Raw genomic sequence first — 72,089 nt, forward strand, 5'->3', positions numbered from 1 at the left:
TGGAATGAGGACAATAGAAATTTTCATTGGCACCATCAAATCGTGTAGCCAAAGTTTAATAATAGGCACAAATGCGAATATGAATTTCGTATTTCGTACGGCCGTTGATCGCTGCAATGCCTGTTCCTTCAGACATTGTAAAAAATATTCAAACAACACATGCATTGCAACATGGTATGCCATGAAATGCTTGTTAAAAATATTTTTACACTGTATCACTCTCTTATTAATGTTTCGCTTACTCTTAATACCTCCTACTCGTCTTCTGGTTGGCAATTTCCTCCTTCATTATATTCCTTATTGTATTTGTTTTGTGATCCCAAGTGATTATCTTTTCCTCGTGGTGCATTTGGTTCCATATCCTTCTTACTATCGAAAATATTTTTCAGTATGTCTCATAATAAGCTATAACATCAACATAGAAGCTGTTTCTGTCTGACTGAGACATTTTTTCGTCTTACAAGATACCTTTACTCATCAGTGCTCCATGACTTCTTAGAGCACTTTGATCTAATCTTGGCTAGTTTAGGAAAGAAACAGTTTTCAAATTAGGTAAGGACATTATTAATGACAGTGTACTTTCATTGATGCCATGAGCACTGTATACACCACTTTAGTTCAGGTCTTTGTGGAGCGTCCTAAAACTATCACTTTTTTCACTTAGTGCCCTTTGGCCGTTAACGCCCCAGTTACCTGCCCTTCTTGTTAGCTTAGTTTTTTGTCAGTGTGCCTTTCCTCGTCGTGTTGATGCTGTCTGGCACGGCGTGTAGTTCAACAGCCTTTAAGTTGCTTGGTTCATATTTTGCTTAGAGTGGTTATTGTTCCCTTGGATGTTTTTAAACACCAATTTCTGAAGACGTAGTGCTGTTTGTATCCTCATCCTCAGCCGATATTTTCCATCGTAGTGTCGTTGGTTGGACGGAAGAGGAATTGGTCAAATTATTAGTCGGTCCTTGGGCCGACCCTAGTTTGGGTTGCCATCAGGTTATTTAATTTCAACTCTGGGCTGCCTATCTCACCTCACCGTATGTTTGAGCTACCTTCTCAGGCCGACCCTTGGAACACTTCTGAGCACCACTTGTTCTGTTTGTTTTAGACTGTGATTTTCATTTTCGTTTGGAGTATTGTGTGAGGCCTTCGACCATGTATTACTTCGTTTCTTTTAAGTTTTACATAAAGGCCTCCAGCCGTATTAAATTAAATTGGTGAAGATTGATTTTATTTGAAAAAATTTTTTTTCTTAAATTTTTTTCTATCTGAAATCGTAATCAAAGCCCTAAGCCGCTAGTTGTTCGAAGCGTTATGTGTGGCCTTCAGCCGAGGATTTATGTGAACCCCTTTCAATAAGGCCTTCAGCCATGTTTATTCTTTAAAGGAAAATTTTTATAAGAAGGAAGGGGTTTAAATGGTTTGTCTTTCTTGTTGCTCAAGCCTTCATCCGTTGTTTCAAAATTGTTTGTGGCCTTCATCCATGCAATAAGTTAATATTTCTTTAATTAGCCATTTGGCTGTAAGGTTAAAAAGAAATTTTTTGTTAGATAAATTGTTTATTAATGTTTTTAAATTATAGTTGTCCTTCAGACGTGTAGTGTAGGCCTTCAGCCGCTAATTGTTTTCAATTGCATGTTTTTTTGTTTTTTAATTTACCTTCTACTTTAATTTCTTTTGATTTCTAAGCCAGGCCTTCAACCGTTCCTGTTTTTGTGTGTGTTTAGGCCTTCAGCCCGGAAAGCATATCATGTTTTCTTTAAGTAGGCCTTCAACCGTATTGTCTAATTGTAATCCTTTAAAGCTATGTGTAAAAAAGTGGTTCTTAGAAAAATAAAGTTGTGTGTATGATCGTGCAACTCACAGTAACTGTTTTATGGTCCCATCCACAATCAACATTAACCTGTCCGCTCTCTGGGTACCTACCAACCAGGTTTCATTAACAATTAACAGAAGGAACTCCGTGCCATGGTCTGGGAGGCGATTCATAGGTTATTGTTTATTTTAATATAATTATGTTCATTCGACCTATCCACAAAGACGTTATCAAATGTTAGTTTTGAGCAGTTACCTGCTATAGTTCATGAAGTTTGCAGTAGGAATTAGGTTGAATGGTAGTATTAGTGAATGTAATAAATTCTCACCAGCCGAGTTTCCAGATAATCTACATTAAAATTTCTATCAACGAGGGTGTTTTGTGTAGAGATTGAAATTACCTGCATCTGGTCGGTATACACTTACTATTATTAAAGCTTTATTCTGAATCATAATTTCTGCCGGACGTGCTGCCATATGCCGATCTAGGCATAATTCATGAAGTCTACATTCTTATAGTTCCTGATGAAATGTTGCGGGTCCTCCTTTCTTCAATTCCGGCCTACAGAAGTAAGATGCTAACCGAAATCTTGTGATACTTAACACGACTGTACAAGTTCTCACACTATGTACAGAGAGTTGGATTACTTCAACTGTGTTTAACGACTGTAATTCACTAATGCAGATAACAAGTACATTCATTTTACTTCTTACTCCTCGAACGCAGTTTTTGTCCAGTTTTGAAACGGTAAACATGTGATAAATATGCGTATTCACAAATGCAAAGCTGAAGATAGTCAAGTAGATAGCGAGAACTGCTAGAGTAAGCATCCGTTTGGTACCAATTACAGGAACATGGTTTTACTTATGAAAGAGGACGAGAAATAAGTTTATAAGATACACCTGTGGTTTGGGCGCTTGCAAGAAACATTTTTGGTGCTGGAATTAAATTTTTTTTTATATGAAGGTGATGAAAGTGGCACACTAGTAAGATTACAACAACAGAATATTAAAATGACAGAGAGAGAGAGCAATAAGAAAAACATCTGGCTTCTCAGATCTAAAACTTACAATGGAAAACATAAATTCTATGTAAATATTTAAAACAGTTCAATTTACAGCAGTAGCTGACTGAACACTGGAACAACAAGGATAATGCAGCCACTCCGTGAATTTGACAGATACTAAAATCTCCAACTCAAATCTTAGAACCAACACCAAACAGCAGACAAGTTTTACCAGAATCGTCTTCTTATTCACTGAAAGAGAGGGAGATGCCCACTTAAGTTTGCCTCTGCTCACCCATCATATTACACGCTCCAATTACATTAATGTGACCAGCGCCTACGTTCGACATCAGCATGTAATAACCACTCACAGATGACATGTGGCATCGCTAACAGCGGGGGTACATAAAATGTGTCACACAGCAGTACAGTCGTTGTCGTAATGCCGAAACGGAACAATTTCTCTAATGTCCAGGAATGCATGATAATTGGCCTTTGCGGCTAGTATGGAAGCATTTCCGATGCGGTTATGTCCGTAAACAGGTCGCGTGCCACCGTGGTTAAAGTATACGTGCATGGCAGAAAGGCACAATCCAAATGCAGAGAAGAGGCAACTCTGGTGCACGATGGGACGTAGATGACAGAGATGTATGACGGCTATCGAGATATGTACGGGCGACTAGACGTGCAACTATTGAGCAACTGAGTGCCCTGATGAACCAAGTGGTTGCCAACAGTGTCTCTTCAATAACTGTTCAACCATCGTTGGTACGTATGGGCCTCTGCAACAGACGCCTGGTTCATGCACCCATACTGGCTGCAGTTCATTGGAGCTGAAGACTGGAATTTGCAAGCCAGTAGTGCAACTGGACGTCCTATGAGTGGCGACAGGTAGACTTTTCAGATGAATCACGCTTTATGCTCCATCGGACAGATGGCCGTTGGCGTGTACGAACCTGCACCAATCTTTGGCAGGGTCCGGGCCGGACGAGCGAGCGTTACGATCTGACGAATGTCTTCCTGATATTCCCTCGATGATTTCTTCATTCCACGAGGCGCATTGTACCAACATAAGTATGTTTTTGTCGTTAGTTCCATGTCCACCCCTACATGCAGTTTCCTTTTCCTCAGCACGATGGCATCTGGAAGCAGGACATTGCAAGTTGTTACTGAGGTAGAAGTGTACTTGCGTGGTTCTAAGACCACCAAGACGAGTTTACCGTACTCCTCTGGCCACTAGACTCGCCGGATCTTAATCCAATCGAGAATATGCGGGAAGTCCTCGGTCGAGCTGTTAACGCCGCGGATCTTCAACCGTGAAACCCACTCGCCACGGTGATTCAGTCGATATAACGTCACACACCAGTCGATATGTTCCACAACCTCACTGACTTCCTGCACATGTCGGAGCCGTCCACAATTAAAATGGTTGTTATTCAGGCTTTTTGTGGTCGCGTTTGTCTGACAGGACAGTATATAAAAAGTAATAAGATGTGTGCATTTTCAACTTCTCGCGGCGTAATGAAAAATCCACTAAATTTCGGGCACGCAGCCGCGCAAATAAAATTTCCTTTACTGATATTTAGGCCGCCTATCGTCCGGCCATCTTCAGAGCGAGTCACTAGACTGACGACAAGGTGCCAAACGCGGCTTTATATGCTCCACCGCGGCGGTACTGCGCATGCGGGTCACAGATGCTGGTCGGCGGCAGAGACATACGCTTACACATGCGCCGCCTGTGGCGAAGGCGTACAGACATTCGATTTGCTTATCGATGTTTGATCGGCGGCGGTGACACGATGACGACTTCTCTGGAATTTAATTACTCCAAGAGCCGGATTCGATGCTTTGTCCAAATTAAAACCATTATCTCTGTTTATTAAATTGTTGGCTAATCGAATTTCCATAGCTTCCTTGAATACAGATTCCCAAAAAGAAGAGGTGGATGTTAAAATCTTCACATCACTGTAATTCATAGAATGATCCGTATCAATACAATGTTCGGCCACAGCTGACTTGTCTGGTTGTAATAAGCGTGTGTATCTTCGGTGCTCCGCACACCTCTCATGAACGGTGCGTGTTGTTTGGCCTATGTATGACTGCTCACAATTTCCGCACGGAATCTGGCACACACCCGCCTTACGAAGCAGTAAATCGTCCTTCACAGAGCCGAGTAAAGCCCCCACACGAAGATTGCGGCTTTACTCGGGGACGGGATATGAGGGACGGGAGCTATAGGGAGGTGGTGGGAAGGGACAGGTCCCGGCGTGGACGCAGCAGTCGGCGCCGGAGATGGTGACGGTGAAGGCGACGGTGACGGTGACGCCCTTCTGCCGCCCTTCTGCCGCCGTTAAACGCCCTAGTGGCACCACCACCTCCTCCGCTCCCAAAAAAGCCCCGCCACGTCCTCCTTCCCCCCCCCCCCCAGGGTGCCATGGATGTCTCCCCACCTGGCCCTTCTTCCTCCTCCACCTCCTCCCCCCCCTCTTTCTACAAATACCTCCTCTCCCATCCCGATCCTTCCCTTCTTGAGGCCCGGAATCTCTCCCTCCTCCTCCGCCAACACTTCCCTGGTGCACCCATCGCTCTCCTCACTCCCAGACGGGATTCTGTTCTCATCTCCTCCCCCAGCCCCACCCTCCATACTGACATCCTCTCCCGCCTCCCCATTACCCGTTTTGGCCTCAACGCCTCCCTCACCCCTGCCCCTTCCCCATCTCCTACCCACCAACCCCAACCCCCGCGTCGCCCACCGACCCTCACCGCCGTGATCACTCGACTCAGTCCGTCGATCACGGAGGAGGAGGTGTTGGCGGAGCTCAAGGTGCATCCCACGCTGGAGGTGCGGGCGGTCCACCGCATTTTCAACTCGGCCGGCCCCACCTGCCTTATGCGGGTTTTCTCCGAGGACGCTCCCTCCATTGACCGTCTCCTGAAGGAGGGTTCCCTCCTCTTCAACCAGCGTTACAAGGTCGACCCCTCCCATTCCCCTCCTCAATCCCTGCGCTATAATGCACATCCAGCAGGTGAGTGCCTCGAGGCCCCCACCTGCCCGCATTGTCGGCAAGCGCACTTCCTCCGGCAGTGCCCAAACCTTCAATCCCCTCCCTCATGTAATACCTGCAATCTCCCCCATCCCACCTACTCCCAAAAGTGTAAAGCCCGACCCCCTCCGACCACTCCTGAACTCACCGTACCTGTCCGTCCTCTGGAAGCCCCCACCCCTCCTGGCAATTCCCTTCGTCCCCCCCCCCCACCGCTGAGGACATCATCAGGTTCCTCACCATCGTCCTTCAAAATGTTCATCCCTTTCAGCGCCCCCACACCCTCCAACAGATCTCCCTCGCCGCCCATTCCATTTTCCACCTTAAGATGTACGCCACCTACTCCCACAACCAGGCCCACTTCACCTTCTCCCGTCATGACACCCTCGTCTAAATCCCTATCATGGCGCAACAGCACCGTATCCTTTTCAACAACATCCACTCCCTTCCCACCAACAAGAACCTCTTCCTGCACACCCTTGCCACCCACCGCGTGGATGCCTTCCTCCTCAATGAAACCTTCCTGCAACCCCACCACACCGTCCACACTTCGCCCTACCTCCTCCACCGCTCCGATAATCCCCACCCGATTGCGCGTGGAGGAGTTGCCATTGGGCACCACCGCCAGATCCCCGTTCGGCTCCAACCTCTCCTTCCCGACCCCACCGAACACCTGATCCTTAGTCTCTTCTTCTCCGGCCTTACCATTACCTGCGCCACCATCTATGTCCGCCCCAACGCCCCTATTCCCTTCGACTTCCTCTCCCACATCGACCGTACCTTCTCCTCCTACGTGATCGCCGCCGACCTCAACATCCATAGTCGTTCCGCTGCCCAGTTATGGCGGTGGCATCGGTTCCTCTCCTCCCTTCAAGGCGACCTCATACCCATCCGCCAGCACACCCGTCCCGAATCCAACTCCACTCCCGATGTTATTCTCTCCTCGCCCAACCTCCTTGGTCGCATTACGGTGGATGTCCTGGAGCCTATAGGTAGCGACCATCTCCCTGTCCTCCTCACCGTTTCAGACGGTCGTCGCCCCCGCCCCGACCCTCGTAATGACCCTCCCTCTAAGTACGTCCATGATTATTCCCATGCCAACTGGAATGCCTACCGGGATACCCTCTCCACCTGGGTTGATAGCCACCCTTTCATCTACCACCATCCCGATGATGTCACCCATGCCGCCTCCTTTCTCCAGCAGACCTTGTCTGAGGCCGTGGAGGCCCACGACCCTACTGTCGCCATCCACCCCCACCGTCCTACCTTACCCCCACTGGCCGTCCTCCTCCTCCGTGAATCCCGCCGCCTCTACCGTGCCTTCCTCCGCACACGTGACCCGGACACCCTACGATGCCACCGACAACTCCAGCGACACATTCGTAATTTGCTCACGGCTAAGAAACGCCGGGACTGGCGACAGACATGCACCCGTTTAAATGCTCCCCTACCTATCAACTCGTCCAAGTTCTGGTCAGCCTTCCGTCGCCTTACCGGAACTAAGCCCTCCCCCTACTATCCTCTTCTCCATGATGATCACCCCTTCCCTGACGCCCTTAGTAAGGCCAATCACTATGCCTCCTACCTGTCCGATGTGTTTTCAATCCTCGATGATCCCCAGTTTGATTACTCCCTCTTCCCGGATATCTGCGATCGAACTGACACCTCTGTCCCTCCCCTCGCTCCTGGTTTCCAGTACTTGGACAACACTGCACATACGGAACTCAATACCCCTATCACTACACAGGATCTCATTGTTACACTCCTCACAAAACGCAACACCGCTCCTGGTCACGATCGTGTCACCTACCGTCACCTTCGTGAAGCTTCTGTCTCTTTTCTCTCCACCCTGGCCAGGCTCTAACATGTAGTCCTGTCCACGGGTTACTACCCCGACCTGTGGGAAACCTCCCGTATCCTCATGTTCCTTAAACCTGGCAAACCGCCGTCCGCCGTCTCCTCCTACCGTCCCATCAGCCTTACCTCGGTCTTCAGCAAGGTCCTGGAATCTATCCTCACCCGACGCATCCACCAGCATCTCCGCCAGCACCGTCTCCTTCCCGTTACCCAGTGTGGCTTTCGGCCGTCCTTCTCTTCCGACGATCTTCTCCTTCACCTCACTCATCTCCTTTTCGAACACCTAAAGTCCCGTCGCTCCGCAATCTTCCTCTCCCTTGACCTCGAACGCGCTTATGACCGCGTCTGGCATTCCGGTCTCCTCTTCAAGCTCCAAACCTTCGCCCTTCTCATTAACTACGTCCGTCTGATCGGTTCCTTTCTCTCCCGCCGTCCTTCCTATGTCAGCATCCATAACACAGATTCCTACACCTTTTTCCCCTCCGCCGGTGTGCCCCAAGGCTCCGTCCTCTTCCCCCTTCTGTACCTTTTGTACACGGCGGACATGCCGCCGCCGTCACCCCCCCGTCCACCTTCTCCAGTTTGCCGATGACACCGCCTTCCTTGCCCTTTCCCCCACCCTGCAACGCTGCCAACACCTTCTCCAATCCCATCTTGACCGGTTCACTGCTTGGTGCAACCAGTGGTTGCTCAAGGTCAATCCCTCCAAAACCCAGGCGATCATTGTAGGCAAACCTGCCCCTTCCTTCCGCCTCCTTGATTTATATCTCACCGTCTATGGCCGTCCTATTGCCCTCACTCCCACCCTTAAGTACCTTGGCGTCACCCTCGACCGTCGCCTCTCCTGGACTCCCCATCTCCGGACAATCCAAGCCAAGGCACGTTCCCGCCTCCATCTCCTCAAGCTCCTTTCCGGCCGTACATGTGGTCTGGACCCCTCCACAATCCTCCACACCTATAAATCCCTCATCCGCCCTATCCTTTGTTACGCCCATCCAGCCTGGATCTCCACCCCCCCCTACCTTTTATAAATCCCTCCAAATCCTTGAACGCCATGCTCTCCGCCTTGCCTATCGCATTCGTCTCCTCCCCCCCACGCGGATCCTGTATGATCTCATCCCCTTCCCCCACCTCCTCCTTTTCCTTGAAAGAATACGGATCCTGTACACCTCCCGTAAACTTGATCCTCCTCGCCCGCTCGTCTCCCCGATCCTCTCCCACCCCCGCCCACTGCCGCGCCTGTATTCCCACGTCCCACGCGGTCTCCATCTCTCCACCCTCCTTACCCTCTCCCAAGGTGACTTCCGCCAGCTCCCCCTCCCTGATGATGTCCTCCTCCCCTCCATCTACCCCTCCTATCAACTTTGACCCTCCCTCCCCACTTCCTGTGTCCTATCCTTTAGGCACCCTCCCTCCCTCCCTTCCCTTCCCTTCTCTTTCCTCTCCCCCCTTCCTCCTCCCCTCTTCCCCTGGGCTTCCCCTCCTCCTTCCTCCCTCCCCCTCTCTCCTCTGCCCATGGCATCTCTTCTCTCTTCCCTCCCCTCTCCCATTCCCTTCCTCCTCCTCCTCCTCCTTCTCCTCCTCCTCCTCCTCCTACACTCTTGGCAGGTCCCCGGACTCGTACATGCTCAGTGGACTTTCGCGCGCCGGAGATCATCGCCATCTGTGTGTTGTGTGTGTGCCTTGATTTGTGTTTAGTGTTCTGTCACCGTCACGCCTCAACTGTTCACGTGTGCCGTCGCCGTCATCCGTGTTCTGTGCGCCGTGCCCCAAGTGTTACTGTTTTTTCGCATCCAGCGTGAACGGCTTCTTGTTTATTGTTTTTTGTATCTCCTTTTTTTGCCCGCCGTTTTTACTGTCTTGTCTGTATCACCTATATGTCATGTTATTGTTCCACTTAAGTCTGAAGAGCAGCGTATCATGCTGTTGCCAGCCCGCCTGTATCAGGTGATTAAAATTACAATACAGGAAAAAAAAAACTTGTCGTCAGTCTTGTGACTCGCTCTGAAGATGGCTGGACGATACGCGGCCGAAGTATCAGTAGAGGAAGTTTTATTTGCGCGGCTGCATGCCCGATATTTAGTGGATTAGTAATAAGACGTGTAGTATAGTGATATGCTCGCCAGAGTTATCGTGGACTGGAGGCACTCATACCTGGACATGGAGCCAAGTCGAGAGCGCCCATCTCGGAGTTGGGTCAGGGTTGCTTTATCCCACTGCAGTGACCGATGCAAGACATGTCAAAATGGCTCTGAGCACCATGGGACTTAACATCTGAGGTCGTCAGTCTCGTATACTTAGAACTACTTAAACCTGACCAACCTAAGGACAGCACACATACCCATGCTCGAGACAAGATTCGAACCTGCAACCTAGCTGCAGCTTGGTTCCGGACTGTAGTGCCTAGAACCACTCGCCCACAACGGCCAGCACGAGACACTTATTGAGGATAGTCGACTTCAAAGACCAAGCTCATTGACCTTCACTGACAGTCACTTATCCGAACAACAGCTCTCTCAATCCGAAATGACAACCTGCAGGGGAATGGCATGCGGAACAGTGGAAGGAACGCAGACCCATACATTGTTGCTATAATATAACATCTAGGGCCTGTTCAGAACTGTAAAAGCTTCATCTCTAGCGCAAGTTCACGTCTAAGAGTAGAAAAGAGTTTATGAATTTACTGCATTAAGTAAATTTTGGGCACAGTTTCATGTTGTTTCGTGTCGACATGCGCAGTTTCATTTTGTTTCATCTGGAAATTTATAATCGTGTGCATTGCTAGATAGTTAAACTCACAGTTACCATGATTATCTGCTGAAGGTAAGCTAATCAGATTGTCTGTGAAGCCAGCTCTGCTGGAACGTCTGACAGCATCACAGCACTTATTATTTAGGGAAAAACTAAAAACCAATGCCTTTCACATAGACACAAGCCTTATAAACGAAAGAGTATTCACATTTTGTATTCACATTCTACCTGACCTCAGCAGTTCTTCTCCATGCAATAAGAAGTGTGTTACGGAAAATCTTCTGGGTATCTGGATTACGGGTGGGCAGAGCTAGATCGAAACTTGTGAAGAGAAACTAGTAATCGGGTAAACTGCCGCTTAAGATCCAAAATGCCCAAGTCTCAGGAATAGAACAATTGTGATAACTTTCGTAACTAAGGAACATAATGGAAGAAGAAAAGGATACGTCAATCGCAGATTAGCAGAGACGAAGGAAGTTTTCTTGATCGATCGATCTCTATAGCTTTCAAATATATACATCGACTTGTGGACGATATTCCCGGATATGTCGGATATGTACGCTAGTAGCAAAACGTTGGATTAATATCTAACGTATGTATGGGATGTAAGGAGGCTAAGAATTTTATAGGTTTCTGAACGTGTTGTTGTTTAAGTGCATCAAAATTTCACACATAACTGAAGTACGAAACGTAAGAAAATAGTCAACAATAAATGTTCACGGAAAGCACTAACCAAAATAAAGTATCTATTATTGAGGTTTTGTCGTTTATCAATAGATTTTTTTACACTATTTCGAAAAGAAGATGATAATTAAGAGGGAACACGCCAATTAAATTGTCATTGATGTTGAATGTAATACGTATGTAGAAACGCTACAGTTAACGTAAGACTACGAAGAGATGCTCAGTACGGTGCCAGTTTAAATACTGTATTGGAAATACTGAAAAAAAACTATTATTTACCGAAATCATTATTTGTTTATTTTATCTGAAATATTGCGCGACTGCGTCGAAGGCACTACAAATTCGCTATTGTGCAGTGCTGTAAATCACTCGAGCTAGCATCTACAGAATGCATATGCGTGGCGAGGCAGCTTGTACGACACGAGTGTAGCGGGACTGGTAAACACAACTTCCCGTCTCATTGTAATTCATGAGATTGCGTCATTTGCGCAGGTGATGACTGACTCCTACTCACGCACCTACTATATTCTCGGCAGCAGATACATCTGTATATCTGCAGACTGCACTGACACTGGAAGACTTGCTCACACCATCTGCAGTGGCAAATCGTTCTACCGCAGCTGTTTTGCTCGTGTAAGTGTCGCTTCAGCATAGCTTGTGACGTTAGTGTGTCAGCACTTCAGATATTGGCGTATTATGACGTCAAACGTATCACATTGTCCTTCGGCGTAATTCTTGAATAAATGGCTTGATTTGTTCACAAAATTTCAAGATTACTGCGAGGAATTAGCATGTCTCTTCGGAAACATAGTTCATTCGTCCACATATCATTAACATAATATTTTTCACGCCATCTTAATACGAAGAGACAAGCAGTTAAAAACATAACTAATCCGTACATAATGTTATATTATTACAGATACGTTTAGATGACAGGTGATGTATGTGTCGTGTTTAGTGGTTTTTGTTCATAGATTTTTCCAAATAAGTTAACTTACTGATCCGTTGTGGTATGGGAAAACGTAACCAAAAGGTAAGGTAAGCAGAGCTCAAAGGCTGCAGGGAGTGAAAGGGTAGACCCAAATGAGGTTACAGTTCAAACACAATTTAATTTTATTAAACATCATATCACAACTGTAATGTCTGAATGACAACCTTAAGATTCAACATAAGAAGACAATCTGCGTCTGAAGGACCCAACACCTATAATAAATTATTGACTAATACAATAAGTTACTGAAAGGAATGAGTTTAATCAATCGGCCAGAAGGGCTAATCAAATATAACCACAATTGCTGTTTTGATAATGCTACAAGAATGCAGAACCAACAGTTAATTTACTTCGTCCAAAGGAGCAGTAAAAAACAAATTCATATGCCAAAGGTTTTTTTTAATGAAACAAGCTAACAAGATAAAATTAATAACCAACAAGGGGTAGTGACGTCGCCACTCGGCCTGAAGGGCCTGAATGTCAGTAGTAATAAATATTTGAGAATGGTTGAAGTTAGTGAGTCAGCACTTAAAACCAGCCCGTGCTCCTCACCACTAGGAAGAATTTACAATCAGTTGTGCTAGGACTCCCTGCTTTAGCAATATGGCACGGACCAGCAGAACAACTACGAATTTCGCCAACGTGGCGAATCGTGCACATAGGGCATGACAGCAACTCACTATAACACATAAAATAAAAATTACTAAGCATTGAAACACATGGTTCCAAATATAACGCCTATCTAGGCAGGAACTGTTAATGACGCCCACTTGCTTTCGCAAATCTTCGACTTAGTAAATGTACCGGCCAGTACTAAATAATAATACCACTCAACAAATGGTAAAATACAAGATCGTTATTGCACTTGGGCCAGAATAAAATTTCAACCACAGATAATATTTTAGATTCGGTTATTAAGGCACAGAGCTTCTAGTGATAGTTACACTTGACAATATAACAGCAGAACATTGAATCGGGATTTCGGGAACGCCTGAGACAACAAAAATTGCGAAACACCATGGCACACGACCTTAGAGAAAAACACCCCCGAAGACACGGTCAGGAATTGAGTGAGACACATCAAGTCAAGAAATTCTCACCGTTAGTCCAGAATGCAGACAAGCATTCGGCGACAGGTTGTAAGCAGCACCAACTCAAGTTATGTCAATCGCCCCAGTTCCGCCATAGCAACGCGGACACGCCGCGTCAACAGTGGCCGCGCCGAGCTTCCTTATCACACAGCCCGTCCACAACGACTGCCGCCGCAACATTGCGCTGCCACACAACCGGAAACTAAACTCCCCGTCTCACTCCGGCAGCAGCACTCGATACTCTCGCGGTCAGCAGGTCTCTCCACAGAACGCAGCGCCCTCCGAAATTTAAAAGCAAACGGACCAATCGCGGCAGAGCAAAGCGAAGGCTCCGGAAGACGACATATCACACCTAGGCAAAGATGAAGATGATACGGTTCACTTAGAATAGCAAAAATGCTGGTGTAATATTTGCTCATATTGATAAACTGATACCGCTTACACTTCGCTAATTTCACATGCGAGAGTGCGTACACTCTCTCACTCACTCAGTCACTGACACACACTCACACACACACACACACACACACACACACACACACACTCACATTCACAAAAATGATTCAAATGGCTCTAAGCACTATGGGACTTAACATCTGAGGACATCAGCCCCTAGGTTTAGAACTACTTAAACCTAATTTACCTAAGGACAGCACACTCGTCCTGCAACTCCAATCTTTCTACGATCGTGGAATTTTGATGTATTTTTCACTTATATTAAGCATTATCGGTTATGATTATGGAAATCAGTGGAGTGTTGTCTATGAGTCAGCTATTCTCTTTGTAAGTAGGCTGTTTAGGTTTTTTTTATTGGTAACGCCACGTAGCGCTCTGTATGAAAATCACTGGCTGTGCTGTGTGCAGTCTGTGGCTGGTTTGCATTGTTGTTGGCTATTGTAGTGTTGGGCAGCTAGATGTTAACAGCGCGTAGCGTTGCGCTGTTGGAGGTGAGCCGCCAGCAGTTGTGGGGAAGTGAGATGGCGGATTTTTTAGAGCAGATGATCTGGACTTTGTCCATCAGAAACAGTACATTTGTAAGAATGGATGTCATGAACTGCTATATATATTATGACTTTTGAACACTATTAAGGTAAATACATTGTTTCTTCTCTATCAAAATCTTTCATTTGCTAAGTATGCCTGTCAGTAGTTAGTGCCTTCAGTAGTTCGAATCTTTTATTTTGCTGGCAGTAGTTCAAATGGTTCAAATGGCTCTGAGCACTATGGGACTTAACAGCTATGGTCATCAGTCCCCTAGAACTTAGAACTACTTAAACCTAACTAACCTAAGGACATCACACAACAGCCAGTCATCACGAGGCAGAGAAAACCCGCCGGGAATCGAACCCGGGAACCCGGGCGCGGGAAGCGAGAACGCTACCGCACGACCACGAGCTGCGGACAGCTGGCAGTAGTGGCGCTCGCTGTATTGCTGTAGTTAAAGTAAGAAGATTTTTGTGAGGTAAGTGATTTGTGAAAGGTATAGGTTAATGCTAGTCAGGGCCATTCTTTTGTAGGGATTACTGAAAGTCAGATTGCGTTGCTCTAAAAAATATTGTGTGTCAGTTTAAGCACAGTCATATATAATTGTTCTAAGGGGACGTTTCATCTTGTTTCTCGTCCTCAGTTACTCACACCTGTGTAAATTTTCTCTCTCCCTTGTTTTCAAAAGTCTTCCACAAATTACACTCTTGGAAATTGAAATAAGAACACCGTGAATTCATTGCCCCTGGAAGGGGAAACTTAATTGGCACATTCCTGGGGTCAGATACATCACATGATCGCACTGACAGAACCACAGGCACATAGACACAGGCAACAGAGCATGCACAATGTCGGCACTAGTACAGTGTATATCCACCTTTCGCAGCAATGAAGCCTGCTATTCTCCCATGGAGACGATCGTAGAGATGCTGGATGTAGTCCTGTGGAACGGCTTGCCATGCCATTTCCACCTGGCGCCTCAGTTGGACCAGCGTTCGTGCTGCACGTGCAGACCGCGTGAGACGACGCTTCATCCAGTCCCAAACATGCTCAATGGGGGACAGAGCCGGAGATCTTGCTGGCCAGGGTAGTTGACTTACACCTTCTAGAGCACGTTGGGTGGCACGGGATATATGCGGACGTGCATTGTCCTGTTGGAACAGCAAGTTCCCTTGCCGGTCTAGGAATGGTAGAACGATGGATTCGATGACGGTTTGGATGTACCGTGCACTATTCAGTGTCCCCTCGACGATCACCAGTGGTGTACGGCCAGTGTAGGAGATCGCTCCCCACACCATGATGCCGGGTGTTGGCCCTGTGTGCCTCGGTCGTATGCAGTCCTGATTGTGGCGCTCACCTGCACGGCGCCAAACACGCATACGACCATCATTGGCACCAAGGCAGAAGCGACTCTCATCGCTGAAGACGACACGTCTCCATTCGTCCCTCCATTCACGCCTGTCGCGACACCACTGGAGGCGGGCTGCACGATGTTGGGGCGTGAGCGGAAGACGGCCTAACGGTGTGCGGGACCGTAGCCCAGCGTCATGGAGACGGTTGCGAATGGTCCTCGCCGATACCCCAGGAGCAACAGTGTCCCTAATTTGCTGGGAAGTGGCGGTGCGGTCCCCTACGGCACTGCGTAGGATCCTACGGTCTTGGCGTGCATCCGTGCGTCGTTGCTGTCCGGTCCCAGGTCGACGGGCACGTGCACCTTCCGCCGACCACTGACGACAACATCGATGTACTGTGGAGACCTCACGCCCCACGTGTTGAGCAATTCGGCGGTACGTCCACCCGGCCTCCCGCATGCCCACTATACGCCCTCGCTCAAAGTCCGTCAAATGCACATACGGTTCACGTCCACGCTGTCGCGGCATGCTACCAGTGTTAAAGACTGCGATGGAGCTCCGTATGCCACGGCAAACTGGCTGACACTGACGGCGGCGGTGCACAAATGCTGCGCAGCTAGCGCCATTCGACGGCCAACACCGCGGTTCCTGGTGTGTCCGCTGTGCCGTGCGTGTGATCATTGCTTGTACAGCCCTCTCGCAGTGTCCGGAGCAAGTATGGTGGGTCTGACACACCGGTGTCAATGTGTTCTTTTTTCCATTTCCAGGAGTGTATAACCGCCCCTGACGAGAACTGATCGTACGCACTATGGCACATCGCGGAGTACGTGCAAGAGCAAGTATCGTCGATCGGTGATCTGGATAGATAATAGCTATATGTTGTGATTATTTTGGACACAATGCACCGGGTATTTTCTGCTTCTTAGTAGCTTCACAACAAATTATATACACTCCTGGAAACCGAAAAAAGAACACATTGACACCGGTGTGTCAGACCCACCATACTTGATCCGGACACTGCGAGAGGGCTGTACAAGCAATGATCACACGCACGGCACAGCGGACACACCAGGAACCGCGGTGTTGGCCGTCGAATGGCGCTAGCTGCGCAGCATTTGTGCACCGCCGCCGTCAGTGTCAGCCAGTTTGCCGTGGCATACGGAGCTCCATCGCAGTCTTTAACACTGGTAGCATGCCGCGACAGCGTGGACGTGAACCGTATGTGCATTTGACGGACTTTGAGCGAGGGCGTATAGTGGGCATGCGGGAGGCCGGGTGGACGTACCGCCGAATTGCTCAACACGTGGGGCGTGAGGTCTCCACAGTACATCGATGTTGTCGCCAGTGGTCGGCGGAAGGTGCACGTGCCCGTCGACCTGGGACCGGACCGCAGCGACGCACGGATGCACGCCAATACCGTAGGATCCTACGCAGTGCCGTAGGGGACCGCACCGCCACTTCCCAGCAAATTAGGGACACTGTTGCTCCTGGGGTATCGGCGAGGACCATTCTCAACCGTCTCCATGAAGCTGGGCTACGGTCCCGCACACCGTTAGGCCGTCTTCCGCTCACGCCCCAACATCGTGCAGCCCGCCTCCAGTGGTGTCGCGACAGGCGTGAATGGAGGGACGAATGGAGACGTGTCGTCTTCAGCGATGAGAGTCGCTTCTGCCTTGGTGCCAATGATGGTCGTACGCGTGTTTGGCGCCGTGCAGGTGAGCGCCACAATCAGGACTGCATACGACCGAGGCACACAGGGCCAACACCCGGCATCATGGTGTGGGGAGCGATCTCCTACACTGGCCGTACACCACTGGTGATCGTCGAGGGGACACTGAATAGTGCACGGTACATCCAAACCATCATCGAACCCATCGTTCTACCATTCCTAGACCGGCAAGGGAACTTGCTGTTCCAACAGGACAATGCACGTCCGCATGTATCCCGTGCCACCCAACGTGCTCTAGAAGATGTAAGTCAACTACCCTGGCCAGCAAGATCTCCGGATCTGTCCCCCATTGAGCATGTTTGGGACTGGATGAAGCGTCGTCTCACGCGGTCTGCACGTGCAGCACAAACGCTGGTCCAACTGAGGCGCCAGGTGGAAATGGCATGGCAAGCCGTTCCACAGGACTACATCCAGCATCTCTACGATCGTCTCCATGGGAGAATAGCAGCCTGCACTGCTGCGAAAGGTGGATATACACTGTACTAGTGCCGACATTGTGCATGCTCTGTTGCCTGTGTCTATGTGCCTGTGGTTCTGTCAGTGTGATCATGTGATGTATCTGACCCCAGGAATGTGTCAATAAAGTTTCCCCTTCCTGGGACAATGAATTCACGGTGTTCTTATTTCAATTTCCAGGAGTGTATATATTACGATAGATCGAGGAACGAGAGCTGTTATTATGTCTTCGTTTGGTAGGAATCACACGTTAAGCTGTATTTTATAAGCCTTAGTTTATTTGAAATCTTTCGGTGTTACATTACATCGTCTTTCGACACTTCTTTCATACAGGATGACAGTTATTGACCTATGTGAAATAACTGTAAGTAGGCTGTTTAGATTTTTATATTGGTAATGCCACGTAGCGCTCTGTATGAAAATCACTGGCTGTGCTGTGTGCAGTATGTGGCTAGTTTGCATTGTTGACTGCCTTTGTAGTGTTAGGCAGCGGCAGCTGGATGTGAACAGCGCGTAGAGTTGCGCAGTTGGAGGTGAGCCGCCAGCAGTGGTGGATGTGGGGAGAGAGATGGCGGAAGTTTTGAAATTGAACTGCTATATATATTATGATTATTAAGGTAAATACATTGTTTGTTCTGTATTAAAATCTTTCATTTGGTAACTATCCCTATCAGTAGTTAGTGCCTTCAGTAGTTTGAATCTGTTATTTAGCTGGCAGTAGTGGCGCTCGCCGTATTGCAGTAGTTCGAGTAACGGAGATTTTTGTGAGGTAAGTGATTTGTGAAAGGTATAGGTTAATGTTAGTCAGGGCCATTCTTTTGCAGGGATCTTTGATAGTCAGATTGCGTTGCGCTAAATAATATTCTGTGTCAGGTTAAGCATAGTCATGTACAATTGTTATAAGGGGACGTTTCATAACGTCGTCATGACGTTCAAACTGCACGGATGGCAGCCGGGCATGATGCGAATTAGTATGCGCATGAAAATATCACGGTGCACCGTGTTTGAGCATACAGCGCTTGCGTAGGCGTACTATTTGAGCAGTAACAGCTCAGCTGCTGTTCAAAGGAAGTTTGCGACCGAGTTCAGGCTGAAGACAACCCGTCCAAATGTGCCAACAAGCAAGAATTTGATTCGCAGGTTTGAGAGAATAGGTTGTGCTCGTGATGACAGTGTTGCCACTGTCGGTCTTCCAGAGTAAGAACGCCTGAAAACATCGAGAAGGCACGCGTTGTGTTTCAAACCAGCAGCAGGAAATCCATCAGAAGAGGTTCACAACAAGTGGGAATCAACCAGGAGATGCTGGGACAAACTGTTGTTGAAGATCTGCGTCTCTCCCCATACAAAATTCAAACCCATCAGCCATTAAACCTGAGGGCCATGGAAGAGCGGTTGTCTTTTGTCGACACTATTGTCCACAAAATTGACGAACAGGACTTAAACGTGAATACGGTTTTTTTACCGACGAAGCCCACTTCCATTTGGATGGGTTCGTCAATAAGAAAATTGGTGCATTTGGGGGACTGAGAACCAGCAATTTCCGATCTACAAATCTCTTCACCTTCAACAAGTGATTGTGTTGTGTGAAGTGTTCAGTCACGGAATAATCGGTGCGATATTCCTTGATGGCACGGTAACTACCGAAAGGTGCGTGAAGGGTTTGGAAGATGATTTCATCCCCATTACACAAGGTGACCCTAATTTCGACATGATGTACTTCATGCAATCCGGGGCTCGAACCCATCGAAGCTGGAGAGTCTTTGATGTTCTTGAGGAGCTCTTTGGGGACCACATTCAGTTCTGGGGTACCCAGAGACCTCTATTCGCCGCCACAGTCTCCAGATCTAACCACATGCGACTCTTGTTTTGTAAGGTTACTTTAAAGACAAGGTGTACAGCAACAACCCTAAAACCATTGCTGAACTGAAAACACCCATTCAGGAGTTCATCGAAAGCATCGATATTCCGACATTTCAGTGGGTCAGGGAGATTTCCGATATTCGTCTGCGGTACATTATCGCCAATGATGCCAGGCATGTCGAACATGTCGTAACATTATCCGAATATTTGTAATGACGTTTACATGTTGAATAAAGTGTGTTCACGCTGTACTTTGTAACTAATTTACGTGTTTTATTTTTATATAGTTCAATAATTGTCAGCCGGAGCAGATGAGCCAGTGGATATCCGGTATCGTCATAATATGTCTCACAGAGGACACAAAAACTCAATGTCCACTATGCTGAACATTTATTCCAGATTAATGTGCAAATGGCATAGATAGTGATGTACTACGTGCTGTCGAGGAATAAATGACCGGCACGAAGGTTGCCCAAAATCTAACACTAACATGTAACTCACTAGGAAGTCAGTGTTATGTGACTTGGTGTCCACACGCCAAACAGTACCTATGATGTACTCGTTATGGCACTTTGATATTGCGTGTGTCTAGGAAGGTTCATATTGAAAGAAGAGTAAAGGCTTTTGAACCGTGCCAGTTTACTTGCGCTTTACGACTAATGCGTGTAGTGGGAATAACCGTAGGCATAGGTGAAATAAAGAGATTGTAGTAACAATGTTTCAATTCAACGGAATATCACATTTGCCTGGTTGGAAAAAAGTTTACTTGACACTGTCCTTCATTATTATTCGATACGATTGCACAACTCACCAAACATGGAGACAGGCACATGCAAAGTACGTCATTTTCGGTCAATAAACGCGGAAAGGCACACGATGTAGGAAACTAAACAGTACGGCTCTGTCACGGGAAACAAACCGACAGCAATTTGAGGTTTAGCGCAAATAGGTATTAGTTCCAACCAGCATTTCCCTTTGTGCAAATCCGCCAGACAAATCCTACAGCGTATCACTTCAACATAAAGGTTAAGTGTTAGAGCTATGACTGACCACAGAGCTAGCTCACAATGTTTCTGAAATCGAGGTTCTTGGAAATACCACCATAACATGCATTGCAAACCTCGGTCTGTATGCAACAGATGTGCAAATGCACTGTCCACTCACATGAATGTGGCCACCTACCAAGAGCTTCAATAACCATCTTTCTCAGCGCGAACCGTTTCGAAATGTGCAGGAAGTGAGTCAGTGAAGTTCTGGAACGTGTCGACAGGGATATGAAACAATGTCGACTACAGTGCAGTCGCTAACTGCGACAGGTTTCTTGATTGAAGATTCTTGGCACGAACGGCGCAATCGCGGTGGTCCCACAGAATCTCGACTGGGTGTAAACCTTTGAGCGTGGTGGCCAGCAGAGTACGGTGAACTCATCCTGGTACTCAACCAACAACGCAAGTTCACTGTGGGCTGTGTGACAAGTCGCACTGTCCTGCTGGTAGATGTAATCGTGCGGACGAAAATACAAATCATGTAGGGCTGGAAATAGTCTCCAAGGCAAGAGGTATACTTGTATTGATCCACTGTGCCTTCCAGCACGACGAGATTAACCAAGGAATGCCACGAAAACATTCTCCAGGCCACAAAGCTCACTCCTCCTGTCTTGTCCCTCCGATGATTGTACGAGGGTCACTCCAAAAGAAATGCACACTTCTTCTTCTTCTTCTTTCGATTTCGGCCATCTTTGGACCACGTTCAACAATTCACTTGCCCGGCTTTTTGATCTTTTTTTCTCTCTTCCCAATATTTCCTCATCATTTTCGAGTGGTTCCTCCTCCGCTCTTCCGACCATTTCCTGTTATTATTCTTTAGTTTCGTTTCTTCTGGAAAACACTTAATTTCGTTCACTATTTGTCTAAACTTTTCCCTGTCCCTGATTGACTCACAGGTGACATTAAAATAGGCCAAATCCTTTTTCACCATCTGTATCCATTTATTGTTGGTTTTTTCGTTCCTGTTACTATGTTCAAACACTTTTCTTGTTAGTCTGTTTCCATCCATCCTCGACAGGTGACCATAAAACGTTAGTCTGCGTTTACGCATTGCCTCACTCACTTTCTCAATAGTTTTGTATATTTCCTTATTACTCTTTAGCTTGTACTCTTCTCCAATCTTTCTCGGTCCTAATATTTTTCTCAAAATTTTCCTTTCTTTCTTTTCCATGTTTTCTATTTCCCCCTTTTTGTTAAGAGTTAGGCACTCCGATGCATACAGGCATTCTGGTCTAATGACAGTTTTATAATGTCTTAATTTAGCTTGAATCGAAATGTTTTTTTTGTTATATATGTCTTTGGTTTTTTGAAAAGCAAATTCCATTTTCCTTGCTCTCGCCTGGTTTGCACTCTTGTCTAAACCATTCACTTGAATTATTTCACCTAAATACTTAAATTTTTCTACTCTCTTAATATTGCCGTATTTAGTAATAAGATTTTTCTTGTTATTTCTATGATTAGACATATACACGGCTTTTTCAAATGAAATCTGCAGTCCAGCTCTGGCCGAAACTTCTTGTAGTTTCTCCAAGTAGTTCTGAGCTATTTCTTCGTTTTCTGTAATTATTGCCAGATCGTCTGCAAAAGCTAAACAGTCCACTTCTATTTTTTCTTTTTTTGTTCCAATTCTGATGTCATTCTTGGTGCCTTTGAGTTCTTCTTTCCATATTCTCAATATCTTTTCCAGTACGCAGTTGAAGAGGATTGGGGATAAACCATCACCTTGTCTAACACCTGTTTTAATTTCGAACTTCCTTGAAATTTCACCCATAAATTTAACTTTGGCCTTACTGTTTGTTAGCGTCTGTTTGATAATTTGAATTGTTTTCTTATCGACCCCAAATTCTTCCAATACTTTCAGTAATGTTTCTCTATCTACCGAGTCGTATGCTTTTTTGAAATCTACAAATACTATTGCAAATCTCTGGCCTCTTGAGATTCTGTAACGAATTAGTGTTTTCAGGTTAAATATTTGTTCAACACAGGATCTACCTTGTCTAAAACCTGCTTGATATTCACCTATTTTTTTATCCAGAACTGGCTCCACGATTTGAAGTAATTTCCTTGACAAAATTTTGTATCCTACTGGTAGTAGCGAGATCCCTCTATAATTATTAACATTCATCTTATCCCCCTTTTTGTGTAGTGGGTGTATCAGGGCACACTGCCAGTCTTCAGGAATTCTTTCTTCGTCCCAGATCTTCTTAAACATATGTTCCAAAACTTGTGGGAGGTTGGTATCCATTATTTTTAGGATTTCTGGTACTATGGAGTCTTCACCTGGGGCTTTATTGTTTTTTAGACTGTGTATTATGTGTTTTATTTCTTCAGCGTCTGGAGGTTTTGACTCGGTATTAGTATTTCGGTGGTTTTCAAAACTCATTTTATCTTTGGGTGGTTCACAATTTAGTAGATTCTCGAAATATTTTGCTAATATTTCACAATTAGTCTTGTTTGTCAAACCTAGCGTGTTCTCTTCATCTTTAAAACATAAATTTGGGGATTGGTATTTGGTTAGCTGTTTTCTAAAAGTTTTGTAGAAATCTCTAGAATTATTTCTTTTAAAGTCTTCCTCAATCTGTTCTAGGTTATCCTGAAATTGTCTTCTTTTTTTATTACGGAAAAGCTTAGCTGTTTCTCTTCTCTGGATTTTAAAATTGTCAAGATCTTGAGGATCTTTTGTGGAGTTCCATTTCTGCCACAATTTCTGTCTCTTCTCTAGGTTCTCATCACATTCATTGTCCCACCATGGATGTCTTCTTACTCTTTTCACGAGACAATTTTCTTTTGCTATTTCAACTATTTCGTTTTTGATCTCCTCCCATCCCGCTTCCTTATTTATTGTGGATATGCCATCGCTATCTTTGTGCAATGCTCTTTGAAACCGTTGTTTAATTTCTTCATTTTTTAAAGTTTCTGTGTTATATTTTGGAATTTTGTAAAAGGTTTTCTTCTCTTTTCGAAATGGGAGTGGTCTGAATTTAATCGTAGTCAAATAGTGGTCTGAATCAACATCAAGGCTTTTCAGCACTTTAGTGTTTTGAATTTCTTCTTGACAATGAAGTGAGATAGCCACATGGTCAATTTGGAATTCTCCGAGAAGTGGATTTGGTGATCTCCATGTTTTAGTTTTTCGGCTCAGCTTTTTGAAATGTGTTGTCATTATTTTCAAGTTGAAATGCCTACATACCTCTATAAGCCTTTCTCCATTTTTTGAAGTTCTTTTGTGACCTGGGAAGAGGCCTACTGTTCCATGGTATTTTTTCTCCCTTCCTATTTGTGCGTTAAAATCGCCTACTAACATTTTTATGTTCTTCTTTGAGCATCTATCCAGTTCCATTTCAAGCACACTATTTTTGTAAAACTACAGTTTTCATTCTGCATGTGTGAAAGATTTACAGAGTGTAAATAAATCCTTCCCGCTTATTTTCAAACTTAGGTCAAACTGTTTCCGTGAGTGGCGCCGTCACAGCATGTCTTCAAGGTGGCTGCTACACTTGACGTCCGTCAGAAGCTACGTCTTAGAATTCCTGTGCTGTGAAAACTAGACAGTGGGAAACAACCTCAAGTGGTTGAGAAAGGTGTATGGAGATGCTGCTGTCATTCGCAGTACAGTTAGTTGGTGGGTAAGAAGGTTACGTAATGAAAGCGGGCACGACAATGTTGAGGATTGTCCTCGCAACGGCCGACCTCGTACTGCACACAGACAATGTGCAGAGAGTTAACGAATAGGTGACTGCTGACAGACGCATCACAGTGAACGAATTGTCACGCTACGTTGGAATAGGGGAAGGAAGTGTTTGCAGAATACTGAAAGTGTTGGCGTTAAAGAAGGTTTGTGGCAGATGGGTTTCCAGGATCTTGACAATGGCTCACTAAAAAAAAAAAACGGTATCATTTTTCACCAGAGACGAAGAGGCAATCAATGGAGTGGCAGCATGCAAATTCACCCACGAAAAAAATTCAAAACCGAACCTTCTGGACCGGCCGCTGTGGCCGAGCGGTCCTAGGCACTTCAGTCTGCAACCGCGCGACTGCTACGGTCGCAGGTTCGAATCCTGCCTCTGGCATGGATGTGTGTGATGTCCTTAGGTTAGTTAGGTTTAAGTAATTCTAAGTTCTAGGAGACTGATGACATCAGATGTTAAGTCCCATAGTGCTCAGAGCTATTTAAGCCACACCTTCTGCTGGAAAAGTTATAGCTGCGGTGTTTTTTCGATTCCGAAGAACTCTTGCTTGTGGACATCATGCCAAGTGGAACCACCATAAATTATGACGCATATGTGACGACACTGAAGAGACTTCAAGCTCGACTTCGTCGTGTTCGACCACATCGGCAAAAACAGGATGTTTTACTGTTGATCGACAATGCATGGCAACACGTCACTCAAAAAACCATGGAAGTGATCACAAAACCCGGATGGGCAACACTGAAATACCCGCCTTACAGTCCTGATGGCTCTGAGCAGTATTCGACTTAACATCTATGGTCATCAGTCCCCTAGAACTTAGAAATGGTTGGTTCAAATGGCTCTGAGGACTATGGGACTTAACTTCTAAGGTCATCAGTCCCCTAGAACTTAGAACTAACCTAAGGACATCACACAGCACCCAGTCAACACGAGGCAGAGAATTACAGTCCTGAGATGGTTCCATGTGACCTCCACCATCCATCATCTCTTTGGGAAACTGAAAGACTCTCTTCGTGGAACAAGGTTTGACGATGATGACTCCCTTGTGCACGCTGCCAAACAGCGGCTCCAACAGGTTGGTTCAGAGTTTCACCGTGCGGGTATACAGGTGCTGGTTCCAAGATGGCGTAAGGCTGTTGAGAGGGATGGAAATTGTGTGGAGAAATGAAAATATTGTTCCTAAAGGATGTGTCTACACACTGTAAAACTTTCAAACATGTAGAATAAAAAATGGATTAAAAAAATAGTGTGCATTTCTTTTCGAGTGACCCTCGTAGCAGGCTGTTTGCTGTCAGACTTTTCAGACAGATGGGGAATAAATGCCAACTGTTGCAAGGCTAACTGTTCCCTCTCAGTGGAATTCCAGTCGCGGTCCTGGCGTGCATATTCCTGCCTTCTTCGCTGATGAACAACATGAGTCAAGCGCCTTCTGCTGAGGCCGATAAGCAGCAACGGTCGTTTAGGAGATACTGTTGGTAACATCTTGGTTCACCTGGACGGTCAATTGCTCAACAGTTGCTCCTCTATTTACCTGTACACATCACTGCAACCATCGTCCACCACTGTCATCTATGGCCCGCGGTGCACATCTTTTGCCTCGGTGCCGGTTTTGGGAAGCGCCATTTTGTCGTGCACGGTATACTTTCACCAAGGCGGCACTGGAAAAGTTTATAATCTTAGTCGTTTGGAAATGCCTCCACTCTCGGCGCTGAAGCCAGTGATGACGCTAGTTTGAATGTGAGACAAATTGGTCCGCTTGCGCGTTACGAAAACGGCTATACTGCTCCTCCGACACACTCTAAGTACCCTCCACTGGTAGTGCTGCCACTTGTAGTCTGTGAGTGGTTATTGCACGTTGGCTTCGAAGACAGGAGCACTCCATCTTCAGGCCACAAGTGGCCCATCGGGACCATCCGACCGCCGTGTCATCCTTAGGTGAGGATTCGGATAGGAGGGGCACGTGGTCAGCACACCGTTCTCCCGGTCGTTATGATGGTTTTCTTTGACCGGAGCCGCTACTATTCGGTCCAGTAGCTCCTCAATTGGCATCACGAGGCTGAGTGCACCCCGAATAATGGCAACAGCGCATGGCGGCTGGATGGTCACTCACCCAACTGCCGGCTACGCCCGACAGCGCTTAACTTCGGTGATCTCACGGGAACCGGCGTATGCACTGCGGCAAGGCCGTCGCCTTGAAGATAGGAGGCGGTCACGTTAATGTGGCTGTATCAAGTAGTACAAAAAATGGCTCTAAGCTCTATGGGACTTAACATTGAGGTCATCAGTCCCCTAGACTTAGAATTACTTAAACCTAACAAACATAAGGGCATCATATACAACCATGTCCGAGGCAGGATTCGAACCTACGACCGTAGCAGCAGAGCGGTTCCGGACTGAACCCCTAGTGCCGCTCGGCCACAGCGGCCAGCATAAGTAGTACAATTGGCGCATATTCTGCATTAACCACAAACGGCATACTTATTTCAAAAGACCCATAACAAAATGGACAATGTATTATAGTAAGGCTAGAGCACGTTGTGAACTGTCACCACCTCTGTAAGTATACCAAGAGCCAGGACAGAAACTACTTTTTTCGTAAAGAGATCTGGAAATGATACCACATTTCTGCAGAGAATTTCAAAGACACCGGATAACAAATGGTTCAAATGGCTCTCAGCACTATGCGACTTAACTTGTGAGGTCATCAGTCGCCTAGAACGTAGAACTAATTAAAACTAACTAACCTAAGGACATCACACACATCCAAGCCCGAGGCAGGATTCTAACCTGCGACCGTAGCGGTCGCTCGGTTCCGGACTGTAGCGCCTAGAACCGCGCGGCCACTCCGGCCGGCACCGGATAATAAACGCGCGTGTGGTACTATAGGTACGCGAGGGCACGTTGTACTCAGTTGCAGAGAAGAGAACACCAGTAGCCAAGCTACCAGTTTTTCAAGATGTGTCTATTATCCATAAATCGATTACTGGCAGATATTCATTCTCTAAGCCTGAGAAACGCTGAAAGACCAAAGCGAAAAGATGATAATAGTAATATCAAAGTCTAAATCTGAAACAGAAAAAGGAAAAAGGATAGTTAGTTATATGCCGTAATCGTACAGGCTCAGAACTTTCCCCAATTTCTTCTCTCTCGCGACAAAAATATATTTGTTTACGTTCGTTCAAAGTGTAGTATTTTAACATATTTAAAAATGTAAATCACACAAATGTTAAACTGTACTTTATTAATTCTCTCTCTTCTGTTACTGGCTCGCTATCTGGTCCAGTTCCACCTCTCTCTCAACAAAAACTCATTTATGTACGCATAGTAAAACACAGTACCTTAACATTAACGTTCAAAAAAGTAAATCAGACAACTGTTAAATACGTCTTTCTCTGTCTCGTACTGTTTCGACTATTAAGATGCTAAAATTAGTAAATGGCATGCATTGAACACTTCCAACGTCACACCAGGCATGAAATGACAAATAACTTTATATGCGGGAAATGGTGTTCAACAAAAGTTATCGTAAAGAACGGTTTTATAATTTGTGATGTGAAGGGTATGACATTAATTTGCTCATGTGGTGGACGTAGTATGACGACCTACTGACATCGTAACACAGGCCAGTTCACGGATAATGGTCCGTGTCACTGGCCAAGGCCAGACGAATACTACTTAATCTGAAGCGGTATTCAGCAAACGACCGTGAAAGGTTGCGGTGCGAAAGTGTGTGAAACGTTCCGTAAAATGCCGTACTGAGCTACGCTGTTCTGAAAGTGTTTTTTGCTTCGATAAGAACGATTTTTAGTTTGAGTAGAAATCTCTGGATTTGTTAACACATAACAGGCGACTTGGGATGTCGTTTCTGTACGTAGTTACTGACAAACTAGGTATGTTAAGCATTAGCCACACGCTTTGACAGAATTCTCCGTTTTCCTTCTTCCCGTATTAAATTTAAGTGAGGAGGAAGCGGAGGGGAGAGGGGAGGGATTGTTGCAGGAAAGCAGTTCTTAGTTATTTTACTGGATGTTATGGACCCTCGGAGACAGAAGAGATAGAGAAAAGATGGCTATTAAGAAGATGTAAATTATTTGATTTTTGTTAGTAAAGTTTCCGACATCTGTATGGAAGTATGTGGAAATATTCGTTGAAGAAATTATTTAAACAGTTGTAATCACTCTTGTGCGTACTTTTTAGAAACAGACTGCTATACGTTTTTCGTGCAAGCGTCTTTGGTTAAACTGCTTGGTGGTTATTATTAATATTTTAGTTTCATTTAAATTAACAATTTTTTCTATGTTAATATCTTTTACTGTTCTGCGTAAGTAAGTGGCACTCGTTTATGTGTATGAAATTTTCAGTCCAATGTGTTCTGAAGTTTCTTTGGACAAGATACATGTATCTATTTAAGTTGCGAAAAAAAAACGTTGTGAATTACAGAAATCCGTACTGATTTTTTAGATACGTGATGTTTCAGAACTGCACATAACAATGGGCGTATCATTTTCTGAAGCATGTTATTCATCTTTCTCAGACATACCGCTTTTTTATGTCCTATTGCTGAGATCTTCCATTATCACATAAGCAGTTTCAACTCTCTTGTGATCTATGTCAGGATTATCATAATGTCTACAGGTTGGCTATATGGTTTTCATTACTATCACACAAATTCTGAATAAGTACATTCTATACCTTTCTTTGCAAAAACAGACATAATGTCTGATAGGATAGCCGCAATCAGTGATTTTACAATGATACTTATAATCCGTCTTGATTGGAAAATATTTATTCATATGACCGGTTTCGGTTCATCTAGGACCATCTTCAGATCTGATATTTCGGTTACGGGAGCAATCCGTCCAAATCCAGCAACTTTCACATGCTGCGTCACATAAAAAAGGTGAAAGTTGCTGGATTTGGACGGGTTACTCCCGTAACCGAAATATCAGATCTGAAGATGCTTCTAGATGAACCGAAACCGGTCATATGAATACAATCAAGACGGATTATAAGTAACACTGTACCTTTCTGTCTCCACATAATTAATCTGTATGAGGTTATCACACGTCATCCTACCCTTTATCGTTACTAAACTGTGATTTTAGTGTAATCTGATCTTGAGTACCCCTTAAAATCCCGTATTTAATTTGGGAATCTCTGTCTGATCACGGTGTCATCCAGTTGGAATATACTCATATTTATAAATCTTATCCCAGTGTATCTTCTGCTTTTGTGATTTTTGAGCTTTGTAATAGCTATTACCAGATGAAAACTACTACAGGACTCGAACTGCCCATATCCGCTCTCATTCCTACTACCAAGACTATATTCTACGGTAACTCTTCCTTCTATTCCTCCTCATAGTTGTACGTTCGAATTCCTCATGATTATTAGATTATCTTCTCATCGTATATTCAGTTAACATTTCAGTATCCTCATACTCTCTCTATTTCGCCTTCTGCTTGTGTCGCCGGCACGTATACTTTAACTATAGCTGTTTACTGTCGATTCCGAAAAGAAACAAACCTATCATTGAACTGTTTACAGTAACCCAGTCTGTGTCCTACTTTCCCATTAATAACAATTCCTACTCCCATTGTAGTATCTTCTGAACGGAAACCATTATCTTGTTCAATACACTGAACCCAGCTGTTTCTTGACTGAGGGTTTGAATTTCCGTTTTTAGGCTTTCCAGCTTCCCTATCGGTTCAGAATTATTGGTTATTCGGTCTTTATCTCACGGTTACCTCGTGATTGGTAGTCCTGTCTCACAGATACGGATGGGTGAATAATCCAGAGTGGTCTACCAACATGGAGGTCACCATGAAATATTTCTAATTACGGGCGACGTGTCCTGCGGATACTCATTGTGGGTCTATAATGCAGTGGTTTCCATTGCATTCTGCATCCTCATGCGTTGATCAGCTCTGAGTCTTCCGCCTTTTGGGGCAGTCTCCCACCCCAAGGGCAAGCGACTGCCCTGAACCTCTGTCGGCTCCTGCGCCCTCTTTGACGACACCGCTGACAGAACGAGGGTGACCCTTTAACACCGAAAATCCAGGTAAAATAACTTCTGCACCATCCAAAATTTTTCGCCGTTTGATACCCGAGGAAAACTTGTAGTATATTGTTAATTCTGGGTCTGTAAGCTATATTACATAAACCATAATTAATGCATTACGGAGGTAATAATGTATTTATCTGTGAACATGTATAATTGGTTGTTAATTATAGTGTAAGTATTGTAAGTCGCTGGATAACCACCAAGGGAAGTTTGTTCAAATGTATCGATAGCCACAACGAAATGGCAGTAGCTGTGCCGTTCTTTATCTTTGCGTATGGGCAATACACTACCGGCCATTAAAATTGCTACACCAAGAAGAAATGCAGATGATAAACGGGTATTCACTGGAAAAATATATTATACTACAACTGACATGTGATTACATTTTCACGCAATTTGGGTGCATAGATCCTGAGAAATCTGTACCCAGAACCACCACCTCTGGCCGTAGTAACGGCCTTGATGCTCCTGGGCATTGAGTCAAACAAAGCCTGGATGGCGTGAACAGGTACAGCTGCCCATGCAGCTTCAACACGATACCACAGTTCATCAAGAGTAGTGACTGGCGTATTGTGACGAGCCATTTGTTCGGCCACCATTGACCAGACGTTTTCCATTGGTGAGAGATCTGGAGAATGTGCTAGCCAGGGCAGCATTTTCTGTGTCAGCATGCCCGTACAGGACCTGCATCATGCGGTCGTGCATTATCCTGCTGAAATGTAGAGTTTCGCTGGGATCGAATGAAGGGTAGAGCCACGGGTCTTAACATATCTGAAATGTAACTTCCACTGTTCAAAGTGCCGTCAATGCGAGCAAGAGGTGACCGAGACCTGTAACCAATGGCAAACCGTACCATCACGCCGAGCCGGCCGTAGTGGCCGTGCGTTTCTAGGCGCTACAGTCTGGAAGCGGGTGACCGCTACGGTCGCAGGTTCGAATCCTGCCACGGGCATGGATGTGTGTGATGTCCTTGGTTAGTTAGGTTTAATTAGTTCTAAGTTCTAGGCGACTGATGACCTCAGAAGTTAAGTCGCATAGTGCTCAGAGGTTGGTTGGTTTTTTGGGGAAGGAGACCAGACAGCGAGGTCATCGGTCTCATCGGATTAGGGAAGGATGGGGAAGGAAGTCGGCCGTGCCCTCTCAGAGGAACCATCCCGGCATTTGCCTGGAGTGATTTAGGGAAATCACAGTGCTCAGAGCCATTTCAACCTTCACGCCGGGTGATACGCCAGTATGGCGATGACGAATACACGCTTCCTTCACCGCAATGTCGCCAAACATGTATGCGACCATCACGATGCTGTGAACAGAACCTAGATTCATCCGAAAAAATGACGTTTTGCCATTCGTGCACCCAGGTTCGTCGTTGAGTACACCAGTGCAGTCGCTCCTGTGTGTGATGCAGCGTCAAGGGTAGCTGCAGCCATGGTCTCCGAGCTGATAGTACAGGCTGCTGCAAACGCCGTCGAATCAAATGAGAGGGTATTTTGTCAGTGAACCATCGCTAGCAAAGTCAGTTGTACAACTGGGGCGAGTGCTAGGAAGTCTCTCTAGACCTGCCATGTGGCGGCGCTCGGTCTGCAAACACTGATAGTGGCGACACGCGGGTCCGACGTATACTAACGGACCGCGGCCGATTTAAAGGCTACCACCCAGCAAGGGTGGTGTCTGGCGGTGACACCACAGTAGTTGTTTTGCAAACGTCCCCATCTGTTGACTCAGGTATCGAGACGTGGCTGCACGATCCGTTACAGCCATGCGGATGAGATGCCTGTCATCTCGATTGCTAGTGATACGAGGCCGTTGGGATCCGGCACGGCGTTCCGTATTACCCTCCTGAACCACCGATTCCATATTTTGCTAACAGTCATTGGATCTCGACCAACGCCAGCAGCAATGTCTCGATACGATAAGCCGCAATCGCGATAGGCTACAATCCGACCCTTATCTAAGTCGGAAACGTGATGGTACGCATTTCTCCTCCTTACACGGGGCATCAAACCACGGTTCACCAGGCAACGCCGGTGAACTGCTGTTTGTGTATGAGAAATCGGTTGGAAACTTTCCTCATGTCAGCACGTTGTAGGTGTCGCCACCGCCGCCAACCTTGTGTGAATGCACTGAAAAGCTAATCATTGCGTATCACATCATCCTGTCGGTTACATTTCGCGGCTGTAGCACGTCATATTCGTGGTGTAGCAATTTTAATGGCCAGTAGTGTATCGGTAGCGCTGTGAGGAGAGAGAAGACACAGGAGGTTAAGTCTAGAAAGAGTATGGAAGTGTTTGCGGGCGTTCCCGCAGATGCGGTGTGCAGCTATGATCGCATCAATGTACGGCTCCTTCCTTATTAACCAGTGGTTACTGAGAGAACTGTCGGTGTGGACAGGCGGAGGGAATTGGAATTCGAACTACTGCCTGTCCGATGATTATCCGTGACTCTAGAGACGACTCGAGTGCCGCAACCAACAGCAGCAGCAGCAGCTCAACATTGTCGTCACCTACCTTCTTCATCGTCCGCACACCTACAACATCGCAAGACTTTTAGCTGATAGAGTATATTTAATATTGTACAGGCATTACTTGGCATTTCTTTCATAAATATTAATGACTGACTTTCTTGAATAAGAGCCCTCTATAATTAAAACTTGTGGAGCACTTGTGTTGTGCCGTTCGGAGTGGCCTAGTGGTTCTAGGCGTTACACTCTGAAACCGCGTGACCGCTGCGGTCGCAGGTTCGACCCTGCCTCGGCCATGGATGTGTGTGATGTCCTTAGGTTAGTTGGGTTTAAGTAGTTCTAAGTTCTTGGGGACTGATGACCTCAGAAGTTAAGTCCCATAGTGCTCAGAGCCATTTGAACCATCTGAACCTGTGTTGTCTTTGTCCTGAGACAGTATTACCAAGCAGGGTCCCTTTCCTTTCCATGCAACCACCGAATGTCGTAAAAATATGAAAATTGATTAACTATTTAGTGCCATGTTTGTTAGTTTGCTAATGACCATCAGTAACTATTAATTATTGTGGTGTGTAACTGAGGCTTACCTAATATGAAATTTCGAGCATTAACTTCCCTCAAAGTAACGTTAACTTTCATTGTCAAAACTGAAAGTACAGCACAAATAATTCTGCATTTAGCGTAGTGAGTCACTTCCGCTAGCTTGGTACATATTTTATCGTTCTTATGTTAAAAGTAACTATGTTAAAAGTAACTCAGTTGCTCAGTTGCTTAAAGGAGATGCAATTCAGTCTTTCAAGAATTAAAAGTAAATTGCTTGCTTTTTCATAAATTTCGCATTGCGTTACCCTGTGGTCACTGTAGGTCATTTTTTACATAACGAAGATTCAGTTACAGTCAGTCATTTATGTAAACAGCAACTTCATTACCTCTGCTTTCAAAATTTAGTATTTCAGAATAAATATTTGTAACTGTAAACTCAGTTCTTTCTGGTCCATTTATTTTCTCGTGAACTGTTGTCATGTGGACGCTTCCGTTGCCACGGCAGTGATTATTGCTTAATATTTTGCGAATACTTTTCTTATGATTTTGGATACCCATTGCCTTAGTGAGCTGGCGACCGTTTCATAATCCCTTTTTTTGGCAAATGAGTAATTTTCTTTTCTCCCCCCCCCCCCACCCTCCCACCGCCTCTCCCCCCTTCGACTGTGTGGTTCGTGAGCGGCTCCACTGTATTCCACCAATTTCGAAACTGTTATCAGTATTTTGATTAAGTATAGAACAGATGCTTCCTTCAGGAAAGTCTATTATACACTTTCTCCTACTAACCGGTGTTAATTTCCTTCTGTAACGATGGTCTTACTAACTTCGAAAATTAATTAGGCATACCTGATCACGGTCATTTGTATCGCAATCCAATAGGCCGATTAGGAAGGGGGAGGTTACAATCCCTTATGCTGGAAGTCTTGGCCGTCGTTGCTGATAATTTTTATCCAATCCTTATACCGAAATTAAGTACCGCTTTGGTAAATATTGAAAGATACTGTCCTTACGTCAGTATAATGACAAACACATACATCTGTTAGAATGTGGTGATATGAAGGCAACTTATATGTAATTTGTATTTACCAGTCGTAATGACTGAACTAAGGTACGATCTCATAGGACCATACACCCCCTCACACACACACACACACACACACACACACACACACACACACACACACACAATGGTTCAAATGGCTCTGAGCACTATGGGACTTATCATCTGAGGTCATCAGTCCCCTAGGACTTAGAACTACTTAAACCTAACTAACCTAAGGACATTACACACATCCATGCCCGAGACAGGATTCGAACCTGCGACCGTAGCGGTCGCACGGTTCCAGACTTAAGCGCCTAGAAGACACACACACACACACACACACACACACACACACAAACACTTTTGTCGAACAGGGCAATAATGCGACGAAACTCAGCCATCGGAGACAGCTGCAACGTATTGTACGGATGTTATTCAGATTCGTTAAACTGCAGTTTCTGCGCAGAAATAACCTGTTCGTCCTCGTCCACGTTTCTTATTACTACTCCCTGACTATAACTTCGCATTACATCACGCCTCACTACTCGTAGGTCAACTAAATTGCCTCTCAAACAAGACGCTATCCTTGTTTTGCTGAATTACCTCACGAAGCTTGCACAGCCCAAGCTAGTGAACTCTTAGAAGCTGGACGCCGTGATACAGGAACTCATATAAATCTGCAGGTTCCCGTTGCCATCGTCATTGATGATGAAATCTGCTGAGCCGTAGGCTGCGCTATAATCCTCTACACACTTCTTCATTGATCGACGTTTCGATCCCTCTCCTGGTAATTTTTTTTTTTTTTTGCTTCCACTGGTGGCCCTGAGTGGCTTAAAACTGACGAAGATAGTGTTGCATTCACTTATGAAAGACAAGTTTGCCGCGCTTTTACAGAGAAGTGAAGTTACTGAGTAAAAATCTTCGGGCTCCTATTACGGGCCTTCGTCATTGGATAAATACTGAAAGCCGACACAGAAGGAGAGCGGTAATCCAAAATATTGTTGTGTCGTTTCGACTATACTTGCTACCTTCTGATGCTCCTCGCTAGCCTTGGCTGGGTGTTTACTTACGAGATGGTGGATGGTCACGAATTTTTAGCTTTCTCAGGCTAGTACGTGTACGTTCTTAAAATATATAAACTGGTCATATACTTCTTGATGAGTCGCTACTGCGTACACTTTGTCTTAAGAGTGCATAATGTTCATGCTCTTTAACGCGTTCTTGTATTCTGCTCCTAGTTTCGTCGATTTATAGTTTACCACAACCACGCCTCATTTCATACAGTTCCGCAGAGTGTAGCGGATGAAGCTCTTCCTTTTCAAGTTGTAAGACATAATTTACCTTGTGTTGACTGCAAAACGTAATGTTCTAGACTGTTGGTTCCTGCATTCAAAAATGATAACCTTACAGAACTTAAAGAGTACTTCTTCTTCTCCTTCTTTACATTACTATTACTATTATTATTAGTAGTAGTGGTAGTATTATTATTGGTATTACCACTTAGTTTGAAGGCCCTATTTGTCGTTATAGCCATTTGCCATCAATTTTTCTGTAAGTATAAATAAGCTATGATCGCAAACGCCTACTGTTACATTCAGCAGTTTTCAGCTTTCCACAGACATCACTTGAATACTAAAGCTGATTCCAGTTGAGGAATCTAAAAGTCAATGATCGAAGAAGTTTGAAGAAGTATGTGAGTGGCGCAACAATCCAGGTTTTATCACCAAATAAGAACCCATGTGAAAAAAAATGCAGATTTGATCGAAGAGAGCTCTATGGTAAAGCTTCAGATAAATTGCCAAGTTATCGCTGGTGGTCATCAGGAGTAAAAATTACCAAGCCTCATAAACTTATAGCTGATGCAGAATTAGTGGATTAGATGCCGATACTACTGCCGTACCGAGCTTGAAACAGCAGCAAGCAACACTTCGCTGTCATTCTTTGTAAAAGACAATTTCGGCTTATTTACAACTCGCTACAAGATATCCTTACACATTTGGAACCAGACTTGGGTTCATGCAGATATCTTCACACTTAGTCGTGTGGAGTAAAAAATGGTTCAAATGCCTCTGAGCACTATAGGACTTAACATCTGAGGTCATCAGTCTCTAAGAACTACTTAAACCTAACTAACCTAAGGACATCAGACACATCCATGCCCGAGGCACGATTCGAACCTGCGACCGTATCGGTCGCGCGGTTCCATACTGAAGCGCCTAGAACCGCTCGGCCACTCCGGCTGGCAATTCTTCCTACTCTCCGCCATAGTCATCTAAGTGATCCACACGACAGTAAATACGAGGGTAAGTCAATTATTATCAGCAAAGTAGTCATAACATTTTATTGTAATCAAATAGGAAACTTACAAGAAGATCATATTAACAGAATCTTCCGTCAGTTCTTGGTAGAACAACATTATAATAATAAATGAAAAGCACCAGTTTGCTTTTGTTCTACAATATTATTTTTATTGCTAACCGGTTTTCGTGTTACAAGGCCATCTTCAGACATAATATTGTAGAACAAAAGCAAACTGGTGCTTTACAAGAAGATCATTTTTCGACATAGTCTCCATGCGTTTCAACGCACTTGGTCCATCGTTGTACAAGCTTCCTGATGCCCCCATTAAAGAAGGTTCTCGGTTGAGCTGCGAGCCAGGAACGCACCGTTTGTTTCACTGCTTCGTCCGAGGCAAATCCACAGGCCTTTAATGCCTGTTTGATTGGACCAAGCAAGTGATAGTCAGAAGGGACAAATTCGGGACTACATGTCGGATGATACAGTCAGTACTTGAAATTTGATATTCTGGAGCTTTTCAGCAGTGTGGGCAGCAGTATGCGGACGGTCATTGTCGTGCAACAGTACAACACCTTTTGACAGCAATTCTCGGCGTTTGGCTCGAATTGCAGGCTTTAGACTGGCAGTGAGCATCTCACTGTAACGTACACTGTTTATTGTTGTGCCCCTTTCCCCATAATGTTCCAGCACTGAACCTTGTGCGTCCCAAAAAACTGTAAGCATCAGTTTTCCTGCCGATAACATGGAATATTACTACGACATTTCATTGTCTTGGCTACACTGATTAAAACTTCAAGGAAAAGAACTTCAGATTGTCTCACTTGGTGTTGTGCTTCTATAGAAAGATATGAACTTTCAGTGCAGCTGCGTGCAACCTAAAGTGCTACAACCATGACGCAATCCTTCCTATTCCTTTCCTGGTTCTTGTAAAATGGTAAACCTTTATACAATGCGTTTAGATTCTTGTAAAATGATAAAAGACTTACACAGTGCGTGTGCACTTTATTTCACTCCATGATGTGTTATGTAAGAATTATAGAGACATATACAGTGCGTGTGCACTTCATTTCATTTGTTAATAACATTAGTTGTCCTAAAAATGCTAAAGACTTCTACAGTGCGTGTGCACTTTATTTCACTTCATGATATGTTATGTAAAAAAAAAAAAAATGCTAAAGACTTCTACAGTGCGTGTGCACTTTCTTTCACTCCTTGATATGTTTATTTGTTGTAAAAATGCTAAAGAGTGCTACAGTGCGTGTGCACTTTATTATATATGTTATGTAAAAATGTTAAAGACTTATACAGTGCGCGTGCACTTTATTTCACGCCATGATATGTTATGTAAAATGCTAAAGACTTCTACAGTGCGTGTGCACTTTATTTCACTCCTTGATATGTTTTACAGTGCGTGTGCACTTTATTCCATTTGTACTCATTACGTATACATTTTGTGATTCCCAGATATGTTCTGTACTACAGTATGCGTGCACTTTTGTCATTTTGTTAACTTGATTTGTATTCATATACATCTTGTGATATGCTGATATGTTCTGTACTACAGTGCGTGTGCACTTTCGTCATTTGTTATTATGATTTGTACTCACTGCCTATACATTTGTGATTTACTGATATGTTCAGTACTGCAATGCGTGTGCAGTTTTTGTCATTTTGTTAACATGATTTGTATTCATTGCATATACATTTGTGATTTGCTGATATGTTCTGAACTACAGTGCGAGTGCACTTTATGTCATTTATTAATATGTTTTGTACTCATTGTGTATACATTTTGTCTTTGCCTGATATGTTCTGTACTCAGTGGATGTGGACTATATTTTATTTCATGTTCTGCACTTATATATATGTATATATTCTGCGACTGTAAACTAAGTTAATTAAGAAAAATTTGTTGCTCATGGCAAGTCCAATTGACTCACCATCGCTCCCAAATTGTTGCCCCCCCATTGGAGGGTTATGAAAGACGTATACATTGCTGGCGATGGGCGAGGCATGACAGAATCTCTGACCAGAGAGTAGTTTATCGTTAGCTGTTGCTAGTCTGCGCTTGACCGCGCGAGTCGTCAGTAGTTGTCTGTCGACAGCAGTCGACAGTAGTCGACAGTCCGTGCTAGTAAGCAGTAGTCGACGGGAGTCGGCATGCGTCGTGTGTGTGCTCTGGTTGCGACTCTGGTCAGGGCTCTGGAGGATGAGTATTGTTGTATAAGGTAAAGAAGCAGCCTTGCGCATATTTAATAATGTATGTTAACTGTAATTTAATTTGTTCAAAGAAATGCCCCAATAATAATTTTTATAATATAAAGCAACTCTTTTAGAGAAAAGCATTCATTTCAATTAAAAGAATATTTCAAATGCAGGATCATTCCTTCCAATAATAAAAAAAAAATATACGCCAGCATTGCACGAAGCTGTGTCGAAAAATTTCCACTTAAGAGCAGATATAATTGCGGTTTTTATTGAGGTAAGAATTTTTGCTTTTTTATTCAGAATACAGGGCCGAAGGGCAGCGCTGCTGTCCTCATTAAATTTATCAGGTTACTAAACTTTTTTATTATTTTTGCTGTTTAGGAATTTTTCTGTTTCGAACCTGATGTTAAATGAGAAAAGAATTTTTGTGGGAACATTAAATGCGAATGCATTTCTGCACACAGACTGTAAATGGGAGCCAATTTTGTTCAGAGGTTACATTAAGGTTAATTTTGTTCAGAGATTACAATATTAGAAAAATTCATTTAATTGTTATTTTTTGTGGCGAGGTTACATTTTCATTGACATTTTTCTTTGCGGGGAGGTTACAAACCAAAATCTGTTGTGGATGATTTCATAGGCCGAACCGTGACTAATTTGCAGACGATGTGCCACTGCGTCAACAGTTACTCGTCTGTACAACAGAAAATTTCATGTGAACGCTCAATGGTTTCTTCTTTTGTGGCGGTAAACGGTCGTCCGGCTCCTTCATTGTGCGTGACACTTGTGCGAATATTTAGGAATTTTTCAATTCATTCGTAGACACTCCGTTGTGGCAAAACACAGTTCCCGTACGGTACCAAACGTCTTCGATGAATTTCGGCCCCTATTACGCCTTCCGACCACAAAAAACGGATCACTGAACGTTGCTCTTTATTGGTGCAAATAGACAGCGGAGCAGCCATGATTAACAGTATGGCAGCGATAACGAAAGAAACCTAGCAGTTTGAAAATTGCAAAGATGTAACAATAAATAAACAAAACTTGCACCATTAACGTAATACTGCCGTACGACCAAAATAACAAAAAGTATAACTAAATAGCGGATAATCATTGACTTACCATCGTAGCTAGACGCTTTCAAATCAGTCACTCAACAGCTCCATGTATTACACAGCAGTGTCGCTGGACGACAGTACTGACAGAAATCTGAGATAAAGTTTATGCATCGCTTCAGTTTTAGTTTTTACTCCGTTCTAGATGGGCAAACGGCTCTAAACAATATGGGACTTAACTTCCCCTAGAACTACTTAAACCTAACTAACCTAAGGACATCACACACATCCATGCCCGAGGCAGGATTCGAACCTGCGACCGTAGCAGCCGCTAGGTTCGGACTGAAGCGCCTAGAACCGCTCGATCACAGCGGCCGGCTCTTCGTTCTCTCATATAACTAGGGATTGACAAGACGTGGTAGGGAGGGCTCCCGTTGAGAAAGCGACCCCGAACTTGCCTGCCATTGATGTAGTCTGTAGAGAATTCCAGTCTAGCCCTGTATTCTTGAGGTGACTACGCTTACGCTGCTGGCGGTAAGGATAAATAGAATAACAAAGTATTTCTGAACACATTGACCCGACTGCAGGTACCCACAACTGGGGCAGTTTGACGAGGAAGTTTGTGTTTAGCGAAATGCTGGCAGGCTTGGGACTCAACATCTGTGGTTGTCAGTCCCCTAGAAGTTAGAACTACTTAAACCTAAATAACCTAAGGACATCACACACATCCATTCCCGAGGCAGGATTCGAACCTACGACCGTAGCGGTCGCGTGGTTCCAGACTGAAGCGCCTATAACCGCACGGCCGCACCGGCCGGCCCCTTGCATCTTCAGCTTGAGCCGCGGCCTGTGTTCTATCGTGATCAGGGCACCGACACAGCGAATAGAATGGACTGTCAGTGGTAGGCAGTTCCAATGTTAACCACGTGATGTATTCACCAATTGGGAGAGGCCACCTTGGAAACACTTCAGAGTACGACCTGCAGCCAGCTGCACAAAGTCGGTTGCGTCGTCAAAAACGGTGTCAATCTAGTGGCAAACAATTTCTCAGTCCTTTCTGAAGACTGATGGTGGTGATGAAGACAGCTAGCACAACTCATGAAGTCTGTATAGCAATCTATTTGCCGTGTAAAGCCCAAACTCACGTGGTTCATATGTCGGGTAAGGGGACGTAGTTAGAGAATTCGTTGGTTCTGTGACTTTTCCTGTAAACTGCTCGACTTACAGTAGCAGAGATTTGAAATCCTCTGGCCTCTTCTTCCTACACGTATTATGCGCCGTCAAAAAAGCCCAAGCTGCATTTTAAAAAAATCTGAATTTGCATACATGCAAATTAATATCATTCTGCGTTATACAGTGTCATGTACCGGCATGTACGTGGTCGGGAGTAGGATGCATACGTATCATAATTCTTTTCACGCTGAAGACGAGCAGGACTTTTAGGCTGTGGGGAAGGCAACCGCACACAATAGCAGCGAACAGGTCGAAGGTGGAGGGAACATCCTGTCACTGATAATCGCGGACATAGTCCCGACCAGCTGGCGGCTTTCTCTTTTGATGTTGGATCTCAGGGGGTTCAGTGATGGACACTCGCAACTTTTAAGATGGTTGTGGGCAGTTTTCTCGCGAAAGCCTCATGTCTCGGACAGGCACGTGCCATTTCGGCGCCTCAACTGTGCTATTATTTGGGACATTTCGGAGGAACTGTCACATTGCTCCTAGGGATAGCTTACAGAATGGCACCACTTGAAGCACCAGAATTATTATATTCCACTGGCACCCATCGCCGAAACGCTTTCCGCGCAAAGTCTTGGAAGGGATTGTGATAGACTGCTAAACTACTACGTTAGCACAATTTGTATTCACCATCGGGAAATCGCGAGGAGGAATGGTAGTGGCAGTCAAGACGAATTTTTTGTAAGGTCATAACTGGCGAAAGTTTTTCTCATCAACGACGACTGGAGAGTTCTGTCACAGCAGAGCGGCCACTATCTGGGCGTGGGTTCAAATGGCTCCGAGCACTATGCGACATATCTGCTGTGGTCATCAGTCCCCTAGAACTTAGAACTACTTAAACCTAACTAACCTAAGGACATCACACACATCCATGCCCGAGGCAGAATTCGAACCTACGAGCGTAGCGATCCCGCGGTTCCAAACTGTAGCGTCTAGAAGCGCTCGGCCACTCTGCCCGGCCCTGGGCGGAAGTGAATTACACGAGTTGGTTCCTGCGCACCGCAGGAGTCTGTTGTGTGCATCGCCGTCCTTGTTTCAGGGTAATATTAATAGCCATTTCACTTGACCGGCCACTAGCACAAAAACTGTGATTTTTTGCCCTCGTATTTCGCTTAGTCTCCAAGGTGGAGCCCAGCTCCATGCAGAGAATCCGACAGTGGAGACGACAATGACAAGCAGCCACATCAGTACGGTCGGTAATATATGCAGTTCCGGCGTCTAGGGGTTCAATTGATGTTTCAGCTGCCTGAAATTCCAAATCCAAGACTCTCACCGGTAGCATCTGGAGAACTACTTTGTCTCCCTCGGTGGTATTGTGGTAGTGCATCCGATTACCCTTCTGCTTATGGATATAATCTTTTCAATAGATCTGTTACAATTTCTTAGAGGTCTGCCAATAAAACGTATTCTTCAGTTAGCCCTCCCCACAACATATTTTATGTGTTGTTTTAAATTTAAGTTGTTCGTAATCGTAATTCCTAGATATTTATTTGAAGTTGTGGCCTTTAGATGTGACTGATTTATCGTGTAAGCGAAGTTAAACGGATTCGTTTTAGCACTCATGCGGATGGCTTTATACTTCTCATTATTTAGCGACGACTGTCACTTTTAGCCCCTTACAAATGTCTTTTCTTAATCTATTGCAATTTGTTTTGTTCTTCTGATTATTTTAATAGGCGAGAAGCGACAGCATCACCCGCAAGCAACCTAAGACATCTGCCCAGGTTGTCTCGTAAATAGTATACACTTATAAGAAATAGCAGAGGATCCTTAAAACTACGCCGGCAGGTTCTAGGCGCTTCAGTCCGGACACGCGCTGCTGCTACGGTCGCAGGTTCGAATCCTGCCTCGGGCACGAATGTGTGCGATGCACTTGGGTTAGCTAGGTTTAAGTAGTTCTAAATCTAGGGGACTAATGACCTCGGGTATTAAGTCCCATTGTGCTTAGAGCCATTTGAACCATTTGAACCTTTAAAACTACCTTGGGGAAAGCCAGATATCACTTCTGTTTATTTTCCGTCAATTACTACGAACGAACTGGCACGTCTCTGACAGTAAATCACTAATCCAGTCACGTTACTGATACGATATTCCATAAGCATGCTATTTCATTACAAGTCGCTTGTGTGGCACAGTCTCAAAAGCCTTCTGGAAATCTAGAAATATGTAATAAATCTGAAATCCCTTGTCAACAGCACTCAGTACTTCCTATGGTTAAAGAGTCTTGTGTTTCACAAGAACGACGTTTTCTGAAGCAGTGTTGACTGTGGGTCAATAGACCATTCTGTTTGAAGTAATTCATAATGTTCGAACACAATATGTTTTCCAGAATCCTGCTATATATCGATGTTCACGATATGGGCCTGTAATTTAGAGGAATACTCCTACTATCTTCCTTGAATACTGGAGTGCCCTGTGCAATTTTCCAGTCATTAGGTACGGACCTTCCGTCGAGTGAGTGGTTCTATGTGATTGTTAAGTATGAGCATACTCTGAAAGGAACTTAACTAGTATTCAGTCTGTACCGGAAGAATGCTTTTATTAAGTGATTTAAATTGATGCACAACTCCGAGAGTCTCTACTCCTAAATGTTTCATGTTGGCAGCTCTTCTTGATTCGAAGTCTGGAGTATTTATTTCGTCTTCTTTGGTGTAGGAATTTCGGAAGGCTATGTTTAGTCACTCTGCTTTGGCAACAATGTCATCGATGGGATTTCCATTGCTATCGGGCAGAGGAGACACTGAAACTGCCGTGCAACTAACCTACTTTACGTATGACCAGAAATTCTGGATTTTCTGCCAAGTTTCGAGACAAAGTTTCCTTATGGAAACATCTATAAGCGTATGGCATGAACTTCCGAGCTTCAATGAAAGGACGTCCGTCTTATAGATATTGCTTTCGTTTATCTTTGACATGCATTTACCATAGTTTCTGCAACAGTGTGCTGGCACGTTTTGTGTTCCAAGTGGGATCAGCTCCGCTGTTTATTAATTTATTTGATATAAATCTTTCAATTGCTGTTGATACTAATTCTTTGAATTTAAGCCACATCTAGTCTTTACATAAATTTCTTATTTGGAAGGTGTGGAGATTGTCTTTCTGGAAGGCGACAGGCGAATTTTTATCTGTTTTGCTGAACGGGTATACTTTTCGTTTATTTTTGGTGGGTTTGGAAGTTACTGTATTCAGTCCCGTTTCGACCACCCTCTGTTCACGAATCCCTGTATCCGTTTTGATGCTCGTTATCAGCTCAGGACTATTTGCTGGTAAGAGGTAAAGAGTATTTTCACAGCCGTTTACTATTCGCCTTGGCTCATGAACTATCTGCTCGAAACAATTTTCAGAAAATGCGTTTAGCACAATTTCGTATGATATTTTATTGGTACCTCCGCATTTAAACATTTATTTCCCCAAAATATCAAGAGTAAAATAAAGTCACTGCCAACTATAATTGTATGAATCGAGTGCGTGTTGGAAATTAAACTCAAGTTTTCTCTGAACCTTTCAGCAATTGTATCATTTGAGTTGAGAGGTAGGTAAAATGATCCAATTATTATTTTATTCCGTTTGTCAAAAGTGACCTCTGTCCATACTAACTCACAGAAAGCATCTAATTTAATTTCACTACAAGATAAACTACTTTTAACAGCAACAGACACGCTACCGCCAACTGTGTTTAGCGTAACCTTTCTGAACACCGTTAAGTTCTCGGCAAAAATTTCGGCTTATCTCTGCCTTTAGGCAACTTTCAGTGGCTATAGCGATTTGAGCATTAGTCCTTTGTATTAGCGCTTGGAGCTATAGTACTTTCCCAGCACAGCTACGACAATTTACAATTGTTATACTGAAGGTTCCTGTATCTACGTTCGACATGCACTTTTTGAGACTGAAGTCCTTTTTGTATTTTCCCGAGACTCTGTAACACAGAAAAACCGCCCAGTCCATGGCACACAGCCCCTGCTATCCGTGTAGCCGCCTCCTGCGTATGGTGGACTCCTGTCCTATTCAGCGAAACCCGAAACCCAACCACCCTATGGCACAGGTCGAGGAATCTGCAGACTACATGGTCGCAGCACCATCTGTTCCTCTGATTCACTCTCCACCCGGCTCTCAAAGAGAGCTTCGCATTTGATCCAGTCGACAATGCTGCAAATGGTGAGCTCCGTTTTAATCTCATAGGCAAGGCTGGCAGTCTATACCAATTCTGTTAGCCGCTCGAAACCAGAGAGAAGCTCCTTCGATAAAAGCGACACACGTCACTGATACCGACGTGAGCCACGACGTTCAACTGTGGCTGCACCCTGTGTTCTTTATGGCATCTGGAGGGACCCGATCCACATCTGCAATGACCCCTTTCCGGTGTGCACACGGAGTGCACAATGGCTTCTTTCCCTCCTATGCACCTATGTCACTTAGGAGCCCCATAATGTTATTAACACTGGCACTCCCAACGAACAATAATACCACCCTCTGTGATTGTCCGGATCTTGCAGGCTTGACCTCTGAAACAGTGCAAGCGATTTCAGGTGGCTGAGCGACAGTGTCTTCCACAGACAGCAGCTGGAACCTTTTTGTCAGATAAACCAGGGAGTCCTTACGTGCGGCCACTTGGGAAGTTTTGGCAGACTTAAATGTTTGACAACCCCAGTTGACGTATTATTTCTGTGGCACTCTCTCCTCTACCTATTTTGAACTCTTTCGCCGCTTTCCATCAGTCCTATCCGATATGGATCCTGCACGGCACATCACTTCTCCAGAAGAGGACACACAAGTTTTGTAAATTCCCTCCTTAGTAGACCTGTTGCATTTTCTAAGTGTTCTGACAATAAAAAACCGTCTGTAGTTTGCTTTACCCGCAAGATTATCTATGCTGTCGTTACAGTTTAAGTTATTCGTAATTGTAGTCCTTAAGTATATAGTTGATTCTACAGCCTTTAGATTTAGCGACTCATTTTAGTTCTCATGCCGATGACTTCGCATTTTACACTGTTGTTGTTGTTGTTGTTGTGGTCTTCAGTCCAGAGACTGGTTTGATGCATCTCTGCGTGCTACTCTTCATCTCCGAGTAACTACTGGAACCTGCATACTTCTGAATCTGCTTAGTGCATTTATCTCTCCAATACAAAATTGGTGATCCCCTGATGCCTTAGAACGTCCCTTTCTTTAGTCAGGTTGTGCCACAAATTCCTCTTTTCCCCACTTCTATTCAGCAAGTCCTCATTCCTTACGTGATATACCCACCTAATCTTCAGCATTCTACGGTAACACCACATTTCGAAAGCTTCTATTCTCTTCTTGTGCCGGCCGGAGTGGTCGAGCGGTTCTACGCGCTACGGTCTCGAACCGCGCACCGGTACGGTCGCAGGTTCGAATCCTGCATCGGGCATCGACGTGTGTGATGTCCTTAGCTTAGTTAGGTTTAAGTAGTTCTAAGCTTGGATGGCATGACCTCAGTAGTTAAGTCCCATTGTGCTCAGAGCCATTCTCTTCTTGTCTACACTATTTATCGTACATGTTTCGCTACCATACATGGCCACACTCCCTACAAATACACTACTCGCCATTAAAATTGCTACACTAAGTAGAAATGCAGATGATAAACGGGTATTCATTGGACAAATATATTATACTACAACTGACATGTGATTACATTTTCGCGCACTTTGGGTGCATAGATCCTGAGAAATCAGTACCCAGAAGAACCACCTCCGGCCCTAATAACGGCCTTGATACGCCTGGGCATTGAGTCAAACAGAGCTTGGATGGCATGTACAGGTACAGCTGCCCATGCAGCTACAACACGATACCACAGTTCATCAAGAGTTGTGACTGGCGTATTGCGACGAGACAGTTGGTCGGCCACCATTGACCAGACGTTTTCAGTTGGTGAGAGATCTGGAGAATGTGCTCGCCACGGCAGCAGTCGAACATTTTCTGTATTCAGAAAGGCCCGTACAGGACCGGCAACATGCGGCCGTGCATTATCCTACTGAAATGTAGAGTTTCGCATGGATCGAATGTAGGGTAGAGCCTTGGGTCGTAACACATTTGAAATGTAACGTCCTCTGTTCAAAGTGCCGTCAATGCGAACAAGAGGTGACCGAGACGTGTAACCAATGGCACCCCATGCCATCACGCCGGGTGATACGCCAGTATGACGAATACACCCTTCCAATGTCCGTTCACCGCTATGTCGCGAAACACGGATGCGACTATCATGATGCTGTAAACAGAACCTCGATTTATCAGAAGAAAAATGACTTTTTGCCATTCGTGCACCCAGGCTCGTCGTTTGAGTACACCATCGCAGGTGCTCCTGTCTGTGATGCAGCGTCAAAGGTAACCGCAGCCATGGACTCCGAGCTGATAGTCCATGCTGCTGCAAACGTCGTCGAACTGTTCGTGCAGATAGTTGTTGTCTTGCAAACGTCCCCATCTGTTGACTCAGTGATCAAGACGTTGCTGCACGATCCGTTAGAGCCATGCGGATAAGATGCCCGTCATCTCGACTGCTAGTGATACGAGGCCTTTGGGATCTAGCACAGTGTTGCGCATTACCCTCCTGAACTCACCGATTCCATATTCTCTTAGCAGTCATTGGATCTCGACCAACCCGAGTAGCAATGTCGCGATACGATAAACCGCAATCGCGATAGGCTACAATCCGACCTTTATCAAATTCGGAAACGTGATGGTACGCATCACAACACCGTTTCACCAGGGAACGTCGGTCAACTGCTGTTTGTGTGTGAGAAATCGGTTGGAAACTTTCCTCATGTCAGCACGTTCTAGGTCGCCACCGGCGCCAACCTTTTGTGAATGCTCTGTAAAGCTAATTTTGCATATCACAGCATCTTCTTCGTGTCGGTTAAATTTCGTGTCTGTAGCACATCATCTTCGTGGTGTAGCAATATTAATGACCATTAGTGTACTTTGAGAGAAGACTTCCTGACACTTAAATCTACACTTCATATTAATAAATTTCTCTTCTTCAGAAACGCTTTGTTTGCCAAAGCCGGTCTACATTTTATATCCTCTCTACTTCGACCATCAGCACTTACTTTGCTCCCCAGATAGTAAAACTCATCTACTACCTTAAGTGTCTTATTTTCTAATCTAATTCCCTCAGCATCTTCTGATTTAATTCGACTACATTCCATTATCCTCATTTTGCTTTCGCTGGTGTTCATCTGCCTTCCTTTCATGCCCCTCGACTCTCATAACTATCATCTAGTTTTTGTACAGATTGTACAGAGGCTTCCGCTCCCTCTACTTTAGCCTGCCACCTCCAGAATTTCAAAGAGAGTGTGCCGGTCAACATTGTCAAAAACTTTCTCCAAGCCCTAAAAATGTTAGTAACGTAGGTTTGCCTTTCATTAATCTGCCTTCTGATATAAGTCGTAGGGTCAGTATTGCTTCCCATGTTTCAACATTTCTACGGAACCCATCTTGATCTTCCCCGAGGTCGGATTCTACCAGTTTTTCTACTCGTCTGTAAAGAATTCGTGTTGGTATTTGGCAGTCATGACTCCCCGTTCTAACATGCATGTGTCGCATAAGCTATTTCCAATTATTGTTAATTCTTCTGATTTTATGATGAGTAAAATATTATATATTTTAACTGTTTTTATAACATATTGACTAAGCCATAGTTCTTCGGTTGTGCAGTATCTTGTACCATGAAACAGAAAAAGGGCTTTTACCGTGGAACATATGACACTTGCAAATTAAGTGAGTTGTCTTTAATGTCATAACGGTATTAATAGTCTTGAAAAGGGAAATTTGGGTTATTGTCTTTCCATTTCAAAATGTATTATGTAACAGATTGACGACGAAATACACTTCTATAAAATATTTCTTCCTATGGACATGACAATGTTGTATTTTGGAGCATGATTTCCCGTTTGAAAAAAAAAAAGAAATCTTAAATTTTCCGCCGTAATATTTGTAATTTCAGAGAAAGGCGAGTAGTATAGAGTATGTACCAGAACTAAGAGGAAACAAAAAAAAAACCTCCCCAGCCCCGCCCCCCTCACCACCCCCTATGTTCAGTCAACACATCCAAGATGTGGTAACAGAAATAAGAGAAAGGTTCAAGAGTAGTATTAAATTTCAAAGTGAAAGAATATTAATTATAAGAACCGCTCATGACATCGCTACCCTACGTGAAAGTGAAAAACTGTAGGCGCTGTTGAACGAAATAAACAGTTTAAAGAGGACTCAAAATGGATTGAGGGTGAATCTAAGGAAGAGGAAATAAATGAGAATTAGCAGAAATGAGAACAGCGAGAAACTTAATATCACAATCAGTGACCAAGTAGTAGATAAAGTTATGGAATTCTGCCATCTAGGCAGCAAAATAACTCACGACAGACCGAGGAAGGAGAACGCAAAAAACAGACTAGGCCTGGCAAAACGGACATTCTTGGCCAAGAGCAGACCACGAATATCAAATATAAGTCTTAATTTGAGGAAGATATTTCCGAAAATGGACGTTTGGAGCTGAGCAGTGGCACATGGACTGTGAGGAAACTGTAACAGAAGAGAATCGAAGCATTTGAAAAGTGGTGCTACAGAAGAATTTTGAAAATTAAGTGGACTGATAAATTAAGAAATGTGGAGGTTCTCAGCAGAATCGGCGAGGAAGGAAATACACGGAAATTACTGACAAGAAGGATGGACAGGATGACATAACATTTGTTACGACATCAGGGAATAACGTCCACAGTCCTAGGGGGAGCTATAGAGAGCAAGAGCTCTAGAGCAGGACAAAGACTGGGATACATCCAGCAAATAACTGAGGACGTGAGATGCAAGTGATACTCTGAGATGAAGAGGCTGGCATAGGAGAGGAACTTGTGACGGGCCGTATCACACCAGTCAGAAAACTAGTGATTCAGTAAAATAAAACATAATCAACCACTTGCTGCGTTCTTAGCTCGTTCCATCTCCTTTCTCCAGCAGAGAACCACTCGCCCACTGCTACCCTGCAGTAAACCCTGTTCCAAAAGAAAGACGACGTAGTTGTTGGCAACCCTGTAATGTATAAATTTATGGTACCCATTTTAGAAATAGGTGCCACTATCATATAACTTTCCAAGGGAACATCAGACAAATACTATTGATTACTATGCTTACAGAGGCAGGTAAAGTCAGTTTTCCTCTTCGATAGGCTAAAGGAGTAGAACAGAGGATATACTTATAAGAGGAACTTTCTGCCATATGCTGTACGATGGCTTACAGAATATATGAAGATGATCAAAATCATTATGATCACTACCCACCACGAGATTGGATGCCGCCTTGGGGCTGAGCAATGCGCGGCTCGCGGTCACGCTGTTTACTGCTCGTCATCTTGTTTTCGTTGTACTGTCGCCTCGTTTTTCTTTAATTTGTTTTACTGGCGCCACTAGGTTGCTGGTTTGCTTGCTCATGAGTGGCAGCAGCAGCACTTATCGATACAGGCACTGTCGTACCATCTCTGGAGCGACCGCTATTATTTCCGGGTCGTCGTGTGTCTGGAGTTCAGTAGGGGACGTAGCGACAGTGAGGTGTGGACAGTCAGTATTCGCCGACCTCTGGCGACACACGTGTACTCTCCGACCGAAGGAGAGTCGAGCGGGAACGACCGTTCGTTGGTCGTTCGATCGGTCGTCTCATCGGGTACCGTGTATTTGGTCCCACAGCGCTTATGGAAACTCTGTGCGTGTCAACTTGTGATTGCTCCTTGTTGTTCCACAGGGAATAACGTCCACAGTCCCAGAGGAAGCTATAGAGAGCAAGAGCTCTAGAGGGGGGACAAAGACTGAGATACATCCAGCAAATAGCTGAGGACGTGAGATGCAAGTGATACCCTGAGATGAAGAGGGTCGGAGTTCTCGGTGCAATTGCTTACGTAGAACTGTGTGTAGCTTCTGTGATTTCCACTGAGCAGTTATGAATGCTGTCTGCATGCTGGAGTAGGCTGGCGGTCGGTTGGGACAGAGCAGCGAGTGTGTGTTTCCTCGCCGTGTTGATGCTGTCTGGCACGGCGTGTAGTTCGACAGCCTTTGGTGTTTGTTTATATATTTGACTGATTATTGTGCCTTGGCTGTATTTAAACGCCAATTTTGAAGACATCCTCGCCGATATTTTCGGTTCTCGTTCCGTTGGTCGGGCGGAAGGGGATTGATTAGGTTGTTGGTCGGTCCTTCAAACGTCCCTGGGTCGGGTTGCCATCCGATTATTTAATCTTACTACTGGCTGCCTGTCTCGCCTAAACTGTTGTTACAGTTTCCTCCCCAGGCCGACCCTTGAAACACTTCTGAGCACAACTGTTCTGTTGTTTGTGACTGCGATTTTGTTTTGTCGCAAGTACTGTGCCAGGCCTTCAGCCGTGTTTTATTTAAAATTCTTGTTTGCTCTGTATTTAGGCCTTCAGCTGCGTTTGTTTTAAAATCTGTGGCTTTCAGCCCTTAATGTGTAAATGCTCATCTTAAGGTTTGTCTATTTTGAATAACTGTTTGGGCCTTCAGCCGTCCAGATATTACAAGTTTTCTTAAGATAGTTTTCTGTTGTACTGTGTAAATGCTTGTCTTTAAGGGTTCCCTTTTATTAAGTTGAAGTATTATTGGGCTTTCAGTGAAGGAATTAATTTAAATTTTCCTTAATATGGCTTTTAGCCGAAAATTGTAAATGTTTGCCTTTTAAGAATTTCCCTTCTTGGTCTGAAATATTACTTGGCCATTTTGCCGAGAAGATATTTTAATTTTATTTAAGTAAGGCCTTCAGCACTTTGTCTAAATTCTTGTGCCTTAAAAGGAATTATTTCAGGATATTTTAATTTTACTTAAGTAAGGCCTTCTGCCGTTTCTCTAAATCCTTGTGTTTTACAAGGAATTATTTGAACTTTATTTTTGAGAAGTTATTTGGGCCCTCGGCCGTGAATTGATCCTTGTTGTTTTAAAGAGTAAACTGTGCACTGGTTGTCAGGGAATAAAGCTGTGTGTTCTTGTGTAACTAACGGTAACTGATCTTGGCCCCTTTCCACAACCTCATCAGCTCTGTACTGCGAAACCATATTTCAGCGGTATAGAGACGAATGGGGAACAACTGTAGCGGCGTTACAGGTCGCAATGTAGAAGTTCCCCGACAGAATCGACAACAGGCAGATTGTAGTCTCTCGGCGTCTTGAAACAAACAGTTCGCAAAAAAAGGCGAAGCTCGTTGGCGGTTCGCGTGCTGGTATCATGACCATGTATGGAATGGTGAAACCGCTAGCAGGTGGAAAGATGTTGGTCATCTATGCTTAATCGCAGAACGTGGAGGGCTTCGACCTGCCGGTGCTCTAAGGCAGGATAGGTGGCGATCTGTGGTAGATCTGACGACAGAGTGCAATACTTGAGCCATTGTGTTGCAATGATGATTCAGCCACTGCAGTGGCTACGGCATCATCGAGATTGTACCGTGGATTATTGGAAACGTGCCCGGATCCGATGTCATCCTCGAAACAAGTGCATTGTCACGGATGCCGGCCGGTGAGGAAAACATTGTGTTTTAGGAGACATCCAGTTGGGCGTCCATGTGACCTCTGCCAGCAGTCGAAGGCAGCACGACAGCTGCGTTCTGCATTAACGATGGCGTCTTCCAGCAAGATAACTATCCCCGTCACAAAAGATAGAATCGTGTTTGCTTTACCTGCACCCGATGGCTCTCATCATCGACGCTATCAAGTGCCAGCCAGCTCCGCGTCAACAAGCGACCAGCCAATAATTTACGGGTGTTGTGCCACCTGTGCGTAGACATCTGGTGCCACATACTCAGTGAAACCTACCAAGGATGTGTCGAAGTCATACTACTTTCTGAAGGTGGAGCAACACGTTACTAAGCAGGAGGTCATAACTTTTCGCTCATCCTGTGTATATGTAGATCTAAGTTCAGAAATGACACCGTTTAGCTTTCTCTCAGGAATCACCTACAGTGAATTACAAACAACTCATCATTATCATCTGACTGTTCTTTTTTGGTACTTCGGTGAAGACGTTGGCGAACGTCGGACTACCTAAGACAACTCCTTCCTCATGTTCGTATTAAAAGACAATCCCGCACAAAGTAGTGACATGCATGGAAAATCTTGGTGGTATCCTGTGGAAAAATGGATTGCGCACAGAGTAGTTTAGTGGCACTTTGGTAAACAACAAAACATCACAGCTGAGTAAGATATCATTTCGTCCAAATTTCAATTTCCTCAACTTCTCTGTGAAGTTTTCCTAATACTTTATGTATGTTACGATATTCATCACGTACGCATCTGAATTAGTGTGCAAATTCTTTCTCATACGTCGGTGAGGCAGGATCGCCTACTATCGCTCTTATTTCTACATGACTTCGTGGAATTTGTGTTTTATTTTGGGGAGGGGTTGTGGAGGGACGGGGGGTATGGCTTCTGTTTCGTGCAGGGTCGGCTATATGTCCACCAATACAGATAACGCCTTGTTTAATCGATTCGTATTCCATGTGTTCCAATGTGTGGAATCCATATTTAGCTTTTATTACATTGTCGAGTCTAGTATCTTCTATTCATAATCTTCAGTAATGTTCTAGAGATCGGACTATGCTTCAGTATTTGGTGACACGGTCCACATAATAAAATCGCCGATATGTAGATTCTCGTTGTGGAGAAGAGCTACCACGTCCGTGCCTTTAGAGCAGACGTTTTTGCTGAAGGGCCAGTACCGAACATTGTGGAGCGGCACCTCGAACGGAATATGTACCAATCTTATTATTTAACTTTTCATAACTGGGATTCGCGGTCATGTAAAATTTTTTGACTGTTAAACTATTTATTTCCACTATTGCAATTTCGGCCTTTGGCGATTATCAAGTGCAGATGTTTCGGCTTTAAGCCATGTCAACTTTATACACGCTACAAATTTGTATGTCGCTCCCATTTGCTGTTATATACATTCGTAACGCTGCTAAGCAGTGCGAGCACACATGTCCATATGCATATGAGTGCAAAAGTTACTAGTGATGGTGGAACAAACATGTGTATGTACAGAGCGTGTTGTTTTACGATATATGGACATGTGTACTCACCCTACGTAGCAGCGTTACGAATGTATATAACAGCAAATGACAACGACATATAAATATTCAGCGTGTATAAAGTTGACATGGCTTAAAGCCAAAAAATCTGCACTTGATAATGGCATAAGGCCGAAATTGCAGTAGTGGAAATAAAAAATTTAATAGTCACTGGCGTAAACATGATGTTAAATTCATACCATAACAGCTGATCTGTACCAGTCGCGGACGCTCTGAGCAGTCGGTACTGGAAAACAAACAATAAAACATTCTCCCTCTCACATCCTCTAACAGAGCAGTAGCCGCTGTAGTTATCTCTCTACCGCTGATGTAGGCGGCCAGCTTTACTTAGCTTACAGCCGAATTCACCAACGTCAGTTAAAAGTAAGTAAGTCTTAAAATATGAAAGTATTTGTGTTTGTTAGTGAGCAGGAAAACAACTCTTAGGAAGTTGTTAACGTTCGTCGGCGTTTTTGTAGGCTGCTTTCAGTTGCTAGATACATGTTATAAAATATGGCTGAGATTCACGGGCCACACAGATATTTAATTCGGATCGTATATGCCTCTCGGGCAGCAGTTAAACGACCACTGTTTTAGAGAATACATTAAAATTTCAGAAATATGGCAACAGCGCAAACAAGAAAGAGGAAAGCCACAAGGTAAACACAGTCTGGAACCCCGAGCTGCAGCAAACGACCGTGTGAAGTAAGAAGGGCAGAACGACAATGTAGTGAACGGGAGAAAGTTCTCAGACGTTGACGCAACAGACAGCTATAATCTTCGACCGGAGTCCGGCAACGGCAATGGAGGGTGAACCTTCTTTCACAGTGCCAGCCCCTCGGGTGGTGCCAAACGTCAGATGAATTATTAAAGAAATGTCGATCGAAGACAGTAGCACATCAGCAATACGGCAAGTGGCGACGAAAGCTTCAGCAATAAAATGTTTTACTACTGAACACGTCAAAACAATGTTTTATAGGAATGAATAGATGTATCATCTCACTGCATATTTGGTCATAAAAAAGTTGATTGTGTAAGAGGCGGATCTAATTTCCCGTAATATACGAGTAAGGTTAACGACGTCAACAGCCTGGCATCGTGTCTCGACTTCGACCTTGCAGCCTTCCTCTACAATCCTGTTTTTATCGAGCGGCTTCACCAGCCCACATTGAAGCTCAGCTCAACATTGATCCTTGCGCTTAGTTTGATCTTCTCCCGTAATGCGAACGCTGTACATCGTGCGACAGCGTAGTATTCCACTCCGCAATAACACACAGAAGCACACATTACGAAGACTAAGTTTCCTGCTGCAGGTCACGAAAGGCCTGCTGCTAACGGAACCAAGTAGAGGAGGGGAAATGTTAGTCTGCGAATAAACACCAGAATGTAAGGTCACCACTAAGTTATAACCATAAAAAGAACATCCTGAGCTGCAATTGAAATGAGAAACACATATTTAACATCGTACTTAATCCACTGGCAAATGAAACTAATACCTACAAGTAAACTGATAACTTTAAAGACCCTGACGAGAACATTACCTGAGCTACACATTGTTTTATACCATCTCGAAAGTATCAGATGCTACTCGTAACTCCTCCTTATCCATGAAACATGAAGAGAATAATTGTAAAATTTGTGCAGTGATTTTCTATATTAATTTGAGGTTTGTAAAGAATTAGTTACATATGCGACGCATGCAGACAATGTAGTGCTTTTCCATGTTGGTTTTACAAGTGATTGACAATGACAAGTAATCGAAATTAGCTAATTGCACGATTAAATGAATTTCATGTTACAGTCTAATCTTAATTGTAAAAGTAATTTCTCAACCAAATATTCAGTCTCAGGCTGAGTCGAGAGCACGCCCAGCTCCGCCTGAAAATGACAGAGCCCTCGAGACAAAAATACCTTTCTCCCAGGACATGAAAAAGGAGCTTACAAGCCGCTAAAAGCCTAGTCGTTCCTGCCGGTTTTAATAAAAATAAGTAATTCAGTGAAATTAAGGCAACAAAAAAATGGTTCAAATCGCTCTGAGCACTATGGGACTTAACATCTATGGTCATCAGCCCCCTAGAACTTAGAACTACTTAAACCTAACTAACCTAAGGACATCACACACATCCATGCCCGAGGCAGGATTCGAACCTGCGACCGTAGCAGTCGCGCGGCACCGTACTGAGCACCTAGAACCGCTTGACCACCGCAGTCGGCTTAAGGCAAAAAATTTACACTGTCTGATACAAAGTAAATGAGTGAGACGCATGTCACATTCGATAAATATGGGATATTGTACATATATACAGAAGGGCAGCATGAAACGCCACAGGTTTATCTGACACAAGAGAGAGTGTCACGGAGATGCTGTGAAACATCTACCAAATAACAAACAACTACCAAATTTCTCTGAATGGAAGCCTAATAAATCGCAAAGGCCTACGTAGGAAGTTTCAAGGGCAACCATTCACATGTATACGTACATAAACATTCCTCAAGTCGTTCTACAGTGCATGGATGAGCGAAAAATGTACCAAAATTAGCAATTGTTTTTCCTGTTTCATTCTCGTCTGGGGAAGGGACAAATGACTGTCTGCCTCTGTATGCGACCAAATATCTTTTAGCCCTGGGGAAAGCATAATGGTCACACAATCATCTTCGAACAGAGTTTACCAGAAAGGATTTCGCTAGAAATACGTCGTCTTTCTTCCAGTGATTCTCATTTAAATATCCCGAACATTTCTCTTACTATTTCACATGGACTATGCCGACCTATTACTATCATAGTACAAAGTCTCTGAATTCATTCAGTCTAGTTTCTGTTCTCATTTCTTCTTGCTACGAAATGTAAACAATGGAGTAATAATCCAAAATTCTTTGAGCTAGCGTCCTATATGCTACTTTTTTTTACAGTTACACCGTCTTCACATTCCAGGAACCCTTCCAACATACCTAAGTCTACCATTTGCCTCACATAATAATGATTTGACTTCAGTGTCTCATTTGATATTGCTTCTTATTGTTACTGCTACATACTGACACCCAAACCTCAAGATGTCAGAAACACAGATCGGTATCAAACGTTGTGTGTCGATAGAGTATCAAACAAAACACCGATTTAATTTGTGCTGGGTGCTGTCGTCCAGTAGAAGATGTATGAATGGTAATTAAAAAGAACACCATAAGTACGGAGTATAGGTAAGCCATATCTGTGTTCTACAAACGTTACGAAGGCTGGTCGGTGAATGGGCGCCGGCACAGTAGCTCAGCGTGTTCGGTCAGAGGGTTAAAAAAAAAAAACCTTAGTGAACGAGTCAACAACGAACGGATATCATGGAACGTCCGCCACGAACAAAATAAATAAAAATTAAAAGTTGATAGAGAGTCAGATTGTCGTGCAAAATGTCCCAAGAGCGAAATCCACTAACAGCGATTTTTTTAACAGATCACGCCTGAAAGTATTGTGGCAGTCTGCTTTCACTTCCCTAATTGACAGTAGCGAACCCTTAGCGTACATTTTTATAGACAACACTACACATATCTATAGAAATGTACTCTATAGTTTTGCTACTTTCAACTAACGAAGAGAAAGCAGACTGCCAAAACAACATTGCTACAGACTCTGAAACGTCCTTTTACATGGCAGAAAAATGTTCTCCCATAATATACCTTCGCGCGCAATCTGTTAAACAAAAATAAATCACCGTCAGTGGGTTTCGAAGTCGTGAGCCTTTGTACAACGCTCTGACGCTCTACCAACTCACCTACCGGACACCCTCACGCGTGTATGTCATAGATACGGTTTGTCAATACTTCGTAGTTCCAATGTTCTTTTTAATTGCCGTTTGCGTATCTTCTACTGAATGACAGCAAACAGCACGAACTAAATCGGTGTTTATGTTGATACTCTATTGACACACAATATTTGGTACCGATCTGAGTGTCTGACTACTGGAGGTTTGGGTGTTAGAGCCGGCCTGAGTGACCGAGCGGTTCTAGGTGCTACAGTCTGGAACCGCGCGACCGCTACGATCGCAGGTTCGAATCCTGCCTCGGGCATGGATGTGTGTGATGTCCTTAGGTTAGTTAGGTTTCAGTAGTTCTAAGTTCTAGGGGACTGATGACCTCAGAAGTTAAGTCCCGTAGTGCTCAGAGCCACTTGAAATTTTTTTTTTTTTGTGTTAGTGACTTGTGTACGTTGTTGACGAGTGACATTGTACCGGATGGCTACCACTGAAGAACAGCTGCTCATGGAGGTTCCATATGGGCTGTAATCATCGTACGGCAGCGAAACGTGGTAGATATGCTAACGCGTTACTACGGAACCGATTTAAGCTTGAAAACAAATTAGTTCCATTTGTGGCAACCAGGTACAAATCTGACGCTGTACACTTTTTGTATGACGATTGAGATCCACGCTGTCGTATAACAAGCCATAATGTGAGTGAATAGTACGGCTATCGAGAACACTGGCCGTGTGCTGTTAGTGAAATTGCTTTATGTGAACGGCGCCAATTACGGACAGTGCTGCGTGGAGAGACTATCGCCTACTGAAATGTCATAGGAGAAGACGGACGTCACTAAATCGTTTAAAGAAGATAATAGTGAAATTCGAAATCAAGGGTGACCTTGGTGTGGCACCGGGAAGAGGAAGACGTTCTATGCCGGTGGACGTTACTGACGCGGTTGCTGTTGCTGTAACCGACCATGCATCAAGTGTCTCCGGCAGTGCTAGCGCTCATGCAGTGTCAAGAGAACAATCCACACCATAGTCAACAGTACGGAAAGTTTTGCGGTCTTTTTTTGCACTGACACGCCGTAAAAGATCCAAACGGTACAGAAACTGAAGCCGCAGTAGCTTTCTGAATTTGCTCTTCGGTTTCTGGACAGATCTAAGATTTTCACACGTGGCCGGACAATATTCTGTGGAATAACGAGCCATGTTTCAGGATGCAGTGAATACAAACAGCTGCCGAATGTCGTTCTTCTGTGAAGAGAATATACGCAGAGGGCCTGTGAGGCGTCCTGTGACGTTGTAAGGCATGCGATTCCTGCTTTGGAAGATCGCATTTGTGTGGAAACTACTGCTTTCATGCAAAATAGATCAACGTCTCATGTCACTGTCCCAGTGAAATGTAACCTTCTGTAGACGTTTCCCAGATGCATGGCCTACAAGATCAGCTGATCTGAAGATATGTGTCTTTTGGCTCCGAAGATAACTAAAAGAAGTGTTTATCACAGACACCTTCGGTCTCTACCTGACCTGAAGCCCATTACAGAGGAACACATTGTTCAGATTCCACCGAAACTGCTGCGACTAATTTTTGTTCACGTTTTACGGATGCAGCATATCAACATTATGCCTTTCTGACTTGTTTGACCATTTCCGTCCTCGTCCCGTTGCTAATCCGTTACATGTAGAAAAATTTCTATTACGTCTTTCTTGTATTCACAACGCCAGATTTGTCCGTGGTAGCTTAAATTGGAACTCTCTCTCTCTCTCTCTCTCTCTCTCTCTCTCTCTCTCTCTCTCAGTGTAAATCCGTAGTTGGACAGGGTATGGTTATTTGTTTCTGTTACAGTAGGCATTAGTTTTTGCAACATTTATCCACCTTTAAAAAGAGCTCTCACTGATTTACATCAAGTTGAATTTTCTTTGAAGTTTCTTACACTCGACCAGCAACGACACCTTCCTACAAGCAACAGCACCATAACTGAATAACCTATATGATAAATCAGATATGCGTAATGAAAGCATTAGAAATCCTGTGAAGTTTCCCTTGGGGACAACTGATGTCGCTATCATTTCTGTGAAACATTTGCCTCGCAGTGTAACGTGCTGGGTTCTATTACGAAAATAATCCTCGAGACAATCACATACGTGACGACTTCAAAGAGTAAGCTACACATAATGAAAGCAGCGCTACACTTCAAAGTGACATAAATACATGAAACTATTTTTCGACATAGTCTACATTTATCGTAACAGTCTTCCAACTGTTCAACCCCTCGACGATAGCAATTCCGTCCTCGATCACGGAGCCATTCGATAAAGGCAGCGTGAACACCATCAACCTCGGAAAACCTCTTTCCCCCAGATCCACTTTCAGCTTCCTGAAAAGAAGAAGATCCTTGATTCCCAGTGAGCTTCATCCACGTCTGGCTTTGGATAATTGTTGAGGCCATTTCACTAGTGCTGGACGCAACGCAACATTTCGTCCATATGCCGTCAGAATTTCACTGTCAAGCTGTGTGCAGTTGAGACTTTTTGCCCACAGGCAGCGTATTGTTCCGCTTACTTACTTTGTAGTAGATTTACAGTAACCGCACCATTTCTCTTCTACACTGATGCACCTCCTCCCTGCATCACAGTAGAACCGTGTTTGCATGAAACGTGAAGCATGTACTCTCCTCTGAGAATAAGCCACTCTTTTCCCCCAATTATATGAGCGTGGAAACATATGTGTAACTTACTTTGCCAAATCCTTACGTATCATCGAAAGTACTCCTTATTATAGCATCTTCGTTGGTACTGTTTTGGGTATATAGGTCCACAGCTGCTTTAAATTTCTTGAGGGAAGTCATTTTCTAGCGTGAACTGTTTTTATTTTTGAAATCATAACTTTATTTCCCCTTAGGTATTCGTAACCTACCTCTGTTACTTACAGTACAGTGAAAAACTGTTACCATTGATCATCTTACATTCCTTACATCAGTGTGGAGAAAGCAACACCCGCTAGTGCCCAAAATAGTTTCTGTAATTTTTTTTTACATTTATTTCTTTTACGTTACTTTTTACAATGAAAAATTAAATTTACCTTCATACTTTTAATACAATAAATCTCACGATATATACCAAGTAAGTAACGCTAAGAACTAACGAATGTAACTATGAAGAAACTTTGGTTAACAGATAAAATACTTATATTCAGCGACGAAAGAAAGAAGAATAAAAGTCTTCAGGAGAAGACGCAAATACAAAAAAAATAATCACTTATGAATGAAATAAATAGAAATTTCAGGGAAGCCGAGACTAAATGGCTGTACGAAAAATGTAAAGAATTTGAAAAAGAAATAATCGTCGGAGGGACTGACTCATTATACAGAAAAGTCAAAAAAACCTTCAGCGACAGTGGAAGCAGAGGAGAGAACGGAGAGGTGGAAAAGTATATTGAAGATCTCCATGCTGGAGAGGATTTGTCCGATACATAAAAGAAAAAACTAAATTGGATTCTGTATGGAAGACATAGAGGATCCACAAAGACATAGAATTTGAAAAAAGCTCTGGAAGACTTGAGATCAGATAAGGCAAATGGGGTAGATAACATTATATCAGAATTCGTAAAATCACTGGGGGAAGTGGCAACCAAACGAGTGTTGAAGTTGGTGTGTAGAGTATATGAGACTGGCAAGGTACAATCAGACAATTGTAAAAATATCATCCACACAATTCCGAAGACAGTACGAGCTGATAACTGCGAGAACTGTCACACACTCAGCTTAATAACTCAGACATCCACGATGTTGACAGAAATAACATAAAGAAGGATGGAAAAGAAAACTGAAAATCTGTCAGATGATGATCAATTTGGTTTTAGGAAACTTAAAAACACCAGAGAGGTGGCTCTGACCTATCATTTGATAACGGAAGCAAAATTTAAGAAAAATCAAAAGATGCGCATAAGATTTGTCGACTTAGAAAAAGCATCCGACAATGGAAAATGGGGCAAGACGTTTGAAATTTTAAGAAACATAGGAGTAAACTGTATGGAAAGAAAGGTATTAGACAGTATGTACAAGAACCAGGAAGGGGTAATAAAACTGGATGACAAAGAACGAAGGGGATGCAGCCTTTCGCCTGTACTGTTCAGTCTACGCATCGAAGAGGCAATTGCGCAAATAAAAGGGATGTTCAAAGTTGGGATTAAAATTCAGGTTTTATTAGTTTGTTTCTTTACAGTATGCCCCATTACACACTATCTGTGATACTACAGGTATGTATTTTGTGTGTGTGTGTGTGTGTGTGTGTGTGTGTGTGTGTGTGTGTGTTTAGTGTAGTGTAATGTTCGTGTTATATGATGATGATGATGATTGTGAAGTAGAGAACAAAATCTTGTGCCGGCACATACCATACTCCCAGCGAACAGCACGAAGGAGGCCTCCTAGCTTCACATCCAGATCCGACGACGGGTCACCATGAACAGTGTCACATACCCTCACTTCATGAGACACTGCGGAAAGGTTTGATATTTAATATTCAAGGTGAAAGGACATCAATGATAAGGTTAACTGATGATATTGTGTATCCTCAGTGAAAGTGAAGTATTACAAGATCCATTGAATGAAATGAAAAGTCTAATAAGTGCAGGATATGGACAGAGATTAAACCGGAAGAAAAAAGAAATTAATGAGAAGCAGAAGAAATGAGACAAGTGACATAATTAACATCAGATTTGGTGATCACGAAGAAGAAGAGGTTAAGCTATTTTGTTATCTTGGAAGCAAAGTAGCCCATGACGGACGAAATGGGGAGGACATGAACGGCAGGCTAGCACAAACGAAGAGGGTGTTCCTGGCCAAAGAGAAATCTGCCTTAATGAGAATATAATTTTGGAGCACAGCATTGCACTGTATTTATTCATGGGCAGTGGGAAAGCCCGAACAGAAGAGAACCGAAACGTTTGAGATGTGGTGCTTCAGAACAATGTCGAAAATTAGGTGGACTAATAAGGAATGTGGGGGCTCTTTGCAGAATCAGTTAAGAAAAGAACATAGAAAACATTGAGAAGCAGAAGGAACAGTGTTGTGGGCTGACAAGACAGCCAGTCCATAGTGACGGGTAACCGAAAGGCACGCGTTTACACACGCCAGCTGGCGTTAGGTCTGAAACAGGATACGTAATGAATGCTATAAAGAAAAGTACGTAGCTGCTGGAATACTTAACTTTAATCCATCATTTGTATACAGCATTCTTGATGATACAAGTGAGACTCTCTCTAGATATGGTTAATGGCGCCTTGCTAGGTCGTAGCCATGGACTTAGCTGAAGGCTATTCTAACTATCTCTCGGCAAATGAGAGAAAGGCTTCGTCAGTGTAGTCACTAGCAAAGTCGTCGTACAACTGGGGCGAGTGCTAGTCAGTCTCTCTAGACCTGCCGTGTGGTGGCGCTCGGTCTGCGATCACTGACAGTGGCGACACGCGGGTCCGACATGTACTAATGGACCGCGGCCGATTTAATGCTACCACCTAGCAAGTGTGGTGTCTGGCGGTGACACCACATTCCTCCCCCGCAAATCGGCGAACGGTCGTGTTAGAAGGCTTCCGCCCGCCGTGGGGAGGGCCCCATGTTGACGTATGCGATGAGGTGGGGAGCCTAACAACAGGTGAGGCTGTGCCACCCGCACCCGGCCATTCGGTCCGAGGGGAGCTAGGAAACGCCTGAAAACCTAGTCCAGTGTGCACGTCAACATGCGGTGTATGCGCCCGTAAAGAGACAGGAGGGGCCGAAGGGTCGACCTCCATTGCGTCGGGGTATCCGACGCGCGATGACGCCAGTGGTCCGGAGCGGGCAAGAGTTCCATGGCGGAGGACAGCTGGTCACGGGAAGCGATCGGCGGCGCGTGACCCAGGGAGGCGCTTGGCGGCTGGAGCGAAGCGTCCACTGCGGGCGGCGCCGGCGGGAGAATAGGCGGCGGCGGCGGCGGCAGCGCGTCGCCATGGGGCAAAATGGAAGGCATCGTCGGTAACACCTGGGGATGAGGCGAGCCAGTAGATGGGTCCCCAGGGCGCTGACCGGACGGCACCGTCGCTGAAAGCAGACGGGGAACGGCAGAACCCGTGCGACGACAGAGGCGCAGCTGATTGAGATGCCGACGCACCTCACCAGAGGCCCCCAAAACCAGATACATCGCGCGGCCGAGGCAGCGAAGAATGCGCCCTGCGAGCCAACGCCGTGAACCGCGATAGTTGCGATAGAATACAACGTCGCCAGGAGCAAAAAAAGGAGTCTGCCGCTGCACAGGAACCTGATGCGGCGGATGCAGCAAAGACATCAAGGTTCGATGAGGACGACCATGGAGCAACTCAGCCGGCGAGCGACCATCCTGGGGCTGAGAGCGATACGAGGACAAAAAGAGCAACAACGCGTCCTCCCGAGAATGCGACTCTCAACTTCAACATCTGTGACTTGAAAGTCCGGACCAATCGTTCAGCGGCACCGTTTGACTGAGGCGAAAACGGCGCGGATGTCAGATGTTGAATACCATTGGCCTTGCAGAATGACAAATTCTGCGGACATGAATTGTGGGCCATTGTCGGAAACAATAGTCTGTGGAAGACCTTCAATGCAAAAGATAGCAGATAACGCTTGGATGGTGGCAGATGACGTTGTGGAAGACATCCTGACAACAAAAGGAAAATTACTGAAGGAATCGACAACAACCAACCATCGAGCATTCCAGAATGGACCAGCAAAATCGATATGTAAGCGGTGCCAAGGGGAAGTGGCTTTCGGCCATGCAAAGAATTTCCGCGGTGGCGCGGATTGTTGTTCGGCACACGCCATGCAAGAAGAGCACATATTCGTAATCGTAGCATCGATTCCGAACCAAGTACAGTGCTGACGAGCAAGTTGTTTCGTTCGCACTATACCCCAATGTCCTTGATGGAGAAGCTTTAAGACAGAGGACTGTAATGAACGTGGGACCACGACCCTAGACTGATCATTATCAGAACGCAACAGCAAAACACCACGTCGTACAAAAAGTCTCTCCTTGTGAACAAAAAATCGGCGAACCAACGGATCCTCGATCCGGGACTTTGACAAGGGCCATTGCGTAGCAACAAAACGCAAAACGGTAGCAAGGACAGGGTCGGCAGCTGAGGCTGCAGCTACACGACGAAAATCAATCGGAAACGATTCGACCACGTCATCAGTTTCCGCATCAATGAACATGCAAGCAAGTTCGGAAGAATCGAATGCTCTATCCTCAGCAACAGGCAAACGGGACAACGCATCGGCGTTTCCGTGCTTAGCAGTGGACCGATACAAGATATCGTAGCGGTACTGCGAGAGGAAAATAGACCAGCGAATGAATTTCTGCGCTGTACGTGGAGGTACAGGCTTGTTCGGATGAAAAAGCGATGTCAAAGGTTTGTGGTCTGTGATGATGGTAAAGTGACGACCATACAAGAAATCATGAAACTTGGTAACACCAAATACGAGAGCCAAAGCATCTTTCTCTATCTGGGAATAATTTCTTTGCGCAGACGACAGCAATTTGGACGCAAAGGCAATAGGGCGATCATGCGAACCATCTTTGTGCGCAAGCACAGCACCGATCCCGAAATCCGAGGCATCTACCATCAACAAAAGGGGTTTCTGGGAATCGAATGGCGTAAGGCAAGTATTAGAAAGCAACGCCGATTTCAACTGTCGAAAGGCGCGTTCGCATTCCGCCGTCCAGACGAACGGAACACCTTTACGGCGTAAGCGATGAAGCGGAACTGAAATGGAAGAGGCATGCGGTACAGAGTTATGATAGTAGTTAATTTTTCCCAACACACTCTGCTGCTTCAAATTCTGCGGTGAAGGCAAGTCCTAAACGGAACGGAGGTGCTCTGGACTCGGATGTATGCCTTGGGCATTGATTACATGTCCCAGATATGGTAAGTCACGAGCAAAAAACACACATTTAACCTTCCTCAAGCGAAGACCATTCTGTCGCAAGACCTGAAATAATGTTCGTAGATTGATTAAATGGTCTTCTACTGTCTTTCCGGAGATCACAATATCGTCCAGATCGTTTGCTGCAGTAGGGACCGACGCACAAACAGTTTGCAGATATTGCTGAAACAATGCAGGGGTGGATGCACACCCGAATGGCAGTCTTTTGAATCGGTACAAACCAAGATGCGTGTTAACCACCAAGATGCGCTGGGATTCTTCATCCACCGGTATTTGCAAGGACGCATCCGCTAGGTCCAACTTTGAAAAATATTTTCCCGGGCACAGTTTGTCAAAAAGATCTTCCGGGCGGGGTAAAGGAAAAGTTGCAGTCACAAGTCGTGGATTCACTGTTGCCTTGAAGTCCACGCAAAGTCTCAAGTTTCCGGAAGGTTGTTGCAAAATTACTAAGGGTGATGCCCAGAGAGAAGCCTGCACACGCTCAATTACACCGTGTGATTCTAAATCATTTAATGTTCTTGCGACCTCATCACGCAATGCGTGGGGAACATTGCGCGCTCTGAAAAATTTCGGTTGCGCATTTACTTTCAATTCCAAATGTGCCTCATAGTTCTTAGCGCAACCAAGGGCCGGTGCAAAAATGTCTGCAAATTCTTCACATAGACGAGAAACACTGGCAGAAGGCACAGTCTGGTTCACTGATAGGACCTGATTTACGATAGACTAGTTAAACAACTGAAATAAATCTAAACCAAACAAGTTCACTGCAGAAGAAGAACGAAGGACGTAAAATTACACCAGTTTTGTTTGTCCCTTGTATGTTGCAAGAAGGCTGCACTGTCCTAATACAGGGATATGCTGTCCGGAATAACTAGTGAGCTGAACATTTGCGGCACGCAACGGAGGTGCGCCCAGTTGTTTGTACGTGGCGTGATTGAGTAGTGAAACTGCAGCTCCGGTATCGAGCTGGAATGGGATCATGTTGCCATTAATTTCCAAGTCTACAAAAAGTTTATTGTCCTGCTGACGACAAGAGCGACTGTATTGTGCAACGTGAACTGTTTCTGGGACAGAAGCACTGGCGACTTCACGGGACTGCCGTCGACGTCGACGCACACTGTTTGTGGGACGAACACAGTCACTGTTAGAGAGAGTAGCACTGGACGGTGTGGAATTAACTACATGAATGTCCACGGGGGAAGGTTCACGAGCCTGAGAGTCCTTGGTTCGATTCCGGCGCGAAGCAAAGGGCCTGGAATGGTTGTGAGTGTCCGATCTAAGCTTTTTCTGGGAAACACTTTGAACATGTCCTATTTTATTACAGAAAAAGCAAATAGCTTTGCTTGCTTGCGCGGGACACGTGGCTGAGCGGACATGCACGAGGGCTGTGTACAGTTCCGTGCAGCTCGCCCGGCAGGCCGGTTAATGTGACACACGGCTGGCGAAGTTTCAAACGATTCCTGAGCAAAGTCAAGTTTGTCTTGCGTATCCAATATGTCTGTCACTTGTTGAAGGGAGGGATTGACTAGTTTCAAAATCTGTTCGCGTATGTGAACATCAGAAACGTTCTGTGCAATTGCATCACGCACCATAGTATCTGAATAAGGGAGTCCACATTCACACCCAAAAGCACAATCCCTTGTAAGGCCTTGCAATGTTGCAACCCACTCCCGATTAGTCTGACCGGCCGTACGTTTTGTACGAAAGAACGTATACTTTTTTCCAACGACATTGACTGTTTCTTTGAAATAGACATCTAAAGCAGAAAAAATTTCTTCGTAGGACAGAGTTGCTACGTCGCGTCGGGGAAACAGTTTCACTATCACACGGTAGGTGGACACAATTACACACGAAAGCAAAAACGGCTGCCGCTCATTACCTTGAATTCTGTAGGCGGCGAGATGGAATCCAAATTGGCGTGACCACTCCGTCCATGTTTCTAGTGCTGGATCGTATGGACGAAACTGGGGTGCAACAGCTTGTTGTGGCTGCGGTAGCGGTGAAGCGGCGGCGGCCGCATCGTTTTGCAGTGCATGTTGACCCTGGACGAGCTGTCCAAGGGCATCCAATAACGCCTGCGTCTGATTCTGCAAGCGATAAAATTCGGACAGTACATCTGGAGAATGTGGCGAAGCCATGACACAAATAAATCAGGGCAATACGAACGCGAAAGCCCCTTTTAAGACTCGTCGCCAAACTGTTGTGGACTGACAGGACAGCCAGTCCACAGTGACGGGTAACCGAAAGGCACGCGTTTACACACGCCGGCTGGCGTTAGGTCTGAAACAGGATACGTAATGAATGCTTTAAAGAAAAGTACGTAGCTGATGGAATACTTAACTTTAATCCATCATTTGTATACAGCATTCTTGATGATACAAGTGAGACTCTCTCTAGATATGGTTAATGGCGCCTTGCTAGGTCGTACCATGGACTTAGCTGAAGGCTATTCTAACTATCTCTCGGGAAATGAGAGAAAGGCTTCGTCAGTGTAGTCGCTAGCAAAGTCGTCGTACAACTGGGGCGAGTGCTAGTCAGTCTTTCTAGACCTACCGTGTGGTGGCGCTCGATCTGCGATCACTGACAGTGGCGACACGCGGGACCGACATGTACTAATGGACCGCGGCCGATTTAAAGCTACCACCTAGCAAGTGTGGTGCTGGCATGACACCACAAACAGTATGATAGCAAATAACCCAAATGGTAGCAGAGAGACATCTAGAGAGTCGTTTTGTACTGAAAAAAACAAATAACACGAGTAGAAACTACAAATGAAAAACAAAAACGACAAAATATTCCATATCATAAGCAGCACACCATTCAACACACAGCCTCACATTACATTACAGTGCTTATTCCCAAAAGTAGACAACTCACTATTGACAAATCATTCAGAAGAAAGAAAAAACTTTCCACAGTCTTGTTTAGTACTTTAATGTGCGATTTTACTTCTGCTGTGCGCAAAAATTCGTTTTCTGGGCTGTGTCAGGCTACTATTATCTTGTTTTTAAAATATTTGTTGCCGCTATGGCGATTTTTATCATGTGAATTATCCGCTTATAGCAATTAATGAGGAAGCAAATACACTCCTGGAAATTGAAATAAGAACACCGTGATTCATTGTCCCAGGAAGGGGAAACTTTATTGACACATTCCTGGGGTCAGATACATCACATGATCACACTGACAGAACCACAGGCACATAGACACAGGCAACAGAGCATGCACAATGTCGGCACTAGTACAGTGTATATCCACCTTTCGCAGCAATGCAGGCTGCTATTCTCCCATGGAGACGATCGTAGAGATGCTGGATGTAGTCCTGTGGAACGGCTTGCCATGCCATTTCCACCTGGCGCCTCAGTTGGACCAGCGTTCGTGCTGGACGTGCAGACCGCGTGAGACGACGCTTCATCCAGTCCCAAACATGCTCAATGGGGGACAGATCCGGAGATCTTGCTGGCCAGGGTAGTTGACTTACACCTTCTAGAGCACGTTGGGTGGCACGGGATACATGCGGACGTGCATTGTCCTGTTGGAACAGCAAGTTCCCTTGCCGGTCTAGGAATGGTAGAACGATGGGTTCGATGACGGTTTGGATGTACCGTGCACTATTCAGTGTCCCCTCGACGATCACCAGTGGTGTACGGCCAGTGTAGGAGATCGCTCCCCACACCATGATGCCGGGTGTTGGCCCTGTGTGCCTCGGTCGTATGCAGTCCTGATTGTGGCGCTCACCTGCACGGCGCCAAACACGCATACGACCATCATTGGCACCAAGGCAGAAGCGACTCTCATCGCTGAAGACGACACGTCTCCATTCGTCCCTCCATTCACGCCTGTCGCAACACCACTGGAGGCGGGCTGCACGATGTTGGGGCGTGAGCGGAAGACGGCCTAACGGTGTTGAGCAATTCGGCGGTACGTCCACCCGGCCTCCCGCATGCCCACTATACGCCCTCGCTCATAGTCCGTCGACTGCACATACGGTTCACGTCCACGCTGTCGCGGCATGCTACCAGTGTTAAAGACTGCGATGGAGCTCCGTATGCCACGGCAAACTGGCTGACACTGACGGCGGCGGTGCACAAATGCTGCGCAGCTAGCGCCATTCGACGGCCAACACCGCGGTTCCTGGTGTGTCCGCTGCCGTGCGTGTGATCATTGCTTGTACAGCCCTCTCGCAGTGTCCGGAGCAAGTATGGTGGGTCTGACACACCGGTGTCAATGTGTTCTTTTTTCCATTTCCAGGAGTGTATATTATGAAACACGTTTTTAAGTTATGTGAAGATTAAAAATGTGTATTTAATCGACGACAGTTTTCGGATGCAATAAATGTAATGTAAAGTATATACGTCTGCCTGATGTACGTATACTATTACACAGAAAAATAGCTGTACAAAATCACGGTATGAAATACATGTAGATAATAACCGAGTAACTTACTCTTACAAACCATGTTACAAATAATTACTGAGCACATGTTCACAAAAATTGTTTTAAGTGTTGGTAATGAGTAGGAATGATGTAACAAAATATCTTTGGTTCTAGTTATTTCTTAGTCATTTTCATCCAACTTCTGTTGTAGGCTACGTCTTTAGCTGAATAAAAGATTAGATACAGTAAACCTCTAACATACTTCAATAAATTCTCAAAATCACTGTTTTCTTGTTGTTTGTTGGAACGTTCCCATCATATGTTTCTGTTTCGAAAGACTATGTTCGTGTTGGGTAAATATGTTTCGGCTTCCATTAACGTAACTGTATGGACTTGGGTCCCTTGATATGGGGCCTGGTTTTTCGTTTGTGAATGAGGAACAAATGATACTTTGTTTCGTGTTCTAGTGCCTCTTCCAATTGTTTCTGCCGAGATGACGTTATTTTTTGGAGAAAGGGATCCATCATGTTTTAAAATTCACTATTTATCGCGTTTTTTATTGCATAAACTTTAAAGCGACCAGGGCGGCTGGGCATTGATATAAGTGACATATACTGATCTGGAAAAAGTTCTCTTTCGCACTTTTGTGACTTCCTTTTCACGCCACCTAATTTGCAGCCAGGTGGTTGACACGAGAGCTCTCACATGAGGAAATGCTGTAATTGTGAAATCTGCTGTTGTCTAATAATAAATTGCGATTTTATCCTGTGTATGCATTGCTGAAGAAGTGGAGTGCTCTTATAGGGCAAAGCACTCAGCGTAATTGTATCGAAATGCACAGATTTCATTAGGACTTTTCTAGCCTTGGCCCTCATGATAATACTAAAACTTAACTCCATCTGTTTTCCTGCAGTGTATTTTCAAATTAAAAACCCTTATGACACCAAACAGTAATCTAGCTTGCTTTTCTTTCGATTTTTCAATACTGTTTGAACCATTGAGAATAAAATTTCGGAGAGAATTGAAAATTGTTAGAATTTTCGTTATTGTGTACACGGCATAATTAGAAAATACCTCCCATGTAAAGATCATGATTTGCAAGTCATATTATCTGACGATTTAGACCTGTGTATCAGGATGATATGAAAAGGAAGATCTGAGCAGAATACCAGAAACAGAGATGCACTACATACAAACGATACTCGGTAGGATGAAAAGAAACAGGATAAGAAGTGAAATAATACAAAACAACCAGCAAGTCAAGCCTTAAAATAACTACGAAGACTAATAGGTTAAATGGTTTGGCCACTTTAAAAGAATGGGACCAGAAATAGTTCCGAAATGAGTCCGAGAATGAACAGAATCCGGACGAAGACTAATCTGAAGACCACGAACGACATGGAGAGGCCAGGTGAAGAATCTTATGAAGCGAAGACGATTGTAGTGGAAGGAGACGCAAAACGATAGACCCGTGGGAGAAAAGAGCAGCATGCAACAGGACCCGTCAACAACCTCGAAGAGCAGCAACATTCCAGGAAGAAGATTTAAAATTTCACACTTCGAGCTGCTCATCTTAAGATTATAGGTGGAATAATTAATCAAAGTTTTCAACAACAATTACGAATCGGTTCAGAATTATTTAAGGCTAGACACAAGGTCATTTCTAAAGCGTGCAAACTCCTGGAGTTGTCTTCTATTGGAAACAATTGCAGAA

Source organism: Schistocerca cancellata, chromosome 9 (assembly GCF_023864275.1).
Source record: "Schistocerca cancellata isolate TAMUIC-IGC-003103 chromosome 9, iqSchCanc2.1, whole genome shotgun sequence".
In the NCBI taxonomy this organism is placed as follows: Eukaryota; Metazoa; Arthropoda; class Insecta; order Orthoptera; family Acrididae; genus Schistocerca; species Schistocerca cancellata.